This window comes from Toxorhynchites rutilus, chromosome 2 (genome assembly GCF_029784135.1).
Source record: "Toxorhynchites rutilus septentrionalis strain SRP chromosome 2, ASM2978413v1, whole genome shotgun sequence".
Classification (NCBI taxonomy): Eukaryota; Metazoa; Arthropoda; class Insecta; order Diptera; family Culicidae; genus Toxorhynchites; species Toxorhynchites rutilus.
In genome coordinates this window covers 318,607,229-318,679,317 of record NC_073745.1, presented here as the reverse complement: position 1 = coordinate 318,679,317, position 72,089 = coordinate 318,607,229, and the positions used below count along the sequence as shown (strand labels likewise).

The 72,089-nt window shown below is 39.8% G+C and overlaps 4 protein-coding genes across 4 annotated transcripts in view; 2 read left to right on the top strand and 2 right to left on the bottom strand.

Annotated features, from left to right (window-relative positions):
- Nucleotides 1-1,332, top strand: part of LOC129767069 (uncharacterized) — a 3,300-nt gene extending 1,968 nt beyond the window's left edge. The window contains exon 1 of the mRNA XM_055767687.1: nucleotides 1-1,332. This exon is cut by the window's left edge and continues 1,968 nt beyond it. Coding sequence (XP_055623662.1) covers nucleotides 1-1,332 — 1,332 coding nt within the window.
- Nucleotides 1,333-2,075: 743 nt separating this feature from the next.
- On the top strand, nucleotides 2,076-3,176 carry LOC129767068 (uncharacterized). The gene has a single exon (XM_055767685.1). The coding sequence runs from the start codon at nucleotides 2,076-2,078 to the stop codon at nucleotides 3,174-3,176; it is 1,101 nt and encodes a 366-aa protein (XP_055623660.1).
- An 18,239-nt stretch (nucleotides 3,177-21,415) lies between these two features.
- LOC129768255 (ubiquitin-protein ligase E3B-like) lies at nucleotides 21,416-49,565 on the bottom strand. Its single transcript, XM_055769765.1, has 7 exons — nucleotides 48,796-49,565; nucleotides 47,405-48,723; nucleotides 35,077-35,248; nucleotides 34,011-35,012; nucleotides 33,817-33,946; nucleotides 33,582-33,746; nucleotides 21,416-22,536 (listed from the first exon to the last, which is right to left on the bottom strand). The coding sequence occupies exons 1-7, from the start codon at nucleotides 48,966-48,968 to the stop codon at nucleotides 22,252-22,254; spliced, it is 3,246 nt and encodes a 1,081-aa protein (XP_055625740.1). The 5' UTR covers nucleotides 48,969-49,565; the 3' UTR covers nucleotides 21,416-22,251.
- A 21,339-nt stretch (nucleotides 49,566-70,904) lies between these two features.
- Nucleotides 70,905-71,282, bottom strand: LOC129767067 (uncharacterized). Its single transcript, XM_055767684.1, has one exon. It carries the CDS (start codon nucleotides 71,280-71,282, stop codon nucleotides 70,905-70,907), a length of 378 nt encoding a protein of 125 aa, XP_055623659.1.
- Between the last annotated feature and the right edge of the window lie 807 nt (nucleotides 71,283-72,089).

The following is a 72,089-nucleotide window of genomic DNA, read 5'->3' as shown; positions in this document are numbered from 1 at the left end:
GATCCATCCGCCACCAATCATTCCTCGGACGAAACTGTCTGCGAAGAGTTCTTCCAGCGCACTGTCGCACGCGATTCATCGGGTCGATACATGGTTCGACTACCATTCAAGGAATCTCTAATGCAGCGATTGGGAGACAACAAGAAATCGGCTCTGCATCGCTTTCGCCTGCTGGAAAATCGACTGTCACGTGATTCTACGGTCGCTCAGAAGTATCGAGACTTCATGGCCGAGTATCTACGGCTGGGTCATATGACGCCACTCAGCGACTTCGGAGATGGGATTCATCCGAAGTATTACCTTCCACATCACCCCGTTATACGAGAGAGCAGCAGAACAACTAAGCTGCGCGTCGTTTTCGATGCGTCCAGCAAAACGAGTTCGGGAATCTCACTGAACGATGCCCTGCTCGTCGGTCCGACTGTGCAGGACGATCTGCACTCTATCATCATGCGTTCCCGCACACATGAAATCGTTCTCATAGCGGACGCCGAAAAAATGTATCGCCAAGTTCTACACTTCCCCGAAGACTATGCGTACCTGTACATATTCTGGCGATTTTCTCGGGACGAACCACTTCAAACATACGTTCTCCGAACCGTCACGTATGGGACATCATCGGCTCCTTATCTGGCTACTCGGGTCTTGAAGCAGTTAGCAAGCGACGAAGCGAGAAATTTCCCAGTAGCAGCGAAGGTAGTTGAAAGTGATTTTTACGTGGACGATTTATTTTCGGGAGCTGCTACCGTGACAGAGACAATCAAGCTACGGGAACAAATCGAAGGCATGCTTTCCAGTGCAGGCTTCCAGCTGAGAAAGTGGGCATCTAATTTTGAGGCCGTTCTTGAGGGTATTCCGCCTGAGAACCGCGCTCTTCAACACTCAATCGATCTCGATCGTGACCAAATAATCAAAACGCTCGGTTTGCACTGGGAACCAGTATCCGATCGTTATAAGTCTAAAATTGAGCTTCTTCTGTCATCAAACGTCGTGCTCACGAAGCGTCAAACGCTGTCGTATATCACTCAGCTCTTCGATCCATTGGGACTCGTCGGTCCAGTCGTCGTAACGGCCAAAGCGTTCATGCAAACACTCTGGACGCTTCGGGACGAGAGCGGAACGATTTGGGAATGGGATCGAGAGCTTCCATCCAGTCTACGGGATCAATGGATCAACTACCACTCAAATCTACCTGCGTTGAATGAATTGAGTATCGATCGTTATGTTCTTCTCCCAAACTCGGTCGAGATTGAGCTGCATCTGTTCTCGGATGCTTCGTACATCGGATACGGTGCGTGTGCCTACTTGAGGTCCGTCAGTAACAGTGGATAAATCAAAATCACACTTCTGACGTCAAAGTCCAGAATTGCTCCTCTGAAGAAACAGAGCACACCTAGACTCGAACTGTGTGGCGCTCTACTCTCTGCTGAGTTGTACCAGCGAATCGCCGCTTCTCTTCAGATTACGTTTTCTACTGTTTTCTGGACTGACTCCACGACAGTCATCAGTTGGCTCAAAGCAACTCCGTCTACTTGGACAACGTTTGTCGCAAACAGGGTGTCTAAGATTCAGTACGCGACGCAGCACTGTTCTTGGAACCATATAGCCGGACTGGAGAACCCAGCTGACGTCATCTCTCGTGGTTGCATGGCTTCAGATCTCATCTTCAACAAACTCTGGTGGAAGGGTCCAGGGTGGCTGCAGCAGGAAAAAGAGCACTGGCCTGTTAACGGACAACACTGCGGACCTACCGATCAAAGCAATGCGGAACGACGGAAGACTGCTGCAATCTCCACTACTGCCACTACCACACTCTCGTTCATCGACGAATATACAGCAAAATTCTCTAGCTACTCAAAGATGATACGAATCACTGCCTATTGGCGTCGCTTTTTTCGTTTCTGCGAATACCAACGAAAATTCGCAAATTTACCTTCCTTACGACCGATGAACTCAAGACTGCCGAACATGCGCTCATCCGATTACTACAGCAACAATGCTTCTCCGACGAATGGAAACGGTTGGAAAATGGACAGCCAGTTCTGAAAAGCTCTCGACTAAAATGGTTTCACCCAATGCTCTCACCCAACGACAGAATCATCCGGATCGGCGGTCGCTTGGGACAGTCGACACGACATGAAGACTTCAAGCACCCAATCCTGCTGCCAGGCTCTCATTATCTGTCAACACTGCTACTATTGTCATATCACCAGAAACTTCTGCATGCTGCCGCGCAGCTGATGATCAACACAATTCGTATTCGTTACTGGCTCTTGGGCGGAAGAGGGGCGGCTAAGCAGATCGTACACAAATGCGTCACCTGCGTACGCGCTCGACCGACGCTCATCGAGCAGTTTATGTCCGAGCTCCCGGCTGCTCGTGTAACTGCGTCTCGACCTTTTTCAAAAGTTGGCATAGACTTTTGGGGACCAATCTACATTCAACCACGGCATAGACGCGATGCACCCATCAAAACATACGTTGCCGTATTCGTCTGTTTTACGACGAAGGCGGTACACCTCGAAATCGTTGCAAACTTGACCACCGCAAAATTTCTACAAGCCTTCCGACGATTTGTATCCCGGCGTGGTCTATGCTCTGACGTCTACACAGACAACGGGAAGAATTTTGTGGGCGCAGCCGGCGAGCTAAAACACCTTTTGCAAAGCGCAGAGCACAAAGGTCAGGTAGCTCGAGAGTGCACGGAAAACGGCATCCGTTGGCACTTTAACCCTCCCAAAGGCTTTCATTTTGGCGGACTGTGGGAGGCGGCAATAAAATCGGCGCAGAAGCATTTCACTCGGGTACTAGGCCCTCGAGTACTGGCGTACGACGACATGGAGACTCTCCTAGCGCAGATAGAATGCTGCTTAAACTCCCGTCCGCTTACACCTCTAAGCGACGACCCATCCGATCTTGCTCCACTTACCCCGAGGCATTTCCTTGTGGGTTCGGAATTAAAGGCAATTCCAGATGTCAATCTCGACTCAGTTCAGTACAATCGGTTGACTCAATGGCAGCAGACACAGAAAATGTTCCAGGAAATATGGAATCGATGGCACCTGGAATATTTGGCTACGTTGCAGCCCAGAGCCAAGTGGTGCAACCCACCGGTACACATCGAAAAGAACCGACTTGTCAACATAAAAGAGGAGAATATTTCTCCGATGCGATGACCAACCGGCCGAATTCATGAATTGCACCCCGGCAAGGACGGCGTTGTCCGGGTTGTGACGCTACAAACAGCTCGCGGGTTCATCATTCGTCCAATTGCGAAGCTGTGTCTTCTTCCTGTCTTCTCATCCAACGAAGAAAACGTCAACGACGGCGAAACTGTCAACAACGATAAGCTGACAAAGTTACCAGAGAAATTGAAATTACAAGGCCCAATATCCTTGGGTCCAAGGTAAGGACCTGTCCAATGCGTTACCAGTTTCCTCCGGATCTACCGGGTCTTAATTTTTTTTACATGTACTCTTCAATCATCTAACCGAGGCGGACATCGACGGCGGAATCTACGAGCATCCCATGGGCAACAGCGACAGAACCAAGCCCTGTAAAGCAGCGTCGTACTTCAGCAGTAACGTCCAGAAATGGCTATTTCTGGGGGAGGCAGGATGTTTGCATATAAAACGCAAATAGACCACAATGCCACTCATCGGTCGAAACGCGACGTCTATGAATGTGACATCCCACACACATAAGAAGGCCTGCGTTCATCCCGAATGCGAGTGGTCAACGGCTGCGCTGGTATACCGACTTGATCGAGAGAGGGAGATAAAATTCACGAACGTGAGGCTACGAGCATGATCGAGGTCGATCGTACTGGATGCTGGACTGGACATCGCTCGGACTTTGATCCACCGACAGTACATTCTCTACACGTCGCCGGGATCGGTCCGTCGTCGAGACGGTTCCTTTTATTAAGCTCTTTATTAACAATTAATTCCGTTATAAATTAAACAATTATTTGCTATAATTAAATAGTGTTTTTTAAAATAACAGTTTTTATTTTGCACTAAACATAGTCGTTTTTTAATGTTTTCATGGCTTTGGACTAGGGGGCGCTATATTTTTCAATATTTTTTCTTGAAAGCTGAGAATTTTTTACATAAAATATCTCGATATCAGAGATGTAATTTTTTTCGTTTTTGAAGTATGATTTTTCAAAACTAATCGATGGTTTGAAAAACAATTTTTCCCCATTTTTCCTCATAACTTTTGAACTATTGGACCGATTCATATCATCGACATATCAAATTAAAGCTTACGAGTTATTTCTCTTTGAAAAAACATTACTTTTGCGAAAAAAAATAATTTTTGTTTTTGTAATTATTGATTGAGTTAGTTTTTCATAGTTTTCTCGGTTAAAGATAGGAGCGCTATCTTTTGTTATACTTTTTATGGAAAGCTGAGGATTATTTACCTAACATATCTCGATATCAGAGATGCTATAATTATCGTTTTTAAATTATAATTTTGTAAATTTAACATGTTTTCAGTCTTCGATCAATATTCCTATGTTACTAAGCTAGACCTATGCGACTAGAATCCGATCTTCCCGCAAGTGTGATATTTTTTCAAATTTGCTTATTGGCTTAAATTTAATATATCGATCATCTCGGTTCAGTAATTCAAATGTTATGATTTTTTGCAGAATGTTATATTTGGACAAAGGGGGTAAAATGATTTTTCAAATCATATCTAAAAAACGAAAAAATAGCATCTCTGATATCGAGAAATGTGATGTAAAAAATTCCAGCTTTCATAAAAACATATTAAAAAATATGGCGCCCTCTAGTCCAAAGTCATAAAAAAAAACTACTACAATCAATAATTACTAAAATATAATTATTTTTTTCGCAAGTTAAATATTTTTTAATAAAAGGCTAGGTCATTAGTTTCAATTTTATATGTCGATTATTTAAATCGGTTCAGTGATTCAAAAGTTATGATTTTCATTTGTCATTTTTGGGAAAAAGTGGAAAAAAAAATATTTTTCGAACCACCCTAAAATGGAAATGGGCACCCTACTGAAAAAATAAAAAATACGGGTCTAATGTTTTGCGATAAAAAACAAAATTACCACTTTTGACGAAAATCTGAGAACCACTATATCGGTTTTCCTTGGAATGGCTGTATATATACCCGGCAAACGTTGTTCTGTCATAAAAAATATTGTTAATTGTAAAATAAAAAATAACTTATGTGTTGTAAGTGTGTTTAAATGTTTCAACGATCTACACATACATACATACACATAAATATACATACGCCTTGTTAAATTTTATAAAAATCAGTATTTCTTCGTTGATATGTTGGACATCCACCAAGACTTGCGGTCTTGTCGTTGGTGAAGTTTATAAGAAAATGCAGTGTATATTTTCCATCCGCCATGAAAGGCTATACAAGCTTTAGATCACCACACGGCCGTGAACCATGTCTGTGGTAACAATATCGAACAGTAACCCATATTTCGTCATGAGCAGACCCGAAAGCAAATGTAAGTTGTTGAAAATAGAATAAAAAATGTTATTCGATGTTGTTTAAATACTTAGAAGACATAGTCCTGACCCTAACTTAACTATTTTTCTATAAATCTCCTTCAATTTCAGCAAAACAATCTTATCCATAACAGAAAATAATTATCAGAGACAATTTTCGTTCAAGATTTTTCCATACCTGCAAAGGAAGCAATTTTTCATTGATTGTGAATAATCGTATCCTCTCGTTCGTCTGCAATGATGTCAGGGCAAAAGTACTTATGTGTATGAGTTTCAAACTTCATACACACCAGATGGGCCAACCAGAAAGTCTGCCGGGCCGCAGGTTGAGTATCGCTGGTCTAACGTCATGTATATTGATATAAACTAAATATAATAACTTTTCTGTATTTAGTTGAAATGTAAATACATAGTAGATATAAGATAGGTTGAAGAATTGAGTGTGATGAGTGTGAGTGAGAGTGTGAGTGTGAACATTGTCAACATATCCTTATATCCCATCCTATTCCTGATAAAAATATGTCACCCTTCTAAACTCGAGTCTACCGCGATTAATCGGTTTTCTACCTTATTAACAATAGAATTAAGAAAAATTGTTCATGGATATATAGATATAGTTAATATGTTTAGCTAAGAATTCAGCTCCTTTAAACTTATGTAACTGAGCCAGTAAAAATAAACGAATTAATGAAAAAAAAAACTTTTCTGTATTAAAACTATGGAAAAATGTCATATGGTAAGTCAAATGTCTTGGATGTGATGAATAAAGCCTCCTATTTTTCAAAAACCTGTGAAATATTGTTATATCCAAAAAGTCTACAACAAAAATAAAAAGTGTTTTACAGATATGTCTGTAAATTAATAAACATATTTGTAAATGTGGCATCTCTGGTGGTCTGAGAATTTATTGCAAGAAATCACTTGAAAGCATGCATGAATTTGCTTGAAAATGAAGTGAATTGAGTCCGCAGTTCATGGTTCATTTTTATGTAACAACCTTGCAACGTGTGTTCCACAACAAATATCACATTGTCGTCAGCAAATAAATTCACGTCACTATTGTTTAACACCTGTTTAATATCGTTAATGTATAGCAAGGACAAATGAGGCCCCAGAACACTTCCTTGAGGCACACCCAAATTTACTGGTTCCGCCGATGATTTACAGTCTCTGTAAGTAGTGATCTGTGTTCGGTCGTAGAGGTAACTCTCAAACCAGTTTATTATAGATCCTGCTACACAATAACTGGAAGGCAATTCTATTAACTATCGCCGATCAATCGTATCGAAAGCTCTTTTAAAATCAATAAATCCGGCCAGAACAACTTTTTTGCTTTCGATAGCCTGTTTTCACTGTAGCCTGATTTAAAAGCAACAACTTGAGAGACGTTTCACATGAATGGTATTTTCTGAATCCAGATTGATCATCAACCAGTATCCATTTTTTGTAATATGTTCCAAAAGTTGTTCCTTTATTACGATTTCTAAGATTTTCTCGTACATTGGAAACATATTCACAGGTGAAGGCAGAATAGGGAAAGTAAAATTTAGTTGTGTCGATGGAGAAACAATACTTCTTTGAATTTCTTGCACACTTGACGTAAAAACAATGTTAAGTTTTTCTGCTGTTCTAATGTCACTGTCCGTATCACCGTCAAAAACGACTCCAATTCATTATTACCGCCCGGGTTACATAACATTTTGATTTTTTTCCACAGCTTTTTCGGATCATTTTGAACAGCACTTTTTTCACATTGAACAAATTTATTTTTAACACTCCTATACTCGCGCATTGGTTTCTCTCTAGCTTCGTTATTAGTCATTCGTCATCGTTTAGCGTATCGCATGTGTTGATACAAAGGGGGCGTATGTCAGGCGTATGAGTATAGGAGTAACTTTTTTGGACAAGTGGCTTTTTTCATATTCTAGATATATTTGATTCGTTTATTTTTGCTGGCTCAGTAACTTAAGTTTAAAGGAGCCGAATTCTTAAATATAATTTTAAAACTATATATATAAACAATTTTCTTACATCTATGGTTAGTAAGGTGGAAAACCTATTACTCGCGGTGTACTCGAGTTTAGAAGGGTGACATATTTTTAGGAGAAGTGGCGTGGAATATTTATTAAATATAATGCATAAGATCATTACCGGACTATTCTTATTTGATTTCAGTCCCTTTTTTTTAACTGGACTGAACGGATCCAAATATTACCTATTCGTCGTTAGATTCATACGTTCAAAAGCAAAATATAAATATTTGACTTTCGTATAGTTATTCGCTAAATATAATGGTCATACATATACACAATTGTGAAAGAATTTCACTTGTGGAAGAGTTGTAAACAGTAAACTATAAACTAATCGGTGGCTTATGGTAATTTTTACCAGTTACAATTTCGGGGATTTTTTTTATGATGAACAATATCAACAAGAGAACAAGAGAAAGAAAATGAAGTTCCTAGAAATCCTTTAATATCATCTTTTTATGCCCTATCTATAAAAAGGCATTAATTCTTAGTTTACAAAGAGTACAGAGGCAAAGAATATTAGAAATATGCAAACTTTATATTCTAGAACCTTTATCATCTGGTGATTATCCATAAGGTCGGTATACATTCTTCTCTTCGATTAAAGACCCGATAAAATAAAATACTTTCATAAAAGAACACGCAACAATTGCATGAAATGTAAAAAATATGTTTGTTTCGAACAGGTAGTTATGCTATGTTCTGATTCTTACTCCAATGAAACCACAATCGATCAATACATTTTTATGTTATTTTATAGCTTTTTATACTTCCATGAATTATATTCAGTTGCTTACTTTTAATTAATAACAGTGAAAAAATCGAATTTCGTTATTTGTGTTGGAGTATCAAAAATTACTCTGTTTTGAGGAGGCTGAATTAGATGACTATTAAAACATGATAAAGACAAAGAAAACGTATGTTTTGGAGTTTTTCCATTTAGTTATACCCTCTTCTTGCAGTAAATGCCAATAAAGCCTGAAAAATACACAATGGCAACATTACAGAGAAGTTCAATTTTCGGTCTGTGACACCGTGCGCGAGTATACGTATTATGATTTTGCACGCGAGTACAGGAGGGTTAAAGTTCTTCAATTCACGCACGTAAACATTTCTCCATATTCTGTATGTGTTCCATTTGTCAATGCTTCTAGTGCGTTTCGCTATTATCAGATATATATATATATATATCTCGTTTTCTAAGTACTAAGTACTACTAATAAAATCTGACGCAAGTAATACTTACGTTGAGAAGGCAAATGTTCCACTGGGAACGTTAATGTCATCCAAGAAGAAGAAGACATCTTCCAAAAATACCAAAAAGTCCTTGTCACTACTACTAGGTGAATGGTATATTCCAGGCATTTTAGATGCCAAGAATTTCTACAGCCAGAAACCAATTATCTCCACAGATCTCGTTAGATATTTCTTTAAACCTCAACGAGCTACAAATGTACATGGATACGCCTCCAGTATGCACAGATCTGGACAAGCAATTCACCATTGTGTATTCAACAACATTAATTCCACTTAAATCAGACATTTCTGTAAGGTGTGTTTCAACCATAACTAATACTTTCGGTTTTTTGTTGAATAACAGTAATTCTATTTCGTCGAAATGTGTGCATAAACCGGCAACATTTAGATAAAGTAATTCATGTTTATGATTCACTTCGTTCTTGCATTGCTAATTTACGGAGGAATATTGGATTAATAAACATATATGTCAAGCAGAACCATGATTCGTAAGGGTGCTCATACACTGTTTGACCGAAGCCAAATATTTGATTCTTTTTGACAGAGAAAATTCGACCAACGTGTACCGAAAAAAAACACGACAAGCAAATATTCAGTTATGGATGCATAAAATATTTCTTCGGTATGTTCTTCGAACCTGTCGGTACATGGGTAGATTACCTTAAATATTTCAGCCAATTTTTTTCCATGTTCGATGTTTGACATTGTTTGTCACGTTTGCCACTGTTGATAATTGAGGAATGGCAAACAAAATAGTGTTTGTACAAATTTCAAACCAAACATTATCTGTCAAAAAATGTCAAATATTTGACATCCGAACAAACAGTGTACGGCCATTTTCTCGCAGAAAATGCACGTATTAGAATTATATACTTATTATTCCTTCGTATTGCCTTTTGGCAACAATTCTAATTACAGATTGCAGAAAGCAGCTGAGCAAGCAGTTCGAGGTTCCACAGCGCTTCAGTAAAGTGTTCAATGAAGACCAGATTCAGGTGGCACGAAGTATGTTCGTATCTAAGACAAGACCAGACAACTGGCTTCTTACTCTTCTTCGTCGTCCAAAAACGAAGCAATGACATGAAGATGCCAGAGCTGCCAAATATTATAAAATATCGGATTTTTCAAATTTCTATTTTAATGAATCGTAACATTTGGTTGGTGCGAATTCAATGATTATTGCATATTTTCAAATAGACAATCTCAAAAATATGCTTTAAAAGGATAAAATAAGTCTTTTAAATACCCATATCTATAATATAATCGTTTCTAAAACAAATTTGGGATTTTTTTTTAGCAAATAAATCTAATCTGACAACCGTTACAGCGTTATGCAGATTCTCATTGTCTGAACCAAAACATTCTATCTTATTATATGAGCAGGAATACAACCAAAACAACGTTAGGAAGCCATTTTATTCATACAAAACGTAATTCAAAAATAAAAATGAAGTGTAAAGCCTTAAATTGTGAGCGAAGGACGGATACTCATCCTGAGTATAAATTTTATCGGTTCCCTCAAGACAAAAATATTCGGAAAGAATGGATTCGATTTTGCGTGAACAGTGAATTAGAAGTTCCATTCTTTGAAATCAAATCAAGCACAAGAATATGTAGCGTAAGTATTAAAAACTAATTCTAAAACATATCCTAATACTAGTATATATACAGGCTCATTTTGTTGATGGGAAATACAATGAAAATGGAGTTACGAAAATTCCGACCTTAGCTGCATCCGCGAATGAGGAATGGGAAGAGATACAAAGTATTGAGAACAATTATGATTTGGTTGACGTATATGAAGGAGATAAACAACTACAGTAAGAAATATTTCGTTTGAAACATCAAATTTCCAAGCTGAAAAGGTAGTGTGTCAAAAAATATGTTATTTTCTAATATTTTATATTGATGTAACCGTTAATAGAATTGTAAAACAATGGAAGAAAAAATGCGGATATCTGACCTCGAGAATTCGTGGAAAACAACCCTTGAAGAAGCTTTTCAGAGAAGATCAAATTAAGCTATTAACAGGAGAGGTTAAAAAAGTGAAACGTTGGTCCAATGAAACGATTACGGAAAATTTACAAATTCGGTTTGCATGTCAAGGTGGATACGACAAGCTTATTCAAAAAGGCTTCCCGTTCCCATCCACGAGGACTCTACTACGCCAAATTGAAGGAGTTCGTTTCAGTCCTGGTATGTAATTATAATCATATGTCTCATCGCATGTTAATATATGAAATGATATTTTGTAGGTATTCTTGAAGATATATTCGAGCTGCTACAACATAAAGTCTCCACAATGTCGGTTGAAGAAAAGGACTGCGGATTGGTTCTAGACGAAATGAGCATAGACGAGGCAAATGAGTTTTGCCAAAATACGAAGCAGTTTGTTGGAACAACAACGCTTCCTATGTCCCAAACTTTAGCCTGTAAAGCTTTGGTATTCATGCTAGTTGGAATCGCAGCGCGCTGGAAGCAGGTGGTTGCTTTCGAGTACACCGGCAACTCTATACAAAAAGAGTTTTTGAAGAATGCTGTATTGTCTGCAGTTTCAAGAGCAGAGGGAATCAGTTTGCGTGTCCATTTTATAACAACAGATTCCGGGTCCGAAAACCAGCGCATGTGGAAGGATTTGGGGATCGATATTCGTCGCAAAAATGAGACATTAAATGCTGCGATACCTCATCCAAACGCTGAGAACAGAATGCTAGAGATCATACCCGATCCCGTACACGTATTTAAAAATACAGTACATGGCTGGTTGAACAATGTCTACCTGAAAGTTCCGGATTGGTATGTTCGTGAAAAAAAGCTAACATCCAATATTGTTCATCGAGACCATTTAACCACAATCGTGAACTCCGAAATAAACAACACGTTGCGGCTTTGTCACAGACTAACGGCCTCGGATGTGTGCTTTGACAACAGAACATCTTCAATAGATAAAATGAAAGTATGCAACGCAACAAAATATTGCAACAGGACGGTGGCTGCAGCATTGAAGTTTCATGCGGAAATACGAGAATTACCGGAGCTTCTTACTACCGCATGCTTCATAGAAGACTTTGCTCGATGGTTCGAGCTTATCAATAATAGGGCAGAAGAAAAAGTATTTTGTTTGAATGATCCTATGAAATATGACGAGGATATCGCTCATCTGAAGACCATGGTGCGGTTAATGTATGATCTCCAAGTAGGACACGGACATTGGAAACCATGGCAAACAAGTGTAATCGTTTGCACGAATGCAATTGTGAGGTTGACAGATCGGCTTTTGCATGAAGGACACCCACAAATATTTACATCGCGGTTCGTCCAAGATTGTCTGGAGAGTCTTTTCTCATTGATTCGTGCAAAGCAACGACGCCCAACTCCATTGCAATTCAGCAATAACTTGAAAATTGTGACTCTTTCGCAATACATGACCGTAGTACCGAATGCTTCGTATACAGCCGATACACAACAACATCTTATTGGATTGATAGATTTGCTATCAAAGCGGCGTGAAGAATGTTCAGCCCAGAAATTGATGGACAATGAAGCAGCATCGACATCATATCGAATTTCAGCTTCATCTAATTCTAGTGATAATGTGGATGATATGAATATTGAATTCGACTATGAGTACACCGTCGATGAAGCGAAAACTTTTCTCGACAGAACAGAACAAAATTCGTTGTTCTATATAGCTGGTTTCATCATCAAAAAAATTATTCAGCGGGAAAGAACATGTCAGCAGTGTAACAAGAGATTGGTAGTCAGCAAAACACAACCTAGATTGTATCAACCGTCTCTTTTTTCATATTTGCGAGCTACAGCTTCTAACTCTCCCATCTGCATAGTGAATGATGAGACTTTTAATTTCTTCTTAGCAATGGAAATTCTATTCCGAAATATGAAATCGCATTTGGAACCTAACGAAGCTGATTTGCCGAAGAAAATGGCAGGAGAAATGTATGTTTTGCCATCCACTTTTTTCCATTGTGAAAAAACAAGGAATGACATTATAAAAAAAATTATATCTTTTCGTTTAAAAAGCGGAGAAAACAAAAAAACAAGGAAACGAAAATTTGATAGCAGGAGCATGGCATGGTAGAAATAAAATATATTAGTATCAGAAACCAAATAGATTATTATTAAACTAAACTTATGTCCATTTCCATTTTAGTGTTGTCCGAAAACTCATTTTTTCCACTTTTTCCCAAAAATGACTTTTTCAAAAAATCATAACTTTTGAACCTCTGAACCGATTCAGATGATCAATAAATCTAATTGAAGCCAATGAGGTAGATTTTTAATAGAAAAAATATCGAAAAAAGTATTGAACTTGGAAAGAGGGTTCTAGAGAGGTGTTTTTTTCGTTTTAGAGTCATTATTTTGTAAATTTAACATGTTTTAAGTCTTCGTTCAATATTCTTATGTGACTAGACTAGACCTATGCGACTAGAATCCTATCTTTCCGGTAAGTGTGATATTTTTTCAAAAAAGATTGGCTTATTGGCTTCAATTTAATATGTCGATCATCTCAATCAGTTCAGTAGTTCAAATGTAATAAATTTTTGCAAAAAATTATTTTCGGATAAGAGTGGAAAAATGATTTTACGGACGACCGGTTAACTTTGAAAAGTCACTCAAAAACACAAAAAAGCCTATCTGATACCGAGATATGTTATGTAATAAATCCTCAGCTTTCAAGAAAAAACATAAAATATAAAAACATAAAAACAAAAAACATAAAAATAACAAAACTGACCTAGAGGACCTTGAGAGGAGGATGAGGAAAGCATTCAAAGAGGTCGGAATGCACCATCCTCAATCGGCACTGGAGAGAGTTTCACTACCACGCAAAGAAGGGGGACTTGGAATCGTCGACATTTCTGCACTGTGTGTTGCCCAGGTACGACAACTGCGCGAGTACTTCGCAGAACGCGCCAACCAAAACGCGCTATACCGGGCTGTCTGCGCCGCCGATAGAGGATACAGCGCTCTGCACTTGGCGCAAGCGGAGTACCAACTCAACTGCAATCTGCAGACAGTGGAGGAGAAGATTGCAGCTTGGAAGCAGAAGGCAGTGCATGGTGCCCACCCCCATCAACTGGATCGGCCACACGTCGACAAGGCCGCATCTAATCTGTGGCTAACGCGTGGTGAACTCTCTTCAGTAGTAGAAGCCGACATGATAGCCATCCAGGACAGGATAATGCCGACGAGAAACTGCAGGCGGTACGTCTGGCATCAAGACGTTGATGACATTTGCCGGATGTGCCATCAACCAGGTGAAAACATAGAGCACATTATGGGAGGCTGTCCCGTTTTGGCCAACGCAGCCTACACCGAGCGCCACAACAACGTGGCCCGTATTGTTCATCGACAACTGGCGCTCCAATGTTCTCTACTGGAAGACAACGTACCAAACTACCGGTACCTGCCTGCACCTGTCCTGGAAAATGATCGTTTCAAGCTGTACTGGGATCGCACTGTTCTGACCGACCTCTCGATCCACCACAACCGGCCAGATATAATGGTTTACGACAAGAGCGACCGCAAAGTCACCATCATCGATGTCGCTATTCCACTGAACCAGAATCTGGAGGAGACCCACGGTCGCAAAATCTGCAAGTACCGACCATTGGCCGTGGAGCTCAAGGAACTGTGGGGGCTAAGGGAGGTCCCAAGAATTGTTCCAGTCGTTCTCTCTGGAACTGGAATTGTCCCGAAGACACTTCTGGAAGCGCTAAAGGTGTTGAATATGGAGAAGGAATTGGCCGGCATCCAAAAGTCGGTCATCCTTAGCACCTGCGCGATTGTCCGACAATTTCTCGGTCAGGACTGAAACAGCACGAGCATGCAGATACGTGCATTCCGCAGAGCCTAGTCCCCCTTTGGCATTCAGAAGCCCGGGGGCAGGTGAAAATTCTGGCTAGGTTCGCCTAGTTAAGAAGTGAGATAAGTCTGACAAAAAACAACTACAATCAATAGTTACGAAAACAAAATTCGATTTCTTGGCAAGCCTAATATTTTTCCAAAAAAGATTAATTGGCTTCAATTTGATATATCGATCATCTAAAACGGTTCAGTGATTCAAAAGTTATGAATTTTTAAAAAAGGCACGTTTAGGAAAAAGTTGAAAAAAATGATTTTTCGGACCACACCCTAAAATAAGAAAAGGTCACCCTAACGAAAAAATAAAAAATACGGGTCTAATATTTTGCAATAAAGAAAGAAACTACCACTTTTCATGGAAATCTGAGGAGCACTATATCGGTTTGACATGAAATGGATGTATATATATATATATATATATATATATATATATATATATATATATATATATATATATATATATATATATATATATATATATATGTATATATATATATATATATATATATATATATATATATATATATATATATATATATATATATATATATATATATGTATATATATATATATATATATATATATATATATATATATATAAATTTTTCAATTCAATCAAAATATAGTAACAAAATAATTAGGTAAAACGTGTATACAATTCCTTCACATTTCCTCTAAACTAAGTATCGTAATATCAATTAAATTCATTTTTTTTCTAAATTCAATACAAACCCAACGTAATTTATTTTTATTGGCAACACTGGAAAAATCGACTTTGTTTACAAAATTTATCGAAATCGACCAATCAGAAATCAGAACGACTGACAGAAATTTGGTCCGTATCTGACAGAAATTTGGTCCGTAAAAGACCCCCTATTGTCTGATCTTATCTTAGGTTCGTATAAGTATTATTCATCAGCATCGTTCTTGCCTTTTGTATGAACTCGAATGAATTGAATGTTGTAATTCGTATTTTCGTTTTAATGAAAGAAAAATGTTTTTATAACTTCCGAAAACGCAAAAAATTTTTGGTTGGAAGTTGAATTGTAATAAGTTTAAATTATCTCAATAATACTTAAATTTAGATTCCTGCCAATATATCAACTAGATCTTTCTGATTCTGAACGCTAGCATTAATTGATACAAAAAGGTAGGTCGATCATTTTTATTAATTTTGATTTATTCTGCCTTTGATAACAAACTTTATCTATGTAGTGGATCATTATAAGAAAAGTAACACCTTTTTCCCTCCTGCTTATTGGATCTTTTTTGACATTTGGTCGGTGTTAAGTCAGAGGGGACCAAGTCGCAAAATTAAAAATTTCGAGTTATTGATTGCATTTGGTTAAGCATTACGTAAGCTACATAATACACTTACCTGATTTGAGAAATCGCGCGTATAGCAGGATTAACGTATAGAATTTGTTTTGAATGTTCAATGAAAGTCCTTGATAGCGCCAAACTTCAAGCTCATTTTTCTCGAAATCAGAAAAATGTCACATGATCCGGTCTGACTTAACACCGACCATTTCTCTTGAATTCTATTTTGACAACCAACCTGATTCTATTCGCATGACCCATGTAAATATTAAAAAAATTTTAGTAAATAGTAATAATTCGCTAATTACCAGGTAATGCGGAGTCAATCTAATTTATTTTTCAAGTGCATTTTACTTGAAAAAATATTTCATGTACCTTTTTTCCTCATGCTGTCTTCTTTTTCCCATTCTGTCAAATGTTTTTTTCTAAAGGGCAATATTTTTTTTGAAATAAACGTGGGTATTTGTGTACTTCGAATTTTTAGTATAGAAAATAGTTTGAATAATAATATTCTAGCATTCGAAATAATCAAAACCTAACATTTGCCGAGAATGGCGAACAAACTGAAGAAAAAATGTTTTTTTACGATTCCCGATTTTTTGTAAATAGGAAAATTAAAAACTACGATTTTTTATAAGTTCATGCGATAGACATAAATTGGTTTAGTAGAACATGAGAATATCGTATACGCCAGTTTGATGAAACTAGTTTCGAGAAAAACGCGTTTGAAGTTAATTGTTATGTCCGTACTAGACTAGGTTTTTCGGTATTCCAGTCAATACTACGTAAAAGTAGGTATTTCTGTATCGTTGATTTATTTTTTAAGAAAAACAAAAAAATACTCTCGTTCCTAAATAGTTCCTTAAAATATTTTTTTTTTGTTTTTCTGAAATATAAATCAACGATAATGAATTGGCAAAATGGTCTACTAATGACCTAGTTTTACGTAGTAGTGGCTGGAATACCGAAAAGTTTGAGAGAACTTTCAAAACTGAAAAACTTTGATTTCAAACGGGGGAGGATTTTTCTTGCGCCCATCAGTGTATTCTTGAATGCCTAAACTTCAGAAATATGGAAACAAAAGCTTTTTTTTTAAATTCTTGACAAGAGCACTGCCTTAAATGAATTGTTTAATTGGCACTGGATAAAAATCGTGCGCTTGTGAATGCTATTTGGTCATAAAAGTAGTTGCCTGTACATCGTAACGTTTCTAATTGTTTTTTCTCAGCATTGAACAGCGTGAAATTGGATGTACATCCTGTCAAATATACACCGGAAATTTGAGGATCCCACTGAACATTTTTATTTTTTTGTCAGTAATCTTAATGTCTATTTTGAGCGCGATCTTTACAGTGTCATTAAGGTGACGGAAACATAGATGAAATAAAAGGAACGATGCTCGGAAATCTTTAAAAGTTTGGGAGTTAGCGCGTGAATTGAATATCGTTCGTCATATTTCGGTTGATGTTTTGGGCATGAGAAAAATCACCGCACAACTAGTGCCCAAATAGCTCAGTTTTCTGCAAAAGTTTCATCGCAATCAAGTGACCGAAGACATGCATGAACGATCATATTCTGATTCTACGTTTATATAACGCATGATTACTCCCTAGATATGGCCACGTTTGACTTTCGACGTAGGACTACGTCTTACATTAAGGGTCCCGAATCAGAAAATAGGTCACGTTTTTATGAAATAAAGTTAACGTTAATATCTATTTTTGCTGCAAACGGATTTTAACGACTTGTATACCAATCCAGGGTTACCATCTGTCCTGATTTAGCATGACATGTCCTGAAATCTATTTGGGGCGTCCTGATGTATTTTTCACAATCAAGATTTTGTCCTGATTTTCATGAAAAAATCAATTTTGTTGCTGAATCAGAATTATTTTCAGTGTATTATGTTTTTGAGTAAAACCTTTTTCTTTATTGGAGATTAAAGTTTTGTTAGCATATAAAGAGTAGCAGTTCGATCTTCCACGAGATTTTTCAACTATTTTCATTCCATCCTACCAGCCATCTAGGATTTTTTCCGCAGTGCGTGTAAACTATCAGCAATATTTTGCAATATTTTTTTTGCTTTATGTGTGTGGAATTGTTTTGGTTATTCCTATTTTGAATTTTCACAGGACGAGAGTGTTGATGGATAAGGGCAAAATTCTGATGTTAAAATGACTGGAACTGTGGCAGTAAGAGCACTGAACAATTGAAAGGTAAGTCTTTAACGGTTGAAGCTAGGTTTGTAATATACTCTATCTTGTTTTATGTTTCAGCTCAAGAGAACAAATCGCCTCCCGGTGTCGAATTGGGATGTTCATCAGAGCCAAACTTGACAGCAATATTTTTCCCGCGCTTTGCAGTCAAATCCCTTTCCGCGGTCCTCTGTTTATACCGTTTCTCCTCGCGCACTTATTGACGACACGGTCACACCTTTAGTATATATATATATATATATATATATATATATACACCTTGGTCTCGATATTCCAAGATAATTTTTTTTCAAATGTCTAAACGAAAGTGTCATTATACCGACGAATTGCACCAGAAGTACCCCTTTTTCACAAAAGAACTTGAGGATTAGGAGACCAACGCTGCATATGTGATTCATAAGTGTCGGTAGATCATAGCGGTATTTATTTATTTATTTTATTTTTTTTTTTATATCTGTATTATAGTGACTTTCAACTCATTTGGCTGGTTCGTCACTTTTACTTCCATTTTTGGAAGAATGTCGGGAGTGAGAATTGAACTCGTGACCTTTAGCGTGAGAGGCATGGATGTTACCACTACGCCAGATCGCCTCCTCTAGCGGTATTTAGATTTAGCCATTTTGTCGAAATAGAGGTTTGAAATCAACAATGAAACATTACAGGTAGATCTAATTAGGATAAGCATATCCAAACACCAAAACATTGCCAAAATATTCGATTGGCATTCACTTCCAAATCCGTGCTGAGCTATGTGGAGTAGAAATTCAATCGCTCGTAAAATTTGGGTTGCATCTCTTACGTTCCATACACGTGGCTTGTACTTCGATACTATTGCACTTAATGTTTGATGATTCTGAAATCGTCAAAAAATCTCCTGTGTTCGTAAAATGACAGAAGCTATCATCTCCGAAGTATTTTTACCGCATGACTCACGCAAGAGTTATGTTAAATAAATACATTTCACTTGTTTTTTATTTATTTATATGTCAATAACGGGCAACTTATGCAACCGCTAGAATAGAAATAACGAAGGGGGATAGCGAAAAGAGAATATTTGCGGAGTAAACTCTACCCTTGCATAGTAAGTAAGCTGTGTCTATCGTATAAGTATTGCATCTGCTCTGAGGAACATTCTCAGAATCTTCCTGTGTCCGGAACAACAAAGGACGTTTATTGTGCTCGTTTCGTGTTTAATGTTTCCATCGGCTCTGTTCTGATGCAACAAGCCCCTAGCTTTGCTGACGGTTTTGACCGAGAGTCAAGAAACGATTTTTCTTCTTGTCCCCTCATCTCACCATCGCCCACCCTCGACAGATAGTCGAACACCTGATGCTATCCCTGGTCATTATGCACAATGCTACAGTGCGTGCGGCAACTCTCGGTTGAGACAACGATACTTCATATCCATATCCCTGACCTGACCCGTTCCACAAAAAATGTTGCCCTTTTAACCTCGAGTAAACCGCGAGTATTCGGTCGAATCCTACTAAACATAGCAATTAGTTGAAACTTTGTATAAACAAACCTTGAATTAGCGGCTCCGCAAAGCTTATGCGATTGAGCCTTACAAATAAATGAATTGGAAAAAAACGATTTTTCTTAAACGGTCATTCTCGCGATGTTTAACTTTTATCGCTGCAACTGTGTGCATCTGTTAGACGCGTGTTTGATGCTTGTTGAATAGCGATACACGGAAGATGCCTCTCGTTATATACTCAGTTCAATGCGTGCATTGATATAATGAAACAAATTGCGACATATGACCAATTAGTGTATTGTTCTCACAAAGGCAAGAAAGAATCGTTGTTTCTTGAAATGATTCCACAAAACCACGCAAGTCATAACACCTTTTCAGAGTCCCCGGATTTTTTTTACTTAAGAGTTATTTATGAAATTTCGATGTTTGTTGCAAATAATAACCGAAATTATAAACCAACAAATAAAAAAAAATTGCGTAGTCCTACGTCCTAAGCGGTCGTGTCTCGGATACAACTTCTCATTTTTTTTATTTATTTACAGTGATTCAACATCCCATTGAGAGATTAGATCCGATTCACTACTTTTCGCCAATCAACTCGATCCACGGCTGCAGTTCTCCTACTCCCGACTGTACCGATTCTTGCCAAGTCCTGCTCTACCTAGTCCAACCACTTTGCTCGCTGGGCTCCTCTCCTTCGTGTTCCTACCGGATTCGATGCGAACACCATCTTTGCAGGGCTGCTGTCTTGTTGAAAATCGTGCCTCGCATGTTAAAGTCCGCTCTCCGCTTAACACTTTCCAGCTCCACGTTCAAGAGGAGACGGGAGAGTCCATCGCCTTATCCAAGTCCCCTGTGAATCTCAAATGATTCCAACAGCTCACCTGGGATCCGCGCACTGCATCGCACACCGTTCATCGTTGCCTGAATCAGTCTTGTCAGCTTTCGGGGAAAGCCGTGTTCGTCCATGATCCTCCATAGCTTTTGTCGGTCGATTGTATCATATGCGGCCTTGCAGTCAACGAAGATGTGGTGCGTAGGGACATGATACTCGCGGCACTTTTGGAGGATATGCCGCAGTGTAAAAATCTCGTCCGTCGTCGAGCAACCGGGCATGAATCCGGCCTGATAACTTCCCACAAATCTACTTATTATTGGCGATAGACGGCGGAAGAGGATCTGAGATAGAATTTTGTAGGCATCATTCAGGATTGTGATGGCACGATAGTTCCCACAATCCAGCTTGTCACCTTTTTCATAGATGGGTTAGATTACCCCGTCCTTCCACTCATCCGGTAGCTGTTCTGTGTCACAGATACTGACTATCAACCGATGCATACTCGGAGCTCCGCTACGAGGCCATCCTTACCAGCTGCTTTGTGGTGCTTTAGCTGAAAAATGGCCTCCGTAACTTCACCCTTCACCCCACTTCACATCATTCTTCTCATTCAGAAACCCTCGTCACTCGTCGTCAAACCATTCGTTCCGTTGTCCTCGTTCTTCATATCCGATTACGATCTCTGCTGTGCTGTCAATTGCTGCTTTCAAAGTGTTCCAGCATCCATCAAGGGGAGCAGCATCCAGTTCGTCTACGAATGGTTGCAACAATGCTCGGCTCCTGCAGTCGTCGTAGGTGGTACCATGGTGAGCGCTTGTGTCTTATGTTATTGACGACTGACAGTTTTGAACGCAGTTTGTCTTTCGATTGAAATCTTGTTTTTTGCTTTTTAATAAATTTTTATTCGTTCACAACTATTTCACTGTTTTCAACGTACACTTTACTATGTAACATCTACATCGATTATCAATATGAGTCAAACTGAGCGCTCTGCCTCAAGTAGCAAGTCTACTAAAACTAATAATCTTTCGTTATGACCCTTTTGGTGGTGTGGTTGAACTACAATGGCTACCGTGTGTGCAATACTAGGCTAGATTAATTAACTTAGGTACAAATTTTGTGATGAGAGTGAAAACAGGGTATTACACATAGAAGTCTGTTGTTGCATTGCTTAAGCGAAGTCTAAGAGGTAGATACTAAAAATGTGTGACAAAAATTATAATGGATTTGCTTGATTCGTTCGGTAAGGAGTATCCATGTATAGTTTTGAAAAACCCACACATACAGCCTCAGACCGTACAAAGCGTGGAGCAGAGCAGAGCCATTTCGGGGTTAGATTACACATAGCAAATACTCTTTCTAACCATTTTTTTACTCATTTGTGTTGCTAATATTAGTTTTACTATCACAGTTAATACATCATTTTTGCATACGTGTTTATTTTGCTTCCTACATACTGTTTCTGCCCATAACCTGGGATCGCCAGGCGTTGAAAATATACCTATATGAATATATATTTGTATATGTGTGATGCTCATGGTTTGGGCCTACCCCAGGAGCTGCCCATATCCTCATAGCCAACGTTCGTCATTCCGGTTTTTTTTCGCAAATTTGCGGTTAACTCAAAAGTATATAAAAAATAACATCTTGTCAATGTACACCTACAAAAAAATAAAAGTACGGATCATGTGTATTCCCATTTGTCTACTCGCGCTCGCGCAATTTATGACAGCTCGAAGCCTGTATTGCTGGATATGGCGTAGCGCAGTTTGTCTCGCAGCATGCTCTTCTTCTGGTAGTTGGGTAGCTTCAACAGATTGAAGCAAGTCGACGAAGTCGGCAAACGATTGAGGGGATCCTTCTTGCGGATCGTGAAGAATCCCCGGATCACGGATCCTACCGTGTCGCCAATATCCTCGTCATCGCCCACCTCGACACAGCGTATCGAGAAGGGTGGCTCCAAGTGGGCGAATCCCAGCAGCGGTGGCTTCGAGCAACTCGTGACGAACTGTAAATTGAGACGGATAGTAAGAGTTGAATGCCTTTTTTCCAGTATATATATTTATTTGGGCTCTTTTGGCGTTAGCCGGAGGGGTCAGAATTTGATAATTCGAACTTATAAAATATGTAAATAGTACATAACCGATTACTCGCGGTTGACTCGAGGTTAATGTAACAATGATTTGTAGGTTATTTTGTACATAAAGCCTGTCCACGTTAAATTTCGGACACATTTCTTTCAGTGTAGTTTATGAAATATTTCACTTACATGATAGCTGAAACCCTCCTCTTTATTTCGATGTCCAACATGTTTACATTCTTCTTCAGTTTGGTAAAATGGCGTCGGATCAAGTGGAAGTACGCAGACGCATTTTGCGCGAACGGCAGCAAAATCCAACACTGTCGGTACGCGATCTCGCCAAAAAGTTTAAACTGCCGAAGAGTACCGTGTTTAGTGTGTGCAAATCGTTTGACCAGCGCTTAACTGTGGATGGGAAGGTTGGAAGCGGAACAAATCGAAAAGTATGCTCCCAACAGATGGACCGAAAGGTGGTTGCCATTATTGAGAAACATCCCAACCTTTCAGTTAGAAATGTGGCTCGAGAGGTTGGAAAATCAAAACCATATGTACAAAAAGTGAAGCAGAGGCATGGACTGAAGGCGTACAAAGTGAAAAAGGTGCCCAATCGTGATAATAAGCAAAATTTCACTGCAAAAAGCCGTGCTAAGGTGCTCTACATTTAGTTTTTGCAAAAATGTTCATGCACCATAATGGACGATGAAACTTATGTTATCGAAAACTTCAAACAGCTTCCGGGTCTCGCTTTTTATACTGCAATGCGAAGGAATGCCGTAGCCGAGTGTTTCCGGACCAAGAAGCAGTCTAAATTCCCCAAAAAGTACTTGGTTGTCAGGCCATATGCAGTTGTGGCCGAAAATCCAAATCTTTCGACTCTACCGGCACTATCAACAAAGATGTCTACGAGAAGGAATTTCTCCAGAAGCGGTTGCTACCATTCATAAGAAACCATGACTCTCCAGCGTTGTTTTGGCCAGATTTGGCCTCTTGTCACTATGCAAAATTCATCCTGGAATGGTATAATGCACATGAGGTCAAATATGTGCCAAAAACAGCAAATCCACCGAACTGTCCAGAACTTCGCCCAGTGGAAAAGTAGAAGAAAGCGAATGGCATTAATAATTTCAAGAGGAGATGGAAAAGCGCCGCCGCCAGCATTTCTGAGGATACTGTACGGAACCTAATGGCAGTTGTTCCCAAGAAAGTTAGAAGCTGACTGGAACTTAAAAGCAAAATAGTTGAGGGTCTGTCCGTCTATACTGCTGAAAAGCACGATATCACTTCTAGGTGGATGAATTCGGTATTTTCATCATTTAACGGACATTCGTGATAAGTATAGACCTTGATCGAATAAAATTATTCCTCTCGCGATCAATACACCTTTACGCTTCTTTTTTTTATTCTTTATTTGAGAGGTTTTCAGCCTCCTGGGCTGGTTCGCCTCTTTATCGACGGCATTGCCGCAAGGTTTCGTTAGGAACAGATTGCACATAAAATTATCACATAAAAATTGGACGTAAAAATTTAACACATAAATCCTTTTGCGAGACATGACTTAACAAAGAACTTGCTGTTTGCTTGTTGGACCAGATGGCATGGATGTCCTCGGACCATGGCTCCAGGCCAGTGGAGAGGAAGCCGTGCCGTTGAAGATGCCGGCGTGTTCTTATTCCCCTTCATCGTGGAGGGGAAGGAACAAGGATCTTCTTGACTGATCCATTGTTCAGACGCTAGATCTTAAAAAATAGTTCGGCATCTTTTAGGTAGCAGACAAGCGCTGCTACTCTTGCTGGATCGTCCTTCAAGATGTCCCTTACACTCCCGCTGATTCCATGCAGGTTTCGTAGATCATCGAATTTCGGGCAACCACACAAGAAGTGCTCGACGGAGTTGTGGATTTGGTAGAGGTCGCAGAGTAGATGGAAGGGTCCTCTATTGAATCCGTGTGAGACCGAGCAGTGACCGGTCCTCAATCTGGACAGGATTCGTTGTTCTCTCATTCCTTTAACATCGTCAAACCTGACAATCGTGCCCTTGATTTTTCTGAGGAACTGCCCCCTCTCTGCAAACCACCTTTCGGTCCAAAAGGTGCGGAAAGAGTTGGTGATCCACAACTTCACATCGTCAAGCGGCACATCCCGAGTGAAGAACGGTCTGGTGTGACCGATTCCGGCAAACTGGTCGGCCGCTTCATTCCCTGCGATGCCGTTGTGTCCGGGGACCCACATGAGCACAGTGTCGGGCAATATGTTCTTCCTGATGGCCTGTACCCATGGATGTTTGGACCTGGTCGCACCGATGGCATCAATGGCGCTTGCCGAGTCGGAGACGACCAACAACGGTTTGGAAGATGAAGTTGTAGTTGCCTCGAAGATGCCGGCCACTTCGGCCGAGAAGACCTGGCAGATGTCCGCGAGTTTCTTGCTGGAAATCAGACTATTATTATTATCGCTTACCCCAAATCCAACTCCCGATGGTCCTTTTGAGTCGTCCGAGTATCTGATCTCGTGGAGACGGTATTTTTCTGCTATGATGGCCTTGAAATATTCTAGCAGACCGATCGAGCTCACCCTGGCTCGAAAGTTGTCCCTAATACCGTTCTCGAGGAGAACAGTTGGGAACCTCCAGTCGTTCGCACCAAACCAGGATTGTTTTGCCACTGGGGGGAGGTTGGCGTGCGCCACCCGCTGCAGGATCGTGTTGCTAAGGGCGGTCAGGTGGGTCTCCCCTCTACCGCTGGTTTTCGACAAGAAACTGGCAGTCCTGGCTACGATCGCCGAGTCTATGATCAGATCGAAAGGAGGTTCTCCAATTTCGGCGCAGACAGAGGCAGCTGGTGTTGATGGCAGGAGACCGGAGACAGTCCGTAGTGCTTTGTTGTAGATCGGTGCCAGAGATTTTGGGAGCTTGTCTCCAGCCAAACACGTCAGTTCAAGGCCATAGGTGAGGCGGCTGCTGATGATGGCTTTAGCCACCCGTAGCCGAATATTTCTGTTGTTGCTCCGGTGCGGTTTGGAAATGGTTTTTAGAAGGTTCAACCGGGTGGCACAGCTCTTCTTAACTTCCTCGAAATGGCGGAGGAAGTTAAGTTTGTGGTCAACAAACACTCCAAGGATCTTTAGCGTTTTTCGGCGGGGAATGTTGTTTTTGTATAGCTGGACCCTGGAGTTGGGACCCTGATGTCTATCGCTGCAAATCACCATATGGCCGCTCTTCTGCGCTGAAAGTCTAAATACTCTCTCGGCCACCCACCGGCCGATGGCATTGGTAGCTGCCTGTATCCTGATGCGTGGAATCCTATGGGTGTCACCCACTGCCATCAGAAGAATGTCGTCCGCGTAGACAAACACGAAGACTCCCCCAGACAGGACCTGGAACAGGCTATTCATGGCGACGAGAAAGAGGGTGACGGCAAGAACAGAACCTTGAGGTACTCCTGTTTCCTCGTGGAAAGCTCGGGAACTGATGTTACCAATTTTGACCTCAAAGGTTCGGCGTGTGGCGAAGTTCTTGATGAAGTGCAGTAATTTCCCGTCAACGCCCCAATCTGCCAGAGTTTTCAGCACTAACGGAATCCATGTTCTGTTGTATGCCTTTTCTAGGTCCAGTGCTACCATCTCCATGTGCTGACGGTTCCTGTTGGCTTCGGCTATCACGTCTCCGAGGGTCGCGAAGTAATTGTTGGTGCCCATACCCGGTCGGAAGGCGAACTGTCGATAGTCCAATTTCCTATTTTCGGTTAGAAAGGTGACCAGGCGTCTATTCGCCATTCTTTCCAGGATCTTGGATGAACAGGAGGTTAAGGAAATTGAACGGTAGCCTTTCACGTTGTTGCTGCTTTGACCGACCTTAGGTATGGGTATTACTAGGCTGTGTCTCCAACCCTCGGGAAATTCGTGTGTATTCCACAGGTCGTTAAAGATGCTGAGAAGGGTGGACTGTCCGAGCTGAGACAACTGTTTCAGCATCTTATAGCCGATACCGTCAGGGCCAGTTGACTCACCTTTTGCGGCACGTAGGGCAACAGAAAGTTCCTCGATGGTGAAGTTCCGGTTGAGAGGATTATTAGGACGACTCATAGGGACCACAAAGTTGCTGACCGAAGTGATACCCGCTCCCTGTCGACGGATGAAATCGGGCTCATATTCGGAGATCGAGGACAATCCCGCGAAATATTCGCCGAGCGTGTTCGAAGTATCTACCGGATCGCTGAAGGTTATACCATCCACTTGAAGAATGGGATTGTATGGCCTTCTCTTCCCATTTAGTGCATTTACTCTGCGCCAAAGATCCGCAGAGGACTGGTTTTCGTTGATAGACTCCAGAAAACCAGTCCAACTGTCTAACTTCGCCTTCCGGATTAACCGCCGTACTCTGATGTGTTGCGCTCGATACCTGTTCATAGCAGCTTCCTTCATTGGGTCTCCTACTGGTAGTCGTTTGGCCGTACGCAGAAACTTTCTCCGCTTCTTGACCTCCCACTTGATGTCCTCGGACCACCAATGCAGCGCTTTTTTCCCCGGAGTGGTTTTCGTTCTTGGGATGGAGGCTTCGGCCGCCTCCATAATGGTTTTGTTGAAAGTGGCAATGGTGGTTGGGTTGTCTCTAGATATCAAGAAGTCGGAGGATGTTTGAAAGGCTGTCCAGTCAGCTCTTTCGAAGATCCATCTTGGTCTGCGAGTAGTGAGCGGCGGCGGGCCGTTAAAGCTGATGGTTATCGGGTGATGATCGCTGCCATGAAGGTCGTCGGCTTTGTTCCACCCTGACCTATCCACCAAGTTGAGACTAGCTGCTGAAATATCAATGGCTGTGTGGCTCGTTCCTCTACGGAAAGTGTCAGTGCCGTCATTTAAGACCGAGAGCTCCATCACCTCCAAGAGGTCGGCGATGATATTCCCTCTGACGTCTGGTGTTTGCATTCCCCAGTTGCGGTGATGATCATTGAAGTCCCCCAAGATGATTTTTGGGTCCTCCAAGCCTGCTACCGCTTCAAGCAGCTTCCGTCGTAGTTCCGGGATTACGCCACACGGCAGGTATATACAAATGATGGTCACCGGAATCGGGGCCTCGATTCGGACTGCTATTATTGGCAGGTCAGTGGATATTTGTTTTCGCAAATGGGGAATGTTTCTCCGGACACCCAAAGCAACGGAGTGTTGCAAAACAGAGCCCCGCTTAGTGTACCAGTGGAATCTACCCCCGACAATTTTCTGTATGTTCGTTGTGGAAATTCGATTTATCTCTTGGAGTGCGATGACGGACGGACATAGCTCTCGGTCAAGGATCTCCAGTTCTCCCAAGTTGTTGTACAGTCCATTGATGTTCCATTGCAGAGCGAGGTTGGTGGATGTGTTGGTGGACATACTTTCCTGGTGATGGGCGGTGTGGTGGGGTATCAGAGGTGTAGTGGTACTGAATGTGACGATTCCCGGTGGAACTCCACCGACGATAACAGGTTGGGCAGCCATTCCACTCGGAAGCAGCCGAGGAAAGGTGGTGAGGTTCGTTGGGGAGCTGGAACTCCCGGCCATAGCTTGCGTGAGATCTCCTCGGCTACGTCTCCATGCATCATAGATATTGGCATCGGACCTCGCTTCGGCTGGTATAGGCGAAACAGGCCTGTCATGAGCTTCCAGTGGAGTGGTTGTGGCGGCCGGCTTAGCCCTGGCGGCGAGACGAGCGGATCTTCGGCGGATTGGGATATTAACTGTGGATGGTGTTGTGTCGGCAGCTGGAAAGATCGCAGTGGCAACGATACGCGGTGCGCGGCGACTGGGAGTAGAACTCTCAACCAGCGTTCGTTCACTTGACCCGACGGCGGGAAAAAACGGTTCGGCGTCACTGCAATCCTCTGCGCTACTTTGTGATTTGGCGGTGGATACTTCGGTGATAATGGCACAGGGTAGCGGAAGTTGCACAATGTCGGCAGAAGAAACTCCAGTGAGATCGATCGGGGAACGAGTGATTCCACCCTTGTGCGTCCCGAGATCTGATGCAGTTCCCACGCAGTCCTTCGGGGAATAGACGTTGCCGCCCTTGTGCGTCCCGATTTCTGGTGCTGGTCCCACGTGGTCCTTCGGGGAACAGGTGTTGCCACCCTTGTGCGTCCCGAAAGCTGGATCGTAAAATACTGCATCTCCCTGGCGCCGGGGGTAGACCGTCAGTACCGGTGGGGGTATAACGTCCGCACTGACGGGGCCTCGACTACCAGGAAATATCGCTGGGTTTCGTTCTTCATCGACGTTGGTTTGTTTCTTCGTCCACAGGCTGCAGAGGTTGTCCAGCAGTTCCGGTGGGGGTGTAACGTCCGCACTGCTGGGGCCCTGCATACCTGGGGCCCTGCTTCGGTCAGCGACAGTTCGCGGCGAGGGATGCCGGAGGTTGTCCGTCGATTCCGGTGGGGCTGTAGCGTCCGCATGTACGGGGCCCCGACTATCCCTACCGGAGAGCTGATTGGTGGAGTAGTGGTTGGCGACAGGTGAGGTAAGAGTTGGACGAAACACTATTTGGGCTGACGGTCCTTACCGCTAGTCAGCGGTGGGTATGGAGAGTCTGATCGCTGATTAGATCGAGGGTTATATGGAGGCAAGGCGGGTTGCTTGCCTACTGTTGACGATCTCTGACGGATGTCCTTCGGTGGTTGTGTAAGCGGGGATTCAGGTTTTCTTTTATTCGAGGGCGTGGCATTTGTAGTTCGATCTCCAGACTGGGCGGTAAGAAGTACTGGTGTAGACGGAGATGGTGTTCTCGTAAGCGTGTCATCTAGTTCGTTGGATTCTATGTCGGAGTCAGAGGAATTGACCAAGCTGGAGTTTTGTGGTAATATGCTTGTGGATTTGGCCGGTCGGGAGGATGTAGGGGTGTTTAACAAGGAGGGAGGGCTGGAATGGGTGACTTTTATTACCTCGGATGTTTCGACACTTTTTGTTTGGGGCAATAATGACCTGGCTTTAGATATCTCCTTCTGTTCCAGAGTGATGATTTTGTCCTTCTGGGTCAATCGTTGCTCCATGGCCGCTAGTGTATTGGCCATCTGATCGATTTTATCCACCAGAGACTTGATCATCTCCGTGTTTTTTAACGCCTCGATACGTTGTAACTCCATTGAAGCGGCCATGTTCGCGATAGTAAGATCTTTTTCTTCTATTTTTTTCACCAGGTCATTTGTTTTTCGATCCGGGGCTGTCTCCTTATTTGGTATGTGGTCGGGTACTCTGTCTCCTCTGACAGCTTGGGCATAGCTTACCGACCGACCATTTTCTGCCTCAAAGATTAATCTTGCCATTTTGTAATCGACGTCCCTGTCCACTTTAAGCTTTTGTATTGTATTCTCCTTCCGGTATTCCGGAAAAGAACGGGAAGCAAGATTGTGACCTGCGGAATTGCATCTGCTGCAGAACGAGGGCTGCTGGCATTTGGGACCTTCCGCCGGAATCGCATGGTTAACGGAACAATTCCCACAGGTTGGCGTATTTTGTCTACACTTGGTTTTTGTGTGACCGAATGCCCAGCATTTAAAGCATTGCATGGGCGATGGGTAATACGGCCTCGTTCTTACTCGCAGATAGCCAAAGTAGATGAATTCAGGTGTACATGTACCATTCACTGTCAGGATTAACGCAGGAGTGTTTTCTACTGCGTCTGGACCGGTCCGTCGTTTGAGTCTTCTAGCCGCTGTCACTTTTTGGTCTTTGAGGCAGTCCACAATGTCCTCCTCCGACATATTAATTGTTTGTGCGCAACTGACAACACACTTGGTGCTGTTCAAGTGTTTGTGGTAGGTGACCTTGACGTTTGTACCATCAGATAATTGTGTCAGCTGTAGTAGAGCATCCGCTTTTTTTTTATTACGAATTTTAAGAGCGTAAGCCGCACCATTGCTCTCTGGGAAGGCGCCCTCGATTTTCTTAACACAGCTCTCAATAGATTTACGAATGAGAAAAGGTGCGGGGGGGAGGTCCTTATCTTTACCGTCATCGCCAACACCAGTAATGCGCAGTACAATAAGCTCACCGTGTTCACCATCCGGATCCATATGTTCTGGTAACGTTGCTCCCGAATAACTGCCTTGAATATTGCGGTAGTTCCCACCGCCTTTATGGCCCCACACCGTGGGTGCGGGGCCGGGGACATCCGCCATGGCGGCGGCCCAGCGAATACTCAATCACTGCCAAACACCACTAAAATGTTTTTTGTTATCACGCACTACGGGAGAGGCCCGACCCTTACCCGACAACCGGTACGGCTTCTATGTCCACAAACAGCACGAAAATTATTTGTTTTGTACAATTAAAAAGTGTTACAAATTGTACACCAAACAGGATAACACAAACGATATGTCCAAAAACTTGTGTACGGCGCTGTAACCGCAACAGCGCTAGCTACTCAACAAACGTAAACAATTGTTCACAATACTACTGGTACACACGATATTCGCGGCGGATAAACAGGCGGTACGGACACAAACTAACGACGGTAAAACTCACTTCCACGGCCTGCGTGGTGCCCCGTGAAATTTACACGTACAATTATATATAATGTTAGACAAAATAAACATAAACAACGATTATTCGCAGCGGGAGAAAAATCTATGTCTACTCGCTTGCGATATAACGACCTTTACGCTTCATATATTACATACCTGTTCATATTACCCCCACTATATGTCCATATTATCCGCATAGTTCTGTGTTCAGGTTTTCATTTCACCAACCATATATTCCGGTTACATGTAGTACACGTATAAAGACGTTAGACAATAGCGAGACTAGAACCCATACAAATGAAACACAAATTTCTGCATTACTCGAGAATTAATCAAGCAAACTAAACCAAATTAGGCATGTGGAGGTTTTAGGTGGCAAGAAATATTTCTAAGGTGGTTCAACACTCCTCCCACCTTACTAAGGGGGGGCTGCCATAGAAATGAAACACAAATTTCTGCATAACTCGAAAACTAATCAAGCAAATGGAACCAAATTTGGCATATGGAGGTTTTAGGGAGCAATAAATGTTTTCATGGTGGTTTGACACTCCTTTCCTCTCTCTGAAGAGGGGGGGGGGGTAGAGTGCTGCACAACTCGAGAACTAATCAAGCAAATGGAATCAAACTTAGCGTATAGAGGTTTTAGACATCGATAACCGTTTCTACGGTAGTTCGACACTTTTCCCCCCTCTCTAAAGTGGGGCTCCCATACAAATGCAACATAAACTTCTGCATAACTCGAGAACTAATCAAGCAAATGGAGCCAAATTTGGGATGTGGGTACAAGAAATGTTTCTAGGACACCTCTTCCTCCTCTGGAAAGAAGAGGGGGTCCCATAACAATAATGCACATATTTCAACCAAACACGAAAATTTAAAATTTTCGGAAAATTCTGAAGGAAAATGAGAAAATTCGAAAAATCCAATTCGCATGTGTTCTACAATTCCATATTGACAAGCGTTGATAGTCCATTTGACGTTTGCGCAAACGAAATTGATCTTCGCTCGAAAGTGGAAATGGATTTTAATGTGATGAATGCGCTCCTTTATTGTCTTCTATCTATATAAATAAAAATGGATCGCCGAATGTGTTGATAAGAGCAAAGGGAAAGGAATTGTCCGATTTAGGACTGTCTTCATTCTATCATATTTTCTGTATCAAACATTTATTCCATGTAACGGAGAAACATGTTATTTGCAAGTGGATGAAAAATCTTGCACGAGAATTGTTTCTGAAAATAATCTGATATTATAATGTTGAGTTTTGGTAGAAGTACTAAAATTGTATAGTAAACAATAATTTGAAAGGGTAGATTAGAAGATCAATCAATGAACAGTTCTGCGATTGGATCCATGAACGTGCGCTTAGTAAAAAAAAGTGGATGTGATAACGAAAAATAATTTTTGAGCGGGACGAAATTTGCCGAGTCAGCTAGATCCTAAATAAATTCACGCGCCTTAGGCTTCGATTATGGGACCGAAAGAGGTGTGTTTCCTGAGTCAAGATGATAAAGCACGTGTTGTAATGGGCAGTAAACAGGCACCGATTAATACATCTCGAATATCATTAATTGGTCATGGCGGTCGAACATAAGCTTATTCCGTCTGTTATCGCAGAATGCAAAATAAATCTAGGGCACCCCGATTATGCAGAAGCAGTTCATTGCAGTGGTCCAGTTTACGTTGCTATACGTTCAGGAAAGCGCTGTTCTTCGAACGAATTTTCTCATGGGCTCGATTTTTAAAGTGTGTGCGAGCTGCCTGAATTCGAGATTATGCGGTACCAAGGAATAATCAAGCCAGTAACCATAATTAATGTGGATGGAGAACTAGACGAGAACCCTTGTTTTAAAAAGGTCATATATATTTTCGATTTATCATTTTAATCAATTGAATCTTGATACAGTACAGTAAATATTCGCTAACTGGGCGAAAAGGGAAGACTAGTTATCGACATTTGCATTTTAACTGGTCCGGCATGTAAAACGTCAAATAAAATCGAGGGAAACTTCAATGAATTGTTTGATTCGCGTTGATTATGGAATTGGATAAACAAAAGGTTTCCAATGGAAGTTTCGCATTGAGTGCGACAACAGGTATGAAATATAATTTGAGGAAATTATTTTTCTGTAATTTAATCAATGTTTTTGTCATGCGAAAATAATGTCAATTTGTCAAATAATGTCAAACATTCCAAATTACATCACATTACAAATCTTCCATTTGAATATGGCGTCGATTGTTTATGAAATTCTGCCTTTTAACTGGTCCAAGAACCAGTTAACGTTCGCCCAGTTAAAAAGCAGACCAGGGACAAGGGACGGCGTTATTAGCGTTCGTAATTTGTGTACCACGCCTAACATCTTTGATTATTCGATTGTGAAATTTGTCCAATCTATTTGCGAGATATTGAACGAACCATTTTAAGTAGTTGCGAGTTGAATACCTTCTACATTTTAAATTTGATCAAGTAGTTTTTTGACAGTACCTTCAGAAATAACTTTTTCTCTTCCTCGCTGAAATCTTTGGCTAATATATCCCATAGCCAACCGACCACCCGATGCCCGTCGTGGAAACCTCCGTAATATTGAGTGTGCTTTCGTAGGTCCTTCAGATCCAGCGGTGCCGTATCCCCGGAGATGAGACGTTGGAGCTACACGACGACAGAAAAACAGAAATTGCAGAAATGTTTCAATAGCGTTTGGATGTGCTTTTTCACTGACCTCTGGCGTTGAAAACAAAGCCAACCAGTCCGGATTCACGATACACCGAAAGCCCCGTATGAACGCGGCCGTCTGATCCCTTATTTGTGTGTGCATGCGGAAATACGCCATATAGTGGATGTAGTTAATCCTACGAGAACAAACATGAACGTATAAACAAACATGAATAATCGACAAATCCAATAAAATCTCACTTATTATCATTGTTAACGGCACGAGCTTTGCCTCCCGGGTACAACTCGTGCGTAACAATCTTCCCCATAACATCCTCATCAACGCTAAACGTTAGATCCAGGTCCGCCACATCGCCCTGGTAGTGTTTGATAAACGTCAAACTCCGATACAGCTCCTTATCCAGCGAGGGCAGCTCATCCATACAGCTATAGAGGGCCTGCTGCGTCTGACCCAGGACCTGCGATAGGAAGAACGAAGCGAAAGGTACGTCCACAACTATACCCTCGTAGACCGCCTTCCCCAGCATTCGACCGACAAACTCGAACAGCTGGAGATGATTTTCCTGCATGTGAGACGTTGGCGAAGGATACAGCCGCTGCTCGGTGGTAGTTTTGAACAGATTCAGAGACGGGTCAAACACCCGTTTGATTGTTTCCTCTAGAAACTCTTTGAAGACACCATCCTGATCGATACCGGCCTCATCCAGCCCCTGCTGGTTGACGAAGCGAACCCGTATGACGCCCTTCAGTGCATGTGGCGGCAGCGCGGCCAGTTGTCTGTAGCCATCCTCAACGATCCGATCTCGGTGTACCGTAACCAAAGCCGAACTCGGGGAAGCACACGCCGATTCGGTCAGTCCAAGAACGGCCTTTTCATTTTGTACAAACTTCCGGAAGAGCTGGACGCGATCTTCGTGTGGAATAATGTGGGGCATTTTCTGGAGCAGAATCTGGGTGTGCTTTTTGCCCTTCTCCAGATCGGTCAGGAAGTGTGACGGTCGAATGTCTCGAATGAGCCAATGATTCTGGGGCGCGAAAGAGCGCCGACAATCGCGACGGTACAAACAAAGCAGCAGTGTGTGCGTGGAGATGAACAGCGGTGCACTGGTTACGGTTTTCATGTCGAAAATCTGATCCTGAATCGTTCGATAGAGGAATGTGTTGAGGAAATGTGACAGCGCGATGTAATCGCTCAGAGTGAACGGGGTCTGCTGTTCGTACATCTCCAGGTCGTCCAGGATACTGCAATATGGCAAGGGTGATTATTTTTATGGCACGAGAGGGACAGTTCATGGTAACAACTTACGTGACATAGTGGGTCATACAGTCACAAAACAGCGACAGTAGCAACAGTGGGGGTTCGTAGTTCGTTTGATTGACTTGCAGCAGTTCGATGAAGCCCTTGAGTCCACAGCTCGGACCTAGTGAGCCCAGCAGTAGCCAGAGGTCGTGGAGTACGGTATCGTTGTAACATAGCCCTAGGGAAAAATAACATCAATAAGCGTTTGTTTAAATATGATAGCGATTTTTTTTTATTTAATGCATTCAAAATCTATACAGTCAATACATGAAACGTTGTTCTCAAAATACTTATTCTACTGCCCAATTCATGAGGCTCACTTTTAAAATAGCAAATTTCTGCATTACTCGAGAATTAAACAAGGAAATAAAACGAAATTAGACATGTGGAGGTTTTATGGTGCAATAAATGATTCTATGGTATTTGTATGGCAGCTCCCCCTCTGTAAGGGGGAGCTGCCATACAAATGAAACACAAATTTCTGCATAACTCGAGAATCAATCAAGCAAATGATACGAAATTAGGCATGTCGAGGTTTTGGAGAACAATAAATGTTTTTATGATGGTTTCACACTCCTTTCCCCTATCTAAAAAGGGGGGGGGGGGGAGGAAGATTGCCGAACAACTCGAGAATTAATAAAACAAATGGAGTCTAACTAAGCATATAGTGGTTTTAGGGTTCGATTAACGTTTCTATGGTAGTTCGAAACCAGGGTTGCCATAATAAAATCTGTGTTTTTGGTCTGAAAAAATCTTTTTATCTTAGTGTTTTCTCAAAAAAATCTGTATTAAATTTGTAAGTCGAATTTTGAAGCATTAGTATTGTTGATTGGCAGATACATTGATTAGGCGATGTTGATGGTATCCACGTAAAGCCAGTAAGCATATACACTGTAGTAAAAATAAAATACTTCATCGAGGTGTTAAGGTTATCACGACATCGAGCACGTTGTTTGGTCGTGCGAGATGTATCTGGTCGCCGGATCAAATTTAGGAAACTCTCTTTGGAGCCGAGGAAGACAACCCAATGCGCCGGTGTGTTGGATTGCCGGTGTATTGGGTCGGTTAGACCCTGATAACATGTCCCAAATATTAGGTTGGGGAAAAAGTAATCCGTTATTTTTGGGTGAAATTCAAAATTATTTTTAATATGCTTCGGATTGTCTGATTTGGGTCAAATATGAACAGTTTTGTTGCAAAACTTGTTGTCATTCTAATAGTAGCTTCATAATGTCTCTATCATAGAGGTCTTGGTCCATAGCAACTCTAGCAATAGATTTTTACAATTTTCTTTTCATCATAATTTTTTATCACTCTGGAAATATTGCAATGCGTGGAAAGAATGGTAATTGCTTGTTGGCGGGTCCGGACATATGTTGGATGCATAAAAACATCCCAATCAAGCTCTCGGAAGTCTGTGGCCTTCCGTTGTCCTGATGGAACACAAAACCTTATCTGTTAGTCAGTTTTGAACGTTTCTGGTCAATCGCTAGCTTCAAACGGTTCATTTGTTGACAGTAGAGAACTTAATTTAGTATATTGCGCTAAAAAAAATAAAAAAAAAATAGAAAAAACAATTTGAAAAATAAATTAAGTTGCACATATTTTACTGTTGCAGTATCGGCACCATACACACCAATCGCAATTCCAGCGGCCTGGCTTGCATTTTCGCATTTATAAAAGCAAAAGTGTAAAATTACCGTGTTGCATTCGATAGTCTCGAGAGCGGAGGCTCTGGTCGGATGATGCACGTTTCACCGGTGGAAATATGCCTCTGGACGCTTAAACCGAAAGTCCACAGCGGAAACTCTCACAGGAATTCTCTTTGAAAGGTTTTGTTTAATCACTACTTATAAACGGTAGAAAAAACACAAGAATCAAGTATAAACCACGTTTATTCGACTTCTTGACCGGATCCTTCAACTCTCACTCCGTTCTTCTCGTGGAAGCAAAACGTTCTGCTAACGTTCACGATTTTTCTCCCAAATCTCCCTCGCTCTGCTGCGGCTGCTGCTCAACTTCTTGTTGTTGTTGATTTTACTCCTGCTGGTGATGTTCTGCTTCTCCTTTCACTCTTGGTTCTTATTAGGTTCTAATTGGTTTCTGCTTTCGGTTGGAAAATACTCATGTGATCCTTGCTGCTAGACTGCTATGCTAGCTCGCTGGAGAATCGCAAGAAGTAGAGGGGTGGAACTTCTTATGCAATGTCTCATTCGTTTTCAGGGACTGAACAACCGAATTTTCTCTTTGTTGACCTCTATTGTTAACACCCTGTAACTCACAACTGAATGGAACAAACAAAAATCAGCAAAAGAATTTATTTTTAGTGTGAAATGTCACCTTTACAACGAGCCTATACCTGAAATTGTAAAAAAAATACCTGAAATTGATGTATTGATCACTAAAGCCATGCTATCGAGAAAATAATGGATAAAATTTTCCCCAACCCTAATATATGTTTTCCTTAAAGATATCGATCTTGTGTGTGATTGTCCCTATATCCTTATACCCTCCCTTTCTTCCTTTGCGCGTGATTGATTTTATAATCTCTTTATATCCCATCCTTGTCCTGCAAAAAAAAATGTCACCCTTCTAAACTCGAGTCAACCGCGAGTAATCGGTTTTCTACCTTACTAACCATAGAATTAGGAAATTGTTCATATATAGTTATACAAATATAGTTAAGAATTCGGCTCCTTAAAACTTATGTAACTGAGTAAAATTGAGGTGTTATGGAAGTTTATTCAGTTACCAGGACATGCTTGATGAAATTGCGTGACGTTAATACCTTCGTCATAATATATTTCAGTTAGAAACAAAAATGTAATAGTTGTTATTAATTAACATGTAGTATAATAAGAGAACAGACAATAGTAGAACTGTATAGAACTCGATATAATTTGTCATTTTAAATAAATAAGTTATATGTTATTAAGAAACAGATAAACAGTGTTATTTGTTTATTATAACGCTTATCAAAAACGCAGGCGTTAGCATCACAATGTGAGGTCCTACATTGTAAATATTGAAAACAGATTATTCTCATTCAAACAGATTCGAAGGCTATATGAAAAATATTATTAACATCAAGTCTCAACTGTTATTGGAACGTTATTTTCAAAAATCTGTATATTCTGTATGAAACCCAGAAAATCCTTAATCTGTATCTACAGATTCTTGGATTCAAAAAGTCGAAAAAATCTGTAGAAATACAGATTATTCTGTAGATATGGTAACCCTGTTCGACACACCTACCCCCTGCCATACAAATGAAACACAAACTTCCAAATTTGGGATGTAAGGGTTTTTGGATACGAGAAATGTTTCTATGATGACTCCACCCCTTCCTCTTCTAGAAAGGAGAGGGGGTCCTTTAAAAATAATGCATATATTTCAATCAAACGTGACAATTGTAAATTTTCGGAAAACTTTGAAGGAAAATGGGAAAATTCGAAAAAATCAATTCGCATGTATTCTACAATTACATATTGACAAGCGTTGTCAGTCCATTTGATGCTAGTGGTAACGAAATTGATCTTCGTTCGAAAGTGGAAATGGATTTTAATGTGATAAAACGCACTCCTATATCGTCTTCTATCTATAAGAATAAAAATGGATCGCCGAATGTGTTGATAAGAGCAAAACTCGAGAAAGGAATTGTCCGATTTAGGACTGTCTTCATTCTATCATATTTTCTGTATCAAACATTTGTTTATGTATTCTATTCATTCTATGTTACGGAGAATAATGGATGTTATTTCCAAATGGATGAAAAATCTTGCTCGAGAATTGTGTCTGAAAATGATCTGATATTGTAATGTAGATTTTTGGTAGAAATACTGAAATTTTATATTAAAAAAATTGTTTTCCATCCTTGTTTCTGAGCAAATCCAAAAATTTAATTCAAATACAAATTCAATCTGCTACTGATGAAAATTACAAACGTGTTCAAAATTCAATCTGTTGGCATTTTTTCTTTATATATATATATATATATATATATATATATATATATATATATATATATATATATATATATATATATATATATATATATATATATATATATATATATATATATATATATATATATATTATATATATATATATATATATATGTATATATATATATATATATATATATATATATATATATATATATATATATATATATATATATATATATATATATATATATATATAAAGAAAAAATGCCAACAGATTGAATTTTGAACACGTTTGTAATTTTCATCAGTAGCAGATTGAATTTGTATTTGAATTAAATTGTTTGGATTTGCTCAGAAACAAGGATGGAAAACAAGGGAGCATGATGTGATTTACGATTAATCGCAAACTGCACAAATCGCAATCTGTGCAAACTGCGACTAACTATTAATCCTCACCCATCATAACCAAATGATTTTCTCTTGGTAGCTCTGAGTTGACCAAAGCATTGCTAGACTGAAACTAGTTCGAATAATTGAGTTAGGGTAAATAATCTTGGTTTGTCCAGTCGAAAATATGATCATGGTTTGCCCACTTTTTTGAATGCTCTAATTCAGCGCTCCTGTGTCAAATAAGGCCTTCGAATGTTTCGAAACATATACATGAAATTGCCTTTTACATGATTTATAGTAGTTTGATAGTATATTTTTACGAAATCACATGTTTTAAAGGATTATAAAATACACCTTCTATTTGTGTCAATGCGCCCCTCATTCGAGCTAACTTTTAATCGATCTCCAGATGATTATTTGGCACGTATTCAGACCTTTTCTGGATTACAACACTTATAAATATTGTAAACATCATGCTTGCTCACCATTTGTATCGGATTTACATAGCTAAACCATTAAATTAACGCATTTTGATGAACTCAATTCTGATCATGAGTTGTCCAATTCAATAATGTTGTTTTGTCCACATGATTTCTATGGCAACCGCTTGGCGCGCTGCAGTTTGTTTATGTTTGTTTATGGTGTGCTTCGCGCATAGCAGAAGTATGGTTTTTCTGTGTTGATGTTGTGTTGTGTTGAGGTGAACACTTCTAAAATGCCCAAGAAAAGGCAATATTCTGAAGAAAGCCTAAATTATGAATGAATCAATATGATGACAGTAAACTCAAGCAATGATAAATGCAACATCTAATTGTGAATTCGAATGTTTTCATTCAAAAATGGAGATTTTTAAAACCGGACAAACCATGATCATTTTTTTGGGCAAACCATGATCAGAGGTGGTCAAACCATGATCATAATTCTTCTTTAAGGAAAATCGTTAAAAAACATAAAAATTTGAATAATTTCAACACCTTATAGCAACTAGATCCTTGGGGCTTTTCAACAAAACCAAACTCGTATCGATTATGTGTGATTTTCATGAAGAAAAATCGATTTGCATTTACTAGTTGCGTAAAAACACCCCAAATTGGACAAACCAAGATCATTTACCCTACTCTCCTTCCTCGTTTTGTTTACAACTCCTAACAAGAATTTGCTCCATGGGAATGAGTGTCTCTATGACGTACGCTTTACGATTCTCGCTCTCTCGTCCGGGCATTCAATTTTCCTTTCCGAGCGCGTTTACTTCGATGAAACTGGGTAAAATAAAAAATGCGCTACAGCAGATAGGACGACTTTAATGTTTAATGTTTCACAGAGGATTTCTCAGATGGTGTTTAAATTAATCTACAAGATACTACAAACAATAATCCCCCTCAAATCACTAATTTTATGAGTTAATGTAAAAGCGTTATTGGCCAAGGCTATTACGACATCGAACACGTGGTCTTGCGAGATATATTTTTCCGCCAGCCCAAACGCAGACCTCTTTTTTCGGGCCCGAGTAAACTGGTGGCTAGAAAAGACCTTGATTACCTTGAATTAATCAAAAAACATAAATTAGCGCAAATATGTCAACATGTGTTTTTTTTTGTGTAAGCACGTAAATATTTGCTCTTAAAAAATTTTTGGATTGTGGAACTCTACATAATTTGTATGCAGATAGACTATCCACAGGTGTTCGACAGGTTATTCCAGACGACATTGGAATATATTCCATCTGATCATCTTTAGAAAGGTTAATGACCTTCAAATGATAAATTTATCTTGGGCACATTGAATTGATGTTCATGACTTCCAGTCGGACGTTTATCTGCTCTGATAATAATTGTGTGGTTCTCACAAAGCATATATTCCAATGCCGTCAGTTCACTGAAATTCTTCGCATGCCGTTTGATGATAAGGTAGGATGTTGATAATTATTTGCTGCGATACCTATTGATCCAACAGTATTCATTCGACAATATGACAACTGAACACCTTAAATCACCAGATTCAACCATGCAAATCTGCGGTCAAAGCAGTATGTACACTTGAGAGATACAACAAGTTTGAAGGGATATAAAAAAACATTAGTCGTTCGATAAATCTACTGCCACATATGTCGGAAGTCTACGATATATGAATAACATACGTCCATACTAATTCATTACATTTATTCGCAACGAAGAACGTAACCACACAGAATTGAATTAATCAAATATGTGATCCGTTTTATCTACAAAATAAAAAAGGGTCTGAAATTCAATCGAATTCGAAAGGTGTTTCGTGGAGTCACTAATTGAATTACTATTGGAAAAATTATTTGGAGAGAAATGTGAATGTTCAGAATTATTGGAATCTAAAAAACGATTTTGGGCGGGATGAGATTCGCCCAAATCTGCTGGTAATAAAATTAATCAATTGCATCCATTACCCGTCTGCTGTTTATCGGGCGGGAGACGACAGCAAAATAAAATCGACACGAGACTGAGTCAGCCACTCACTGCGGTCAGTGCAATAGAGAATTAAAAATCCCTCGATGAGTGTCGTAAGATTTCAGTTGATCGTATCTTGTACACTTTACGATCAAGAACTCACCTTAGAGGCGAATGAACTTCAAAGTTTAAAGCCTCTTAAAAACAAAGAAAGAAAGAAGAAAGAACTCATCATCCGCTCTATGGAATGGGATTAACCGTTTGTGGCTTGCACTCACGATAAAACTTGAGTAGTAGAAGTAATGCTTCGAGAGTGCAAACAGTGAGGATTCCGCTTTCATATTGCTTTTTTGAGATCTTGGTAGCGCACCGTTCCATGTATTCTCTCTGTGTACATATGAAGAATAAAAGAGCATCGCCTGCTGGGGGTGATTTAAAAACATCCTAAAACAAACTAGAGGGATATACTTATTCATTAATCGTTGAATGTGATTTTTTACACATCCCTGCTCAGAAATAAGGAGACTGAAATGTAAGTTTCATTCTATAAATTGTCATATGATTGTTAAAAAAATAATAAATTTACAGCTTTAAGGCTAGGCGCAAATTGAGAAGCGTATAGCGCTCGTAAGCGAACGCGAGACTACCAACACGACTCATACGTGCCACAAACGTAGCGTGGTGGAGCGCATATTGAGTCGCAGTTTGGTGTAAATAACATGCCACTCGCATACAATGACTGATTAACACAGAGTTGCGCGATATATTTATTTACTAACACAATCACCCGACCAGTACAGCCATACAGTGTCAAACCCACGGCGCTATATGATTGTTCACCAACACAACTACCACAACCGGCATGACCAGCACGAGAAACTGTGGTTCAGCCACAGCGTCGCGCGAGTCGTGTCTCACGAGCGCTCCACCATCTCGCGTCATCTGCCCAATTTGCGCCCTTCTATCTGTTTTCATTAGCCACAAAAACAGGCGCTATATCGCGCCAAGTTACTCGCGCTATATGCGTCTCAATTTGCGCCTTGCCTAAGAGAGCTGCCATTGTATAACCCAGCCTGAGGGCATCCGTATACTAGCACATAGGATTTGACAGCGTCAAACATGTCCGGGTCGCAAATGCAATTTGCGACTACTGTCACTCGCGAGAACTGCCAAACTCTCAAGCTGGTGTAAAACAAGGCACTTAACATACTACCAGGTGGGTCAAAACGTGAAGTGGTTTTCTGCAGCCATTTAAAAAATACACAAAAGTAAATTAAGACGATTGAGCACAATTTGTGGAATATACTGATACTTTATGAAATACTCATTGCTATATTCATTATATTCATTACGTTTTACGCTGCAAGCGTTTCATTTATTGTCTTTGCGTTGAAGGCACCATAATGATTTGCGCCATTTTGAAAACGAAATTAAGGACGAAATTAACACACTTCTAGAACAAAAATAATGAATGAAAATTTACTTTTCTGTATTCAATATGTATTCTATGTAATAGAGTAATACGTTTCCTCGAAAATTGTGAAATAATATGAAACTGAAATTGTGTTTGATGCTGATTTTATATTATAATGGTGAGTTTTTGTGATTATTGTGTTGTAAAATATTTGGAAATATACAACCAAATGGCTAAGTAAGCGTCAGGACTACGTGTTTTAAGTAATCGAATAACTTAAAAATCTACATACTATTTATAAGATTTCAAAACTACCTTCTTTAAATTTTATTTCACTTAAATTCTTTCAATTTCTTAAGTTGGTTTACATTATAATATAATACTACATTTCAAGTGATCAACCTAGGGTTCTACGTTTTATATTATCATTCAGACCCTTGAGATCATCATGATCATTACATTTCACATAAATTTTTTTTTCAAAAAACAATTCTTTTTTTAGTTAGCGAATGGGCGCACCTTGTTCCATAGATTTGCCTTGAGTTCGCCGAGTAATTTGATAGGTTTGGCAATGACAGCTAAATTTGTAGCACATCTTGACTCGCGGATCATATCCCCTTGCCCGGGGCTTGGTATAACCCCAAAAAGGCGCTTTTCTCGAATAATCCGAAAAAGTAAATCCAACAAAACTTTTGTTGTCTTTAAGGTAGACTACCACTGCTACAAATGTACATGCGACGTTCCTTAACACATTAAGGACCGCACGTTTTGAAGAAAACTTGAACGCTTCATTTGTTCGGAACTCACGAATGCGATCGTTTCCTTCGATGTGGATAAGACGAAGGCGAGCCATCGGTAGGCCTAGTTAAATTTTCGGCAAACCGGTATACGTAGAAAATTTCGGTACCGCAGACTTCTTGGAGGTACCTGTAGTTGGAATGAACGGAGCAATGCCGGACACTCTGTTTTCGACGTCAGGACATCAGACACTAGCATAGCACGGGCGACATTGTGGCGAACAGCTAAGGTGATTAGAAGGCATCTACTATCATAGCTGCGTTGCCGAAAAGGATCCCTCCACGGCAAGCGTCGAAGAGAAAAGCGCACAAACCTGCGCTGTACAGCTTCAATTCTGTCGACACCGTTTTGGTAGTAAAGACTCCAAACTTGACAGCCGTACTCAAGAGTCGAACGTACCAGCGAGCAGTACAAAGACTTCAAGCAATATATGTCATTGAAAACTTCACCGATTCGAAACAAAAAGTCCACACATCTGGAAGCTTTGCCAACAATATGTGAAATATGCTGCTGGAACGATAGTTTTCTGTCTAGAAGTTCCCCTAGAACAGCTGATTCTCTCGATGGAAGTGTCCACGATTTTATATTCGAACAAGATCGGTTCCTTTTTTTTTTTGAATAGGTGATAATGGCACATTTACTTGGGTTCACTTTCATGCAATTAGCAATACACTATTCGGCAAAACTATCCAACTGTTGCTGAAGTAGGCAGGCATCGGCAGTCGAGTTGATTATAAATTTTCACATCGTCGGCGAATGACAAGCGCGGAAGGTTCAGCTTAAAATTGACGTCATTGAAGTACAAGAGGAAAATCAACGGCCCCAGGTGGCTGCCTTGAGGAATCCCAGATGGCGCGTCGAATTTGCGTAAGAAATGATCACCAATTCTTACTGCTAGTTGGCGATCGATTAGATATGACCGCAGCCAACTGATTACTCTGCTGCCAAACCTCAAATTCTCCATTGTAGAAATCGCAATTTCGTGATTAATGCTGTCAAACGCTGCTGAAGGTTATTGAAACCTTCCGTTATATGAGCCGTGAAAGTCAACAGATTGGTTACAGTAGATCTCTTAGGCATAAATCCATATTGGTCTTCTACAATATAATGCTGTCAGAAACTGAAGATCGGTTCCAAGACTATGAGCTCAAACAGTTTGGCGACCGAGCTTAGGGCCGAAATTCCTCGGTAGCTATCGACTTGAGTCTTGGCACCCTTTTTATGTACAGGAATCAAAAACGCCGACTTTCAGGAAGTTGGAAATTTTCACACTAATTAACGATAAGCGGAAAATGCGACAAAGAGGAATCATCAGATTAGCGGCGCATTTGTTCAATAGAATAGACGGAACTCCATCAGGACTAACGGAGCAAGACTAACGCAATGAGTTTGTTCATAGCAGATTGTACCATTGGCTCGTCAACCTCGATATGGGAGCAAGATTGGCCTAGAAAAGGAACGTTTCCAGCAGCAGATTCAATTTGCTCGGGTGTTATTGACTCCTCCGAAAACACGCTTCCAAATTTATCAGCAAAAAGTCCACATATCGTTTGTGTGTCAGAAATTCAGCGCCCATTGTACTCCATTGTAGAAGGTAGACCGGACTCTTTCCTTTGCTCGTTTACGAACTTCCAAAAAGACTTAGGATTTGATTTCAGTTTCAGCTGTTAGGCATGTAACTACGATAACACGATTGAGTTATTCGCTTGTATCCATTGTTTAGTCGCACATAATATTTCCTAAGTGGCACAATGTGGTGCTTGGCAAATCGACGTAATGCCGCTCTCTTTGCTGTTTTCATTTGACTTAGTTCCCTAGTCTGCCATGGAGTATGCGAATGCTCTGAAGTAGTTCGCTTCGGTACATGTCTCTCAATAGCATAGTTCACGATAATGGAGAACATTTGAACTGCAGTATCTACATCGTCACAATCTAAAGCATCTTCCCAGTCGATAGTAGACAGGACGTTAGAAATGGCGTTATAGTCAGCTTTTTTGAAGTCGTAGTACACTGCAGTTGCGGTTTTGCGGAATTGATTTGAAGCACGGTTTTCCAAAACAAGCTGCAGAGCGGGATGGTGAGGAACGGTAGTAACTGGGGAGCAGCAGCTGCTGAAATAACTGGAGTTGAGTCAGCACTACTAACGAAGCAGAGGGCCAGAATTCTTCCATTGTTGTTCCCGACATGGTTGATCTGAATTTGTGAAGCTGGCTGGTGTTGTTCGAATCTAATAAGGATACTGTGCATGTCGAAAGTGTTGTGGTATCAAACAAATCTTAGAGAATATGCAAAGCAAATTCTATATACAAATCATGACAATTCGTCCACAGTGAAAATAATTATTAACGTTAACTTTATTTCATGAAAACCTGTTTTCTGATTTGGCACCCTTCCTGAAAGACGTAGTTCTACGTCAAATATTCAGCTCATCGCCATCGAAATGTTCTACGTGGAGCAATGTTCGAAATTCTAATTCTTTATTTAAAAAAGCGTCTGAATGAAACAAAAACTACTAATAGTAAATTCTATTTTTCTGCTATCCGCTGTCAATTAGATTTTCATTTCCTGACTAAGGCATACTTGATTGGGCAGCTACTGGTAGCAAATGTGAAACAAAAAGACATGGACGAATGTACCGTTTTGTCTCAAATTTCGATCATTTAAGTTCATTCATATTGTTGGTTATTGAATAGTGTTTCATTAGTCAAAATGTTAGTGTTTCGCTAAATTTATTTGTGTTTTGAATACAATAGAGCCTTCTTTTCACTTGACTTCAATAAAATTGAGTTACAAATACACCTTCATGGTAAAAAACTAACAATATTTTTAATTATATTTGTCTCATCTTCCTGGCTCACTTTCCGAACAGCATAAATATGCAGAAATATTATGGCATAGTTTTATCCTATATTGGTAGTCTTATCCACATAATCTGTTGTTTCCGCCCAGATGATTTTCTGAACAGAATTCCAGAGATGGTTGGACTTGCCACACTTGCAGAATGATGTAGAAGAAATAGGTTCAATTACTGATGATAGGTCCATACTGATGCGTGGTTGATAATTCCGCCTGGATTTTTAACTGTGCGGAATTTCACTTTTCGATGAGAGAAAACTTTTGGTTCCACGTGAATTTCAGAACATTTGATAGTTTCACTGTTTCACTATTTCACTACGATGGCTTATTTACGACTGTTATATGTATTTCTATGCTCAAACCGTGTTGGAGTGTCTCCATTCAATCTTCTGAATTGCTTTTTGCTACGCACAATTAATATATATTGGGCTCTAATTAAGCGGATACTTATAGCTTAATGTTCGCGAATAGGAATAAATCAACAACAAAAAAAACAAAGAAAAACTCACCCGAGAGAATGTCCAACCTCAACTGGGACAGCGCATTCAATGCCGCGTGATACATGGCACAGGTGAGCGCCACCCGCGACACCTCACCGGAACCAATCTTCCTGTACACCTTGTTGCTCCTCTTCTCGCCTTGACCTTTCATGGAACTCCGCTCGAACGTCAACGCCCGCTTCAACAGATTGCCGGTGCTGTTGACGCTCGGAATTGTGTACTCAATCGTTTCGTATCCAACGGCAAGTTCTTTCAGATTTTCACACAACAACAGCTTCACTATGCGATGGTTCCACAGGAGGTGAATCTGCTTTTTGATCAGCGGCAGATTTTCGTTCTGCAGCCGCTCCTGGCCTGGCGTAAACCAGCCGAGAAGTTCGTGCCACTGGGAGAACGTCCCACCGGATTGACCGGCACTCGTTAGTATACCGTTGAGGAGTTGGGTCACAACGAAGGTGAAAGTTGGATATGCCAGCCTCGCTGCAATCTCCGGCGATTCCAGATAGTATAGGTGAACAATGTTGGCAAGAAGCGACAGTATGTGACTATTTTGGAGAGTATTTACCACATATTCTACGGAAGCTCCCATGCTGAGGAAATCCAAAGTCTTCTCGAGGATATGATGGGAATGCAGACTGTTAAGACACTCTTGGGAGAATTGCTCCAATTGGAAGGTAATTCCCGGCACCGAGAGAATCTGCACCAGAAACTGAGACAGCAGATTCTCGCTGAAATTGCTGGATACCAATGGCCTCACGGCCAGCGTCATAATCGCCGTGATTGAAATAGGTTTCAGTGTGACGACGGTGCGACAGGTTCCCTTCACGAGAACATTTCTCAAATTCAAATAGAATCCCTTCTGCACCAAGTCGCCCATAATGTTGCTGCACAGCTGCAGCATTCCTGGTTTGAGTCCAGCCAGCGATTTATTCCTCAACAGGACCCAGCTGTTGGTCGAGGTGAATGCGACCAATGTGTGCAACAGTAAGGCCAGTGATATGCTATCGCTATGTGCTTCCGGTCGGAGCCGTTCTACGGCTATACAACAGTGGAAGAGCAGCTTTTTGATGTGTCGAATCCAAGCAATGCTATAGTCCTTATTGAGGGCCACTCCAATATAGCTCGTTTTAGGCGAATCCGATTCCAAACTGGCAATCAAATAACGGCACAGCCGTTCCAGACGGTCCTGGTTGGGCGCATCCATCGGAGCATTGAATTTCCATTGCAGCAGGAAATGAGACGCAGCGGGATATATCTGAAGTGCAGGTTTCAATTCGATATCTTTCGTCGGGTTTGTGACTGGTGGCAACAGCGTATCAAATTCTTCTCTAAAAAACGAAACAAAGTGTTTAGTAAAAATATCCCCAAATAATATTAGAACGTGTATTAGGAAGCCCTACAAAATCAATCTTCGAAATTTCGTCCTCGCCAGCCAGCCTCGAATGTGTTTCTGCAGAAGCACAACCGATTTGTCCCTCTTCTCTTCCATCGCGCGCTCATTTGCGCGTTCCTCCCGCGCTGCCTTTGTCTGTTCCAAAAAGCTGTCCTTCTTGGTTTCCGCTCGTCCAAACATTTTCGCAGAGTGCGATTTTTATTACACAACGAAAGCAGATTGACTCGCAAAAACAGTCCGTTGCACTTCCGTTCACTCAATCAAAGCTAATTGAGGTGAATAAATCGAGCGACCTTTCCTCAAATCGTTCGCGTCGACGGTGATTGTGGCTTAATTAGTAGCAACATGACGAACCACCTTGTCTACGGTCGGTCCAACAGGGAGCCGCAATGTTTGTTTTGATTTTAGCTACCACCCCCACACAGGCAGCAAAACATTACCGTCGACTGTCAACCGAAGATATAAGGTAAACAAGGAAGAAAAACAACAAGAACACTAGAAGCGCAACAGCGAATGCTGCGCCTAGAATCCAACTGCGGCCATGGCTACGCGAACAGCAGTTTCCACTTTGTCGCACCCAAACAAAAGACGAACGAAAATTCACACTCGAGTTAAAATTGCACGCGAAATCAGGCCAGAAGTGTTCGTTGCCAGGTTAACTCACGGTTTCACGTTTATTTTGCACGGTTAGATACGATAAAACGAGATAAAAATGGTTTTTCTTCCGCTGTTAATCAGTTTCACTTGTTTCTCGCAGCTGATTCGCCTTTTTTGTTTTCGACTGCTGGACTGAACTGTCAGTGGGAGATGGAATCTGAGAAGGACATCTATTTTCTTATTGGAATAATTTTGAACATCGATGCATGTTGTTGGAGTATCGGATAAATTCACACAACACTGAAAGATACCTGAAAGAGTATCTACTTAACACTTCTATACTCGCGCATTGGTCTGTCAGACCGAGAAATCAATAATTCGTTCATTTCTCAGAAAATATATACACTACGACTTTGCGATTCTCTCTAGCTTCGTTATTCGTCGTTCGGCATCGTTTAGCGCAGAGGTGGCCAAACTTTTGGGCATCACGGGCGACTTATTGTTCAAATGTTAGGCTGCGGTCTACCAACGTTGACTGTATGAAAAAAATCATTAGAAAATTATTAGACAATGAAATAAAGTCTTAACAAACCTGAACTCGCGCACAGTGTCACAAACTGTGCGTGTCTCTGTAATTTAGCTATTGTGTATTTTAAAGCGTTATTTGTATTCATTTAAAGTAAGAAAAGATATAATTGAATGAAACAACTTCAAGAAATATTTTTTCTCCAACTTCATTCAGTTTCAATAATCACTCAATTCAGCCTTCTCTAAACAAAACTATTTATTGTCGATTTGTGATATGCTCGAGCATTGGGGTTAATAAAAAAAAGACGGGTGGGTAATGTCGGGGACATAACCGGAGTGACGTAGGACTATACAAAGGAGACAGCTTTTGTTAAATATGTATTTTAAATATATTGTTTTATTTTCTTCTCCTACGTGAAAACCTACCTATCTACCTGAAAAATGGATTAGTTTACTGTTTTCTCTTTATGAATATGTTGATGGTTCTGAAAAGAACCTTTGGTGTTGTGTTTTTGTTATCACTCGATATTCCCATCTTGTTCGGTTAAACCTTCCTGTTTAGCTATTGCGTTTGCCACTCGCCACAGCTTTCACAGTTGGAAAATTTCTTCCCATCCAGCTTGTGACATGTTGTTCAGTAAATTACATTTAATGCGACGTGCCGGAGAAACACTTTGCCACTCACTGAAACTAATTGTTGCCTTGATGAGCGCCGAACCGAAGCTGCTCTGTTCTTGATGCGGGTTTTCTGATTGTCGTGAGCAGTTATGCAAGCCAACTCGAGCACTCCGACGGCCGAAACTCTATAATCGCTGTTAGGTATACTGGTGCTCCGGCGCCAATCCGTTCGGCCTATTTACCCTTGCGGAGCAATCAGTGAATGCGACCAACAAGGAACTGGAAACCTGCACGGTTCGAGTGAGACTTTGCCTTTCCCTTAACTTGTCCTCCTTTGTTACGTCCACGATGCCGATGCCGTACAACCACACGGGTTTACGGTTTGAAAGAAAATAAGATATTTTTTTGGGGTCCGCGTGTTTTATACTCTAGCGGTACACACTCACAGGATAGAGACAAATCGGCAGACTCAGCCAGAGGGGCGAATACAACGAGACGAACGAATGAGCGTTAAAAGGAAGCGATGGCAAAAATATACATTCATTACGATTTGTTCGCTCGTTGGATTCACATGCAGGCTAAAAAGGGTCCTTTTCAGGATCACAAAATTATCTTCAATCTAAAAGTTTATTGTTTTGTTATCACTCGATATCCCCATCTTGTTCGGCTAAACCTTTCTGTTTAGCGATTGCATTTGCCACTCGCCACAGCTTTCACAGTTGGAAAATTTCTTCCCATCCAGCTTGTGACATATTTTACAGTAAATTACATTCAATGGCACGTCGCATTACCACCGCTCAGTATCGGATTGGAGGTAATTTTAACCTATAATTGAACATTTGCGATGACAGTGGTACAGTGTCTACTTTCAATGTGGGGTCATAATTTGGACCCCGAACTCTATGTTTACAAAAATGTCCAATTAAATATGTCGCATTACAGGTCCGTCCAATTAGCTAAATGTCGAGATAAGTGTAAATTACTGTACTTTCAATCTAGAAGCAATTTAAGAATTGGTGAAAATCAATAAGCTCAGAACAACTGCCAAATTCACATACTCATCATATCCTAGCAAACAAATTATGAAAAAATCAATTTGTGTTTTATTATTATTTTGGATATTGTTTTAGAAAGCATTGAACTGTATTTCCTAAACTCTTTTTTGGAAGGTTTAATGGCCCTGAAAAGCGCCTTGTTTTATGGAATGGTTCCAATTTAGAAAACTTAGTACTCGTGGTTTTGAAAAAAACCATTTCGAACGCCCTCGATGCCGCCTTGTTCTGGATTTGCCACCAAAGCAGTTTGTATAAAGAACAAACTTTTTTCTTCTGCTACCTGATGCCGTTTTGCGATTGCGTTTGCCACTCGCCACTCGCTGCAACTGCCTGTTGTCTTGATGTCCACCGAACCGAATGTGTTTTGTTCCGAATGTGGGTTTTCTTATCGTTGCGAGCAGCTTTGCCAGCTAACTCGATCACTTCGGCGGCCGAAACTATATAACGCCGGCTAGGTGGACTGGTGCACTGGTACTAACGCGCTCGGCCTAGCTATCCTTGCGGGGAACTCCAGATCAACACGGTTCGAGCGGGATTTTGCCTTTCCCTTCACTTTTCCTCCTTTACCATGTCCAGACATGGCTGCTTGGGTTGGTTTGTTGATGTGTTGTGATGCGAACCGATGTGGTGTACGGTTTGAATGAGAATGATCGTTACGGAAGGAAGGAAGGTCTTGTATTATAGAGACTTTAAACTTTTGCAGTTCATTCGTCTCTAGCCTTGAGAAAGGCCCTTTGAAAACTCTACTCTATTTACTCCAGCGCTACCACCTCCACCCTCTTGCCTTGAGAAAGGCACTCGATCCCTCGCCGTCCAGCTCGTCCAGCAACGATGTTGTCCAGTCGGTGTCCACACAAAGAATGTGATCGTTACGGCAGCGGAGCGGGGATTTTTAAGCTGACTGGCTGGCTCGAGAATTACGCATGTGTGAAACGGCGACCAATGTTCCGTTCATTTTTTTCTTTTTCTATTCCAATCGTGCTTCATTCTATTTCGCTGCTGCTCTGGTTGCCCGTTTTGGTCGGTACGATTTGAGGAGCACGAAATGGACCAATCAAAAATGGGCACATAGTGCATTTTGACAATGCTTGATATTTCACAATTATTCAATTATTTATCTCAAGAAAAATGAAATGTTATTCGTTATGATAGATGCGTAGATATATTTCCTATCAATTGATGCAAAAACCTTTGCGATCTATTGAGAAATGCTCGAGTTATAAGCGTTCCAAATCTTGCATTTTTTCCTACTTGTTCAGTGCCTAGATTTCCATTTCACCCCCTATATCTTCCGGTTAGACGTAGTCCTACGTCAAAAGATAGGTCATACTAATAAATATTCAACGATACATTATTCCATAATTGAAAAATAATTATCTGTTACTAAAAATTGATAAGTAATACTTTATTTTCTGTCAAGTCTCATCAATCGATATCGTTGACTATTTTAAGGAAATTGCCATTTATGAACACACAAAGCATTTTATTTCCATAAAAATGCACTCAAGATGATTATTATATTCCTCAATTAGCTAGAGTTATAAGATCTATCCATTGGAAATATTGGCTCTTATTATGTAAATTGAAACGAACTGTTAATTCGATCCCTATAACTATCACACCGGGAAATTTCGAAAATCGATAGTATATTATCGAATCGAGTTCTTTCTCGAACGTCATGTGTTACGAATTGCATATTTTGAAATGTTGCCGAAATGTTTCCCAACGCAACATATCAGGAATGCAACAAGCAAACCAAACAGCTCGAAAAATTATGCCAACAGCTTTCACCAGACTGTATCTATAACAGAAAAGTTCTGTTCAACTAGAATTACATAATAGGGCCCAATATATAATTTTAGAAATTTATAATTATCTTATCTTAACTATTGTTATTTTCATGACTATATTTCTCGAAAGAAATCTGCACAGTTAATTCATTTTACTTCTCATAGTTTGAATTTAAAATAACAATACTTGATTAGAACTCACATTCGTAGTCATTAAAGGCGAATTTTTTTTTTCAAAAATCCAGTTTTCATTGATTTATCATCGTTATCCGATATAGTAATCCTAATTGAAAGAAGCAATAAACAACAGAAGCGAAGAGGTTCTGAAGGTTTCAGTTTTTCGAATATTTAAAAACTAAATACTAGAATATTTTTTGAATTAGAAATATTATTGTGAACATCAATTTTAGACTAAACTGACAAAAAGGCCTTCTTTATCATCTAAATATGTCTAGAAAAATAAATAAAATTTCGCAAAACATAGTCCGTATTTGTTCTGAAGAAGATGAAAATGAAGTTTCCCAGATTCTGGAATCTGAAGAAAGTATGCAAGCAGAAGAATCATTCATTTGAACAATATGATAGAACATGTGAAGAGTTGTATTGAAGAAGAAGCACTTCGTGTTTTGAAAAGAGATTGGGAGAGTTCAACCACAAAGTTACCAAATACCATGCTCATCGATGAATTTATGCAAATCATGCGATTTGTCCTATTTAATAAAAAAAAACGGAACGATCCAAACATTTACGCACCGACAAATTTACTATGATATCCGATATATGGAATCAATTTACCCATAATAGACAGTGCTGTCATAACCCTCACGAGAATATTTCAATAGACGAGCAACTGTTCCCTTCTAATGCTTACTGCAAATTCACATAATACATACCAAATAAGCCGCACAAATTTGGCCCAAAGTTTTGGTTGGCAGTAGATATTCAATTTAAATACGTTATAAATGGTAAGGATGTTATATAAGGTAAGGATTTTTTTTCTCATAATTTTGTACAATCTATGTTTTATATTCAAATTTTTGTTGTTTCAATCTATCTTTTTTACTATGTTATATTCTTATATTATATTGGATCCCTTAAAAGAAATACTATTATCACTGGGATCCATACATCTTTGCTTTACATGTTATTGTCCGCTCACCTCGTACCTAAATATCTTGTTTTGTCCTGTGGAATTGTAAATTGTCTTAAAATTTTTTTTTTTAGCAAAAAATAATTGGTGCCCAACTCTAGGATTCTCGAATAAGAGTTTCTTCGAGATGGGGGTGAGTGGAGGGGAAAAAAAGGATGAAACGCGAACTTCAACATCCTTGAGCGAATTTGTACTTAGCCGAACCATATTTTCATCGAGTCAGAAATATAACCACGGATTATTTTCGCACCAGTAATCCTGTAACTTAAAACATAGTTGCAAAAGAACCAGTTTTTTTGAAACTAATCGAGTCATGAAGGATAAAATGATGTTGTATTCTTCAGAACATTTATAAATCTTACAACTAATATGTTTTATTGAGGTTATCGTAAACACCTTATAAAATGATCACGGCAAAAGGTGGAGGGATATTTTATCCATTGCGTATGGCGATGACACTTTCCTGGACTAGGTGGCGGGCACCTACGAATACCTACGCGGGCGACCGGTGGACCGCGGTCTACCGTTTGGCCATTCCTGGTTTAGCGTATCGCATGTGTTGATACAAAGGGGAAATGATCACCCTTATGTCAGCGCGAACCAGTCATGGTGAATCAAGGGGGAGTATTGAAATATGTAGAAAATTTTAACATGACATTTTTTTGCAAGACATTCTATGTGAAAATAATGTTGACGTCGGACTACATCTATGCAAGTGTCAGAAATTTTCGAGTTGTTTGGTTCGCTTTTTGCATATCTTCAGAGAATTATTTTGTTTTGGTTTGCGTCCCTGATACTTTCCTTTGGGAAACATTTCAGAAACGCTTAAATATATGCAATTTTCAACACATGTTCGTTTGTTTTGATCAGTATTTGGCAGAAAGTAAGTATTTCTTCTACGATACTTATAACTTCATAAGTAAATTTTATCATATTCTTTGAATTACTATCAACCGTATTTCCTACCTAAAAATTGCTTATTCCTGCTAGCGTACATTAGTACGTGTTACTTTTGTCAGTAATTTTCTTTTTTATTGCTATACTATACCAAACTTTCTATACCATATGCTAAAGCTGATATGTCTTGCAAAATAATAATGATTTTTTTTTAAATTACAGATTTGGATTGACATGAGGTGAAAGGTAAAGAAAACACTAGCAAACAACAAGCGAAAATTTAGGGCCACTGGTGGTGGCCCAATACAATAAGGCTATTGACGCCGCTACAATGAGAAATCGACGCTAAAAGAAAATTGCATGCAAAAAAATTGTTTTGCTAAAAAAAGTGGAATTCATGCGTGACTCCTTACGGAATTCATTTCATTTTCTAATAATTATATTTTTTGTAAAGCAAATTGTTCCATGAAGTCGTTTTTATTACACATTCATGCATGCATTACACCCATTAAGCTTCATTCGTAGAGGGAATATCAGTTTTCTCCAAAACATAACCATATTAACCCGTTTATGCCAAGCGTTCGAAAAATCGAACAGTAACTTCGATAATTTTTCATGCCTTTGGAAAGCAACTCTATGGTAAGGCTTTGGCATCAAATGATAGCTTAATCTATTAGCTACCACTTACTATTAATTTCATTCAAATTTCTATCACTTTATTGGGCATAAAAATCGATTCAAAGCAACTATGTGCGGAAAGCACATAACCTCACATAACCTAACAAAAAACAAAGCCTCACCAAATATGAAAATATGTAAACTTTTCTAGAATATTACTTTGATAAAAGATCACACATTGTGGTGTAGGAATAAAAGCATTGGATTGAATCTCATACAGGAACAAAAACGTAGGTTTTGGCCAATGTTTTTGTTTGGCGTTTTTTTGATTTTTTGTCATTTTCCGGGAAACGGAAGAACGGAAAAAAATAATTCTTGAAGATTAGGGTTTATGTAACGTCAATAATCAAAATTACACCAATGGCTCTTGTTGAAAAAAAAAAATTACAGCTTGGTCGTTAATGGGTTAACACTTTTGGAAATATAGATATTTATAATTTTCATAGCCGATGTCTCAAAAAAAGATTTGGCATCCTTTCTATAGTGCTTTGTGAAACATTTCAAACTAGTTTCAAAATATTTCATTACAGCCACTGACATTCGAGCAGAGTAACGAATCGAGCTGTTTTCCTCGATTTATATAATTCCAGATTTTACTCGGTGTGATAGTGATAGTGATTGTATCGAATCCTCGATTCGATTTCTATAATAGGGCCCAATATGATAACTGATTGATTCAGAAAACAGATACTTCTGCAAAAAACCCAAACTTTCTGCTGTGAAGAAGGCGACCAGCATGAAGAATGCTGCTGCTGCTGGTGTGGCTGCCCGAAAGCAAAAGTCAAAGAAACCCTTAAAAATCGCTGCATACAAGCCGAAAAAGCCGACGCCATAGAAATCAGCAGCAGCTTCGAAAAAACTACCGATGCCACACATAATGCACAACTCTAGAGGTAACACGAGAGTGTTTTCAGCAAATCAAATCCAGTTCTTTCCAGAAAGAGTTTATCAAATACATTATTTTTGTACTTTCTTCGATCAAGTGCGATCAACGTAAGATGACATCTTTCGAAAAGGAGTTCAATGAGTCTTGAGAAAGACAATTCATTCCTGCTCGACAATCGCACAAACGATGTTCACTCAACAATTCCTCAAACGGGAAGTCGGTGTGGTAAGGGAGGGCATAGCGAGCGCAACATTTATGTAGACTGATTAGCAGCGACAGATATATTGTCTACTGGGAATGGTATATAAATTATATCACACCCAAAGGACAGAAAGACACTTGACCCTTTTAGTTTTGTGGACAAGACTGCTTGGTTCACCTTCACAGTCGGTCAATTCAATTGGACCTTCAGTGATACTACTGCCTTGATTAGCGACCTGCATGTTAAATTTGAAATTTGCATATGAATGGTCCACCAACGATGTGCAAGAATATAGCGACAAAGACGTCAAGGCTGATAGTATAAATCTCATCCTCATCCGAATCACGATCACTGTCTATTAAAAATGCAGACACAGCATCCGCTTTAGTAGTCTATTATTATTTCCATCGGACACAAACAAAATTCCCTCAAAATGCACCTGGGAGAAATCAATGTTATGTCTTTTCATTGAGAGATTAGCACTTATTTTATATATTCCACATATGCTGTATATTCAAATTGCATCGAAGAACATACAATCATCGCCCATATTGCAAAAATCGATGCACTGAGCTTGCAGCAATAAATCAACCTGGAACCAGTGAAAAAATTAAAGAATTCGCGAAAACTGAATGAACGATCAGAAAAAGTCACAAATGAGCCCAAAACACCCATAAATTCACACAAGATCTCCACCGGCAAACAAATCAGTTTGCTTATTATTTCGGATATTGTTTTAGAAATCATCGAAATAATTCTTTGGGACAACTATATCGAAATTATCAAAAGTAAAAAAAAAACTTGTATGAATGAGCCGATGCTGCTGGAAGCAATGATGTGGGCTGACCTGGTACATCTTTTGTTACATGATCAGTGTTCAAATTTTTTATCCCCCATATATTCCTGTTAGACGTAGTCCTACGTCAAAAATCAAAACGGGGATAAAAACGCACACATGTATACAAAAACAAAGGTTCACGTCAAGTTTGAACACTTTTCTCATAAATGAATGACAACAACTTGCTTGATTGAAATTGTCCGATTTGAATTTTCTTGATGAGAATGCGTAAAATAATAAGAAGAAAACAAGCTATCTGTTATTCAGCTGGCTCCTCTCTCTCAGATTTAAACTATTCGTTGATATATTCGTCGTTAGATTTATACGTTCAAAAGCAAAATATAAAGGTTTGACTTTCGTATAGTTATTCGCTAAATATAATGGTCATACATATACACACTTGTGAAAGAATTGCACTTGTGCAAGAATTGTAAACAGTAAACTATAAACTGATTGGTAGCTTATGGTAATTTTTGACAGTTACTGTTTCGGGGATATTTTTTTAATAATGGACAATATCGACAAGAAAACAAGAAAAAGAAAAGCAAGTTCCTAGAAATTTATTTATACCATCTTATATCATCTCATCAAAAAAAAAAGGCATTAATTCTTAGTTTACCAAGAAAACAGAAACAAAGAATATTAGAAATATGCAAACTTTATATTCATCTGGTAATTATCTAGAAGGTCGTTATACATTCTTCTCTTCGATAAAAGACCCGAAAACACGCAACAACTGCATAAAATGTGAGAAAAAAATATGTTCGTTTCGAGCATTCAGTTATGCTATGTTCTGATCCTTACTCCAATGAAACCACAATTGATTGATACGATTTATATGTTATTTTATAGCTCTTTATATTTCCATGAATTATGTTCAGTTGTTCCCTTTACCTAATAACAGTGAAAAATTTGAAATTCGTTATTTGTGTTGGAGTATCATACTCTATTTTGAGGAGGCTGAATTAGATGATTATTAAAACATGATAAAGTCGAAGAAAACATATTTTTTGGAGTTTTTCATTCAATCATACCCTCGTCTTCAAATAAATGCCAATGAAGCCTGAAAAATACACAATGGCAACATTACAGAGAAGTTCAATTCTCGGTCTGTGACACCGTGCGCGAGTATACGTGTCATGATTTTGCACGCGAGTACAGGTGGGTTGAGGGGGTAGTACACTGTGAGCATCATATGTGATTGTCGTGTTTTTTTTAACGAGAAAATACCAGATTAATTATAGTAATTTATCACAGTTTTATTAGGTATATATTACTTAACAAACAAAACATATATTGATGTCAATTGGATGTGCAATTTGGTTGGTTCAGGTCAATCACGAAGAGCAACTACGAATTGCACAGTCTACCCTAGCTCAAGCTCAAGCTCAAAACATATATTGATGTCAATTGAACTATTCCTGGAATAGCCGCAACCGGTTTGTTGAACCCTTGTAGCCAAAACCTTATGAACTGGTGGGATATCCACAAGTTTTTCGAGTGGACCGATTTCAACCAATGATTTGTTTACGTAATCTTGGGTCTTTCAAAATATAAAAAAAAATCCTACCTACGATGACAGAAAATTTAGTGGAGAATCTAGGAAAAACCATTTCATCGAAATCGGATGGACCGTTCCGGAGGAAGAACCCCCGCCAGTTTGCAATACTCAATTTCGAGAAAAACGCGGTTACAAATTCTACGACAAAATTATTTATTTTCTGATAATCTTTGTTTAATTTTCTAGAGTTGTCTAATTGAATCTGAGCTTTTACAATCAACGAATTGAGTAACAAGAAAAGAATCTGCACCAAAGTGGTTTGACATTTACTATAGATTTGCTACATTCTGCTACCATATACAGGTCGGACTTATAAACAGGCTCAAATAATTATGATTCTATTATATACAGTTCGATTTTTTTATGTTTCAAATATGACTTATTTCAAGAATAAATGTAATATTTCAACGTTGAAGCCAAATATAGTGGGGTAAAATCGTGATTTTTTTTGTTTCTTCCATACACATTACATACTGAATACAAATAATTACGACGCGATATTTTGCTTGCCAATACAGATATACTTCGCCTACTACTCCACCTCTATATGTATCTCATTGGGCTGACCCGATGTTCCGTGTGTATCCCTAACGACACTGACCTGCATTGGATGAACGGTAGTCGTCGCCTCGTTTCCAACCGTGATCTGTAATAACTTTTCAGAGAATCGTTTTAAAAATAATGCGTTAATACATTTTCATAAACGCGGAATGTTATACATGTACCCCACGATATCTCTCTTTAGATATCTTCGTATCTAAAAGATCATGTAGATGATTGTTATTATTAGATTTAGAAGCATCATCAAGCGAATGTGGTACCAAGATTTGCTTATAATTGTTCTTTGGGTTGATCAAATCGATCAACAACTTCTTTCAAAAGGGAAAGTATCCTCTAATATCATGTTATTATTTCTAAAATTAAATGGAAAAGGATTATTCTGTTCATCTGAGCTTATATCCAGTATTCTAGGCTCATGCAAAAACTTTTTGAGTGTGTCATTTACTGTCCTTTTACTGAAATTTATATTTATTCTACTGAATCGTAGTAGAGATCCATTTTGAAGTAACGCTTTGTCTTGGAACAATTGCCATACTTGCACAAACATCACAAGCAGCAACGTATTTTTAATGTCATGCAAAACCTGATCCATTACTTACTGGGAGATATATGCACTAGAGGAAGCGCCCTGTTGCAGTCTATAATACGTAAAAGATCCTTGAATCGTGTTAATCACCATAAATTTTCGTGATCGTTCAGACAATGGCAGGTGTGTGTACGTTCCCTCCAAATCCAACGCACAAAAAAAGCCACTTCCAACTATTCTAGCAAAAAGATCCTGAGTAACTTTCAATGGATAGGCATTCACTATAACTACCTTGTTGATAAAAACTTTGCAGTCAATTACTAATTTTTTATCAATGTTTTTCTTGACAAATACAACCACAGGGCATGCCCACTAACTAGTTTGAACAGGAATTATAACGTTATCTTTCCCTAATTTATCTAAACAATTTAAAACCTTCTCCCCTAAACGATAGGAAAAGTCATTTGCCTTCTTAAAAATTGGAATGTCCCTTTTTTAAACCAAATCGGCTTCAAAATGATTTATTTGAGTAGAAAAATCCTTGTCAAAAACGTCAGACAACTTTAATTTCAATTCAGCAATTAGTGCGTAATTTTTGACGAAGAACTACGTCCTTCAGGAAGGGTGCCAAATCAGAAAACAGGTCACGTTTTTGTGAAATAATGTTAACGTTAATTACTATTTTCACAGCGAACAAATTCTGATACTTTGCAAACCAATGGAATCGGAAATTTTCTAAGATTCGTTTGATATACTATACAGTACAATCCACTAATGCCTAAACAGTTTAAATTAATGAAAACTGGAAGCATTCTCATTTTCTTATACATTTGTTCTGCCAATTTGTGTGCATTCCCGAACAGAGCTGTCAATAACGAGCAACTGATACATTCGTTTCTGCCCGTTTTCAACATATTTGGTTTATATAAGCCATCCGTGATTCGAATCCACACTACTTCTCGTTTGGTAGTCATCGAAGCAACATGGTTGCCGCAGAGCGTCGAGCGGAAGAGGATTGTTTTCTTGTCGGGTGGGGGAGGAGTATGGAATAGAGTTTTTTCCACAAGGGCCCTTCTCAGGGCTAGAGGCGGAAACCAAAAATATAATAGAATGAAAACACAGATGCGAGTGAGCTAACATAGCACAACGACCGATTATTACTGTTGCATGTTGTGGGTTTCGATCACATGTCAAACGGAATATAGGAGCAAAAGGGTTCATAGTTTGTGATCGATATCTTAGTGGGAAGGAGAAGTCTAATGCGAGTTGATCCAAATAAACGAGAAGGTCGGATAACCTTCGACTCTACTCGACTCTTTCGAGTCTACTGAAGTCATAAAAAATTCAATAGCTAAAAAGATATTACAAAAATTTCGATGCATTCTAAAATAATATCCGAAGTGATAAACAAGTGGATTGAATGTAATAAATCCGTAGTTCTACGTCGAAAACTGCGGTCGTGTCCTAGATACAACCCATTACATTTTTTTTCTGTAAAATAATTGATTGGAATTGAATCACCAAAAAAATGTTTCCAGTTGGGAAAAAAATCATCCAACCATGGACTACCCAGCAAAGGAAATACTGGTAATCAGAGTCAATAATCCAAAGATTCAATTTCACTTTCTTCACTTTGCATTCAACAATTACTTCAACCTTTCCCAGAAACCTTTAACAAATAATTGTTATGAACTCTCCCTTAGTTATCTTGAAATGAAATGATAAAATTCACCACACCATTTGCCACTCTAAAGCCAGCGCTACACGATGCTACGAACACCCTCGAATGCTGGACGCTCGATGATTCGACGCATCGTGTAGTCGACTGACGAGCTACGAACCTCCAATGTCGAGTGTCGAATATTCGCGTTGGAAGGTAATCCGTTTGTTGTGGATTACCTTCCAACGCGAGTGGCACGAGTCAAAGGATTTTTGTAATTCGTTGATTCGACACTCGATGACATTCGATACAGCGCTACACGATTCATCCGAATCTATCTTAGACAGATTGGTTTGTTTACAAGTTTTAGATGAAGGAACTATTTCATATTCATAAAATTCAAAATATTCGGCAAAATATTGCAGTTTTATAATGTTGATTTCAAGCATTTCTAATTTACAGCCCGATATCAGTACAATTGCTACGGCAGCAATTTCAATACTCGCATCGTCATCCAGTTTCCTAACGTTTTTGATGGTAAATAAAAACAATAAACATTCGATCCAAATACTCGCCGATTGTTTGGACCGATTGCATTGAATCGAACATTCACTTCACCGTGTAGCAGCACGTTCGCCACAACATTTGTCGATTCATCGAGTCAAATGTTTGAAACCAACGTTCGAGTGAAACGTTGGACGAATCGTGTTGCGCCCGCATAACCCGATGCCAAAAGCGAGCACCAACCAATTGGCGATCTAACGTACATATCTACATCTAGGCGGCGCTGCGGTGAAAGTTATGATGGTTTTAAATTTTGCAATGTGAGTTTATGGAAGGCTTGTAGTTATTTCCATAAATCACAATGTTATAGTCATAAGAACTTATTTGATTGCGATTAGTTTGTAAGAAATTTAATTCTGCGCAATTTTATATATAACATGTTATTTTCTTACCTCTCTCTGTAGTGAAAATTGTATAAATATTGACAATGGTTGAATAAAAAAAGAAAATTCGAGAACATAATCAAAAACAAGTTGGAAAATGCATGTTTCCTACATGTGAGAACTACCTTCGAAATACCGGAAGTAAAATATACGTGATTTGTTTTTGAGTTTTAGGTTACCTTATCACCATTTTCTTAGTTCAAAAACAAAATCCAGATGTCTCACCGATCGTTTACGTTTTGCGTTAGATCGCCAATTTTCAGCAAAATTTCCTCCGCGATGTCAATGGCAAACACCAGCAAACTTCTAGGTCGATAAAAATTATTGTCGCCGGTTAATTTACCGATTGTTCACGAGCGCTTCCAAACTCATAAGAAAAAGAAAAACCAGTTTTAATATCTTAAACAATCAAAACTTTTACTTTAAATGCACTTTATAAGAGAACAAAAGGTTTAGTTATGCCAATTGTATTCCTTTGTTAGAAATACGTCCACTAAAAGCAAATGGCGCATTGGTTTACAAAAGTGTTTGTCACCACTGAACAATGGCCGCACAATACCTTACCAAAAATTTATTTGGCTCACAATTCTTTCTTAACTTTTACCGTGATTATTTTCCCGGTTAAAACTGCCAAACCGCCGCTGCTTCTTCCAAACGGTCGCTGATCGTTTCTTGTTTATCCTCGTCGCCACTAATGTGTTCCGGATCACCGAGGGAAATCCGAGGGAAACTTCTAAATGATACTTAAACAAATTCTTCGGAGTACCATAAAAAAGAGTGTGACTTGTTTGGGAGTTGAAATCGGAAAGCAACTTTATTCTAATCAACTACTTTTACAGCAGTATGTTTATCTCGCTGAATGCTGAATACACGAATAAATTAAGGTATCTAAAATGTCTATGCAATATACTTTTTTGATAGATGTTCGTAAACACTCTAAAATTCAACTAATCTAAATTGTAATTCAATACACAATTGTTGTCTTGCTATTTAGGTACGGACAGTTCTTTTGATGATGTTTATTGAGTACATGTTTCAATATGAATATAGTAGAACCTCGCGGAATAGATTAGCAAGGTCGCCGCGGATTAAGGAAATCAAGTTTGCGGCATTCGCGACTTTTGTTTTTCACATTAAAAGAAAAAAAAGGTCGATGCATATCGTTTACTTGCTATAACATTATTTCGAGAATCCTAAGCGTAAAAAAATCATGGCTTTCTCCTGGTGAAGCTGGCCCATCCACTGCAATGCGAAATCGGCCGAAAAACGATTCTCTGTATGTGGTGGGACCGACCAGAAGGGTACGGATAGGCGAATCGAAACAATGAAGCTTCATGATATTCCGTCGATTCCACAAATGACTACGGCCAATGCTAATTATGTCTGAAGTTTAATGAAAACCATGGTTTCATATATTATTCTCTCCGCGCCATATTCAAGGCGTACCTCTGCAATTATTGCGGTATTTTCAAATTCACACCCCACTGGTTGTGTCTTCCCTTCTTTCGCCAAACCAGCCCGACGAATACCTTCCGGCTATCGAAAGCTGTTAAACGAAACAGAACATCAACACAACCAACATAAAATGTGGCGAGAATGCGTCTCCTAAGGCCCGTAATCAACGGCATCGGCATTCGCTAGTTCCGAACGGGCACTTGCTGGGTCTCTTGGGGATTGCGATCTGATCGCATGTCGCTCGATGAACGGAACAGACAGGGACAGAATGTCATGTGCGAAAAGGCGCCAACCACCATCATCCGGCCATCCGGAACGCGCGAGAGGGATAGGGCGATGTCGGAATGATTTGTTTTATTTTCTCTTTCGTAATTTATAAACCTCAAAATGTCTTGTTAACACATTCGTATAATTCAACTTCGGTGTGGTCTTCCATTTTATGCTCAACACATGCCCTAGCGGAATGTGGAGTATGGACGTAGGAAAACGGGAAACAGGAGGATCATCTGATGTACCTCTCGTGAGATCCCGCTCAGCATCGTCATAAAACGCACCGTGAGGGTACAACACAACACGTTAGGTTGTACTTCCCTGAACTGTGGCTGAACTGCGCAACGCGGGCCGGAGCTGGCTCAACAAACGGTACGGAACGACAACGTTCTGAGGCTGCCAGCGGCTCAGCCCATTCTCATTTCACCATCAGATCCAGCCATCATCATTATACTCATTTCGGAAAGCACCTCGATGATAGCAGTGATGAAAGCTTATTGCCGCTACCGCTGATGAGAGTTGTTCCGGAAAGGGCTTACATCGGGTTGCGGCTGGTTGAATGTGTGCTCCCCCTCCGTTGGGTAAACTGAAACAGCATGTTGCGAATTGTACGGAAGGAAGCGTTAACATGGCCACTAAAACTTCCTAGCATTCACGCTAAACGCCAGAAAATATACATCGACCACTATCGAGTGGATGAACAATAGAATGGAATTTTGACGTGGAATTAGGGGAAGTTGGGACATAGTGGTCACCCTAAGGAGTATGCCCATTCCCAGCATCCACATACCGGTTCAATTCCCGTTTCTCGAAGAATATTATAGTTCAACTCAAGATAGTAAACGGCTTTTACTATAAAAATTCAACATAGTACACTTTTCATCATTAGAAAAAAAGGTAAAAAATTGAACTTTTTTTTGCTTGGAGGTAAAGTGGTCAACTAGTGGGGGCAAAGTGGTCCCTCTCACATATCAAGCTAAATGGGATAGATTTATGCGTTTTTTTCGTCAAATTTGTTTAAATCACATTTAATACATGATCTACATGTATTAAATAAGCTTGGTCTATTCACCTATGGTCTCAATTTAAATTTTCTCATGCATACAAATACGTAGTATGAAACATATAACGTTCCGCATAATGAGGCTTGGTTTAGTTGGAGTGGCATATTTATACAGGGTCAAAGTTACAAAAGGATCTTCTTCAAGAGCAGAATGTGATGCGGTATATCAGCTTTAGTAAACAGAACATTGTAAGTCGATATTCAGCTATGACCACTTTGCCCCCACACTTCAAAGTAATTTCTATGTTAATTAATCGCTGGGATTAAACAAAATAGCTGTTCACCTCTCCTAGAATATGTGAACAGTCGTCCAAACTGATGATTTGTCCAATATATCAGATTGAATAAACTAAATTTCACGTGAAATTCCTTAGATACCATGCGCACAGAACTACGGCCGAATGGCTATCGAGAGAGCAATTTCTGTTTTAATTTGTATTTTAACAAGCTATACTAAAGTACATGGTGACTCAGAAGTCGTTAAATTGTTCAAACATAAGGTGACTATCAATACGGCATCTATATTCAATAGTTATACTACCAAACAAGCAGGTGACCACTTTGCCCCCACTACCACTACATCTTTCGGGAACGTATTGGGAGTACAAAAAGAAAAACTGAATGTCGGTCGCGTCACGAAAATTGTTTTTATGATCACTTATTGCTCAATGACTTTTTAACGGATTTCGATTCGATTCGATTTGGACACTTAGTAAAAATCACTTTGAACCATTCAACCCATCTGAAGTAAGAAATTATTCAGAAGCAGCTAGCTTTGTTAAGTAAAGGGTGTTATGTTAAAAATTTAGCCTAACAAGAATACGTATCAATTAATTAAATCTCGAATAAAAAAGTTATATTTCAATATCAAGTTCAATAAATATAAAATAAAGAAAAATATACTGAACTTAATTTCTGGTTGACCGAATTCGAATTGATTTTTTGGCACGTACTCAGACCTTTTTTTTTGTGAACATCATGCTTGCACACAATTTGTATCAGATTTATGTATTTAAATTATCTAATTGATGCATCTCGCACCTCAATTCTGAACATGGTTTGTCCGATGCGCTGATGTTGGTTTTTCCACTTGGTTACTATGGCGACAGCTTGGCGCTTTGAAGTTTGTTTACGGTGTCCTTCGTGCGTAGCAGAAATAAAGTTTTTCTGTGTTGAGTGCTGTTCACCTTTAAAATGATAAGGTAAGTCAATATTCTGAAGAAAGTCCATGTTATGAATGGATCAATATGATGACAATAAACTTAAACAATGAGAAATGCAACATCTACTTGAAAATTCGAATTTCTGCAATACTGATTTCTAAAACCGGACAAATCATGATCATTTTTCGGACAAACCATGATCATAATTTCTCTTTGAAGAATATTGAATATTGATTAAAAATTGAACAATTTGAACGTCTTATTATCGTTGTAATATTAGTAACTAGAGACTTGGGGCTTTCCAACAAACAAAGCCAATTATGCGAGCTCAAAAACAAATTCTCTCGCATTTGAACCATAATATAAAAAAAGTTAAAAAATTACGCAAATAAGCGTGTCCACCCCCCGGCTCTCATAGTTTTGAGACTTCGTGTGACCACCTTCGGTTTCAATAACTGCTCGGAATCGTCGTGACATTGACTCAACAAGCTCAGCAGTTGTTTCCGGTGCGAATTTGTCCCATTCAGTTGAGACTACCAGCCGCAATTACTGGACTCAAGTTCTCCAACGCCGGATGTAGCCATAGATCCCCACACCATGATTCTACCTGCAAAAAAAAAAAAATCAAAGTCATGCTTAGTTGGTTGAAAAATCAGTGTTGGTAAAGTAACTCACCACGTGGCCGCAAACACCGAACTTCCACCGATTCGCCGCCATTTTCTTGTGATACCATCAGACTCAAATAGTATTACTTTCGTCTTTTCTGACCAATTCACCTTATTCCAGTCATCACTGGTTCATGAAATGTGGTCCTGGGCCGACTTCAATCTTTTTTTGATATTTTTTGCGTAAAGGGTGTGTCACATAAAATTGCATCACGGAAAAAACGCTGTAGAAATTCGCCCAGTAGACTGATTCTTTTGAAAATTTTAGACAGTAAAATAAAAACTATTAAACAACTTTTGGCATTTTCTCTTTATTCATACTTCGAGCCCATGAACCCATTGGTGATCGGAAATTTTGAGCAGCTGATCGAGCTAAATTTTCATTCTGGATTCATGAGCTCATATCATGAATTCGTCTCCATGCAGGTTGATCCTTCTTCGTATATTCCCAACCGTGTTTGTTTTCCTGACTACATCAATTCCTCTGTGCATTTTGATCTGTCCATGAAGCAGGATATCCATGGAATTCCAGATTATCATCGATCGGGGATCGTTCCTACGATTTTCGAAGCAAAGTATGGGCGTGTCAATTGTGATAATATGTACTTTACTGATGGGTCCTCTATGAATGAGTCCACAGGATTTGGAGTGTTCAACAAATTTTTTAGCACCTCACACAGTCTTCAGTATCCTTGCTCAGTGTATATTGCTGAATTGGCAGCAATACACTGGGCGCTGGACAGCGTCGCCTCACGACCTGTTGAACACTATTACATTGTAACGGATAGTCTGAGCTCTGTCGAAGCTATCCGTTCAGTGAGGCCGGAAAAGCACTCGCCGTACTTCCTTGAGAGAATACGAGAAATTTTGAGTGCTTTATCCAGACGCTGTTATGTCATTACCTTTGTCTGGGTCCCTTCACATTGCTCAATTCCGGGTAATGAGAGGGCTGACTCATTGGCAAAGGTAGGTGCAATTGAAGGCGATATTTATCAGCGTCAAATCGCCTTCAATGAAATTTATTCTTTAGTTCGTAAAAATACCATCGTTAACTGGCAACGCAAATGGAACGAAGATGAATTGGGCCGGTGGCTCCACTCAAGCATCCCTAAGGTTAGCCTCAATCCGTGGTTCAAAAGTCTGGACTTGAGTAGGGACTTTATTCGCACCTTCTCCCGACTCATGTCCAATCACTGTTCGTTAGACGCGCTGCTTTTTCGTTTTAATCTTGCCGACAGCAATCTCTGCGGTTGTGGCCATGGTTACTACGACATCGAACACGTTGTTTGGTCGTGCGAGTTGTATCTTGTCGCCAGATCGAATTTAGAAAACTCCCTTCGGGCTGGAGGAAAGCAGTCCAATGTGCCGGTGAGAGATGTGTTGGCTCGGTTAGACCTTCATTACATGTCCCAAATATATGTTTTCCTTAAAGCTATCGATCTTCGAGTGTGATTGTTCATACATCCTTTTCCCCTCCTTTTCGTCCTTCGCGAGCTATCGGTTCCCTTCCTACAAACACTAGAATAAGTTAAATTGTTAATACATATTAGATGCAAGGATTGTTTTAAGAATTGAGTGTGAAGTGAAGAGTGTGAATGAGAATGTGAATGTGAATGTGAGTGCGAGTGTAAACACACATCTCCTTACATCCCATCCTTTTCCTAATGAAAATGTGTCACCCTTCTAAACTCGAGTCGACCGCGAGTAATCGGTTTCTTATTTCATTAACCATAGAATTAAGGAAACAACATGTTGATATATGCTAGTTGAAATATAGTTAAGAGTTTGGCTCCTTTAAACTTATGTAACTGAGCCTGTAAAAATAAACGGATTAATAAAAAAAAAAAATACTTCAAGCCCAAGCCCGTATGCTCGCACCTTCCTCTTTACCCCGTCCATAAGGTTCTGTACATCGTCAGGTTGTAGTTTTTTTGAACAGAAATCCATTTTCTCTTGAAGTCCGCCTCCGATTTGACAATTATTGGGTTCTTCCGGAGGGCCTGCTCCATAATCGCCCAATATTTCTCTATTGGGCGAAGCTCCGGCGCGTTCGGCGGGTTCATTTCCTTTGGCACGAAGGTGACCCCGTTGGCTTCGTACCACTCCAACACGTCCTTTGAATAGTGGCACGAAGCGAGATCCGGCCAAAAGATGGTCGGGCCCTCGTGCTGCTTCAATAGTGGTAGTAAGCGCTTCTGTAGGCACTCCTTAAGGTAAACCTGCCCGTTTACCGTGCCGGTCATCACGAAGGGGGCGCTCCGCTTTCCGCAAGAGCAGATCGCTTGCCACACCATGTATTTTTTGGCAAACTTGGATAGTTTCTGCTTGCGAATCTCCTCCGGAACGCTGAATTTGTCCTCTGCGGAGAAGAACAACAGGCTCGGCAGCTGACAAAAGTCCGCTTTGACGTAGGTTTCGTCGTCCATTACCAGGCAATGCGGCTTCGTCAGCATTTCGGTGTACAGCTTCCGGGCTCGCGTCTTCCCCACCATGTTTTGCCTTTCGTCGCGGTTAGGAGCCTTCTGAACCTTGTATGTACGCAGGCCCTCCCGCTGCTTGGTCCGCTGAACGAATGAACTTGACAAATTCAGCTTATTGGCGACATCCCGGACCGAACTTCTCGGATCACGTCTAAACTGCTTAACTACGCGCTTGTGATCTTTCTCACTGACGGAGCATCCATTTTTGCCGTTCTTCCGGTCGATGGTTAGGTTCTCGAAGTATCGTTTTAGTACACTGCTGACCGTGGATTGGAAGATTCCCAGCATCTTACCGATGTCCCGATGTGACAACTCCGGATTCTCGAAATGAGTGCGCAGGATTAATTCACGACGCTCTTTTTCGTTCGACGGCATTTTTCCAAATTTACGAAAAATTGACAGTGAAGCATGGCCAACGTGTTCTATACACTCTTATCTGATTATAAGCGAAAGCTGAAGATATAATTCCTAAAAATTAAATTCCTACAGCGTTTTTTCCGTGATGCAATTTGATGTGACACACCCTTTACAACCATGGCTTCCTAAGTACTATCCTGCCCTTAAGACCTCTCTTAGGAAGACGAATTCGTACGGATTGTGATGTCAGTTGAACGGAAAGCTCGCCTTCAATCTGTTTCTCAATTATCGGAGCTGATAGTTCACAGTCCAGCTCCACTTTCTTCACGATAGCTCTGTCAATTGGGTCAGTTGTCTTTGAAGGACACTCCGATCGCTTAGCTGGTGAGATGAAACCACGCTTTTTGTACATCTGCACGATTCTAGCGACCGTATCTTTGTGAAGCTGGATAATATCGGCAATATCACGGTAGCTTTTGCCAGTTTTGTGGCATTGAATGATCAAATTTCGGATGCTAATCGAAATTTGAGCCTTTTTTTTGGGCATTTTGCAACAAATAACTTCCAATTTTGAACACGAAACTGAATTTTTTAACACGGAGAACTAAATGACAGCTAGACGCAATGTTTACATTCGAGAAGGTTGCAGATTACACACTAAAACTCTGCAGATCACTCACTTAAATCGAAGTACCCGTTTGGGGGAGGTTAAAGTTTTTTGTGTAATTTTTTACCCTTTCTCATAATTCATCACATAAAATCTGAAGGGAAGATATAAACGTCATATTTTCAATGACAATGTGATAATAAAAAAGCATAAATTGATAAATCAAGGAGGAATACTCATCAAATTAACCTGATTTTCACCAGGAAAACAAAAAAAAAAGTAAATTTTTATGGGGATGGATAAACTTTTTTTGCATATTGTATGTATTATTGACAAATTACATTTTTATTTCAAATTTGAACTATGTACAAACTTGCAATAAACTGCATCAATACCTTTGGCATTTACTGTGTGCACATAGCTGTTATTCTGTCAAAATTGTAAACAAAAACATAAAAATGATCTGCAAAAGAACAGTTCAATGTATATTTGCGCCTGCAGAAAATAAGAAATTTTGTTGGGTATTTTTCGTTATGTGAGTGTTTTACCATCACTTTCCCTTCTTTGTATCAAATCAGCGGTAATTTTCCTCAATTTTACTCCAGAAATATTAATGTTAAAAAATACTAATCAGGTCGGGAAAGACGGATACTCCACCGGACGGAAAGACGAACATGTTGGTTTGAGAACAATTTGATTATCCCCTCTTTTTTTACCAGTTGCCCACCAACTACGTTTGCAACCGGA

Coding starts and splice junctions, on each gene's coding strand:
- LOC129767067 (XM_055767684.1), bottom strand. CDS start 71,282: ATGCCCAAAAAAAAGGCTCAAATTTCGATTAGCATCCGAAATTTGATC.
- LOC129768255 (XM_055769765.1), bottom strand. CDS start 48,968: ATGTTTGGACGAGCGGAAACCAAGAAGGACAGCTTTTTGGAACAGACA. Junction 48,724..48,795: donor AAATTTCGAAGATTGATTTT/GTAGGGCTTCCT, acceptor TTCGTTTTTTAG/AGAAGAATTTGATACGCTGT. Junction 22,537..33,581: donor AGAAAAAGTTATTTCTGAAG/GTACTGTCAAAA, acceptor CTCAATTTACAG/TTCGTCACGAGTTGCTCGAA.
- LOC129767068 (XM_055767685.1), top strand. CDS start 2,076: ATGCTCTCACCCAACGACAGAATCATCCGGATCGGCGGTCGCTTGGGA.